The sequence below is a fragment of the Erinaceus europaeus genome, chromosome 17, assembly GCF_950295315.1.
Source record: "Erinaceus europaeus chromosome 17, mEriEur2.1, whole genome shotgun sequence".
NCBI classification, from domain to species: Eukaryota; Metazoa; Chordata; class Mammalia; order Eulipotyphla; family Erinaceidae; genus Erinaceus; species Erinaceus europaeus.
Window position 1 is genome coordinate 42,705,588 of NC_080178.1, and position 72,089 is coordinate 42,777,676.

The 72,089-nt window shown below is 42.2% G+C and overlaps 1 long non-coding RNA gene and 1 pseudogene across 1 annotated transcript; both read right to left on the bottom strand.

Moving 5' to 3' along the window:
• Positions 1–8,179: 8,179 nt before the first annotated feature.
• LOC132534015 (uncharacterized) lies at positions 8,180–8,617 on the bottom strand. Its single transcript, XR_009545734.1, has 2 exons — positions 8,444–8,617; positions 8,180–8,332 (listed from the first exon to the last, which is right to left on the bottom strand). It is a non-coding gene; the product is annotated as an uncharacterized LOC132534015 (long non-coding RNA).
• A 7,644-nt stretch (positions 8,618–16,261) lies between these two features.
• Positions 16,262–43,430, bottom strand: LOC132533708 (polycomb protein EED-like; annotated as a pseudogene).
• Positions 43,431–72,089: the final 28,659 nt, after the last annotated feature.

A 72,089-nucleotide genomic window follows, 5' to 3' on the forward strand; every position in this document is an offset into this window, starting at 1 on the left:
AGGCTCAGGGAAAAACAAAAACTAGTATACCTGCAGACCCTTTGGAGCATAAGTAAAATATGGCCATTAGTTATGCACAGAATGGAGACCACCCCCAACTCTTCATCTGCACCACTGTATTCTTTAAGTTCATGATTAGCCAACAACATGTTTGGCTTTATATGTTAACTCTCTTTTCATCCACCAGGAGCCAGATGCTAGCATGATGCCAACCAGACTTCCCTGGACAGACCAATGTGTCCTGGAGCTAAATTCCTCAGAACCCCATCCCACAAGAGAAAGTTAGAGGCAGGCTAGGAGTATGTCTGTCAACACCCATGTCCTATAGGGAAGCAATTACAGAAGCCAGACCTTCCACCTTCTGCACCCCACAATGACCTTTGGTCCATACACCCAGAGGGTTAAAGAATAGGAAAGCTAACAAGGGAGGGGATGGGATACAGAGTTCTTGTGGTGGGAATTGTGTGGAGTTGTATCCCACTTATCCTATGATTTTGTCAATGCTTCCTTTCTATAAATCAAAATAAAAAAAGAATACAAATGTTAGGGTCCATGCAGTGGTGCACCGAGGTAAGCACACACATTATAGAATATAAGTACCCAGGTTGAAGTCCCTAGTCCCCACCTGCAAGGGTAAAGATTCACAAGATGTGAATGAGGGCTGCAAGCATCTCTGTCTCTTTCACTCTCTCTCTCCCCTCTCAATTTATCTCTGTCTCTATGCAATAATAAAAAAATGAAAATGTTAAAAAAGAATAGGGAAGATACCAAGGGAGAGTAGTGAATACAGAATTCTGGGGGTGGGAATTATGTGGAATTGTACCCCTCTTAGTATGTGGAATTGTACCCCTATAGTCTTTACAATATTTCTATTTCATAAATAAAAACTAAAAAAAGGAAACAAAAAGAATGATCTCCCTTAAGCTCTATGCCCAACCTCACACAAGTGTCCCCATCAGCTATATGATAGTAGCTAGGATGGGGCTAGGGATGAAGTTGCTTTCACAACATGGGAACTTAAAAGGTGAAGGTACATTTCCTGGACTTAAATTAGAATTGGTTGGTGACTTTCACTTTAGATAATCAGCAATGAAAAAATACTTTGGAAACCTGTTATAGTCCTAGCAGCATCCTGACTAGAGGCTTCCCACATTACCTTCTAAGCCCTTCCTTGTCTCTCATTCATAACATTTCAATGGCAACTATACTGGTTTTATGAAGTTTTGAGATTTACATGAAATTATGTGTGTGAGACTTCTGGAGGTGGGGCTATGGAGCAGCAGCAGCTATGTTTGTCTCTCAGTTCCTGTTCCGGATTAACTAGGAATACCAAAGGAAATCACCTAGAACCACAATAAGGCAGGACTAGAACGACTTCAGGAACCCACCAAATCACCAGTGAGTGCAAACATGTGTGGCTTGTGGAAAGAGAGGAGCCTAAGGAGACATTGAGCAGCTGATAATAGTCCAGCAGTTCACCAGTTGAGGCAACACCTCCAGTCTGTTTTACCAACAAAAAGACTGCTGAAGGGAGGAGAGGACTTCCCTAAGACTCACCAAATGCAACTTTAAGTCTCCATTGCTACTGCTCTCAGAGGTTGGAGCAGCAGGGGGGAGGCCCTGAGTTGACATCTTAGAATAGAGAACTGACCAGAAAACTCAGGGGAAGAGCTACATTTCGGAGGCCTTGTAGTGGGGTTGTATAATGGGAGCCTTTCCATATTGTTCTCCTGATGAGAAAATGGTGAATAATTGCCTCAGAACCTACATAATATAAATGGGACTTGTTTAGAAACTCACAGGGGCCATCAGTGTTGCCTGGCTTGGCAGAGAGGCTGAATTGCGCTTGGAGCTTTGGATTTTTGGAGTGTGAGTCTCTTTCTGCAACCACTGTGCTATCTCTCCCCAACCCTGCTTTACCTCTTGGTCAGCAGTGAGTGATTAAGCTAAGAAGCCTTATAGTTTAATAGCTCTCAGGCTCCTACAACCTAGAGGGAAGAAAAAGAACAAACAAAGTTTTAACAGCTACTGGGCTCCAACTCAGGGATTGCAATAATATTGAAACAAGTGTTAAGTTCCACAACTGTGAACTCTTTTTTTAATTTTAATATTTATTTATTCCATTGTGCTTCCCTTGTTGTTTGTACAATTGTTGTAGTTATTATTGTTGTTGTTATTGATGTCATCATTGTTGAATAGGACAGAGGGAAATAGAGAGAGGAGGGGAAGACAGATAAGGGGAGAGAAAGAGAGACACTTGCAGAGCTGCTTCACTGCCTGTGAAGTGACTCCCCTGCAGGTGGGAAGCCATGGGCTCAAACTGGGGTCCTTAAGCAGGTCCTTGTACTTTGCTCCATCTGTGCTTAACCTGCTGCACTACCGCCGGACTCCCTTGTGAACTCTTTAAGTACCTTACTTAAACAAAAGTCAATCCAGGCAAGTGTGACCTGTAATATGAAAAGTACTGAGAGAGGGACCTCATAACATACTATATAGAATGGTTAAACCAACAAGAAGAAATATTGGAGAAAAGAACCAGGATAAGAGTCCACCTAGAAGCCACCCCCCAAAAAGGTTGAAGCATAAAATAATGAGGTCAACATCCAAATACTAGTTAAGGAAGTAATCACAGAAGTGATTAAAGAGTTTGAAAGAATTGTCATTGGAAATGCAGAAACAACAAATGAGACTTTGGAAGAAAACACTACTTAATTCAAGGTTATTAGAGAGCCGAAAGCTGACATAGATGAGCTAAAAACACAACTAGCTGAACAAGCTAAAACCATATCAGAACAGGGTAACAAAATAGATGAAATCCAGAAAACAGTAGAGGGCAGAGAGAATAGAATAAATGAGTCTGAAGACACAATTAACAAGATTGAGGATTAATTAGAGACAACAAAGAAAGGAGTAAGAAATCTCAAAAAAGAGATTAAGAGATACTGAAAACAACAACAGAGACTTATGGGATGAATTCAGAATAAATAACATACACATCACTGGCTTACCAGAGGAAGAAAGAGAGGGAGGGGAAGAAAGCATTCTTCAGAACATAATAGCTGATAACTTCTCTTGTCTAGACAACATCAAAGATATAAAAGGTTCAAAAAGACAAGAGGGTCCCAAAAAGAATTAATCCAGTCATAAAGACACCAAGACACATCTTATTTAGAATGGAAAGAAATAAGGATAAAGAAAGAATCCTAAAGGCTGCAAGAGAAAAACAAAGAGTCACCACAGAGGAAATCCCATAATATTAGCAGCAGACTTCTCCACACAAGCACTAAAAGCCAGAAAAGAATGGCAAGATATCTTTTGAGTGCTCAAGGAGAAAGACTTTCAACCAAGACTACTGTGTGCTGTTAGACTGTAATTCAGACAAGATGGAGGCATAAAAACCTTCTCATACAAGCAACAGTTGAAACTCTCACCAAGTCTGTCCTGAAAGAAGTTCTAAAAGGTCTCCTATAAACACTCAAGACCACCATAAATATGCTATATATAAGAATACTCTAAAAACTACAATAGTGATATTGATATATCTTCAATCAATGATATCAATAAATGACAATGGCTTGAATTCACGTATTAAAAGGCACAGAGTAAGAAGACTGATCAGAAAACACAACCCAACAATATCTTGTCTACAGGATACCCACCTAACTCAACAAGACAAACACAGAGTGAAAGAATGGAAAACTATCATACAAGCCAATGGCCCACTGAAAAGTGAAGGAAAAGCTATTCTCATACCTGACATAATAGACTTTAAAATAAATAAAATTTAAAAGACATGGATGAACATTACTTAATACTCGGAGGATCAGTCAACCAAGAGAACTGATCAATTATTACCATATATTCATCCAATGGGAAGCAATCTAAATATATCCAACATCTACTGAAAGAGCTACAGAAATATATTAACAGCAACACAGTCATAGTAGGGAACATTAATACCACACTCACTCTATTTGACAGATCACCCAGGCAGAAAATCAACAAAGACGTGAGGGAGCTAAATGATATAGATAAACTAGACCTATTGGACATTTTCAGTGCCATTCACACAAAGAAACTGGAATATACATTCTACTCAAGTCCACATGGGTCATTCTCAAGGATAAACCATTAAGTTAGGCTGAAAAGACAGCATCAGCAAATTCAAGAGCATTGAATTCATCACAAGCATCTTCACAGATCACGGTGGAATTAAACTAACACTTAACAATCAAGAAAAGATTAGTAAGAGTCCCAAAATGTGGAAGTTCAACAGTACACTACTTAACTACTGGGACACAGAGCAAATCAAGGAAGAAATCAAAATATTTTGAGAGTTCAATGAAAATAAACACAGAAGCTATCTAATCATTTGTGGCATAGCTAAGGCAGTACTGAGAGGGAAGTTCATAGCCATACAAACACACATTGGGAAACAAGAAAACACACAAATAACCTGATTGCACACATTAAGGCCTTAAAATAAGAAGAAGATGATGATGAAGAAGAAGAAGGAGAAGTAGAAAGAGGAGAAAAAGAAGGAGGAGGAGGAGAAGAAGGAGGAGAAGGAGGAGGAGAAGGAGCAAAAGGAGGAGTAGGAGGAGCAGGAGGAGGAGGAGGAGCAGGAGGAGAAGGAGGAGGAGAAGGAGCAAAAGGAGGAGTAGGAGGAGCAGGAGGAGGAGGAGGAGCAGGAGGAGGAGAAGAAAGAGAAGGAGAAGAAGGAGGAGGAGAAGGAGGAAGAGGAGGAGGAGGAGGGAAAAGGAGGAGAAGGAGAAGGAGAATGAGGAGGAGGAGGAGGAGGAGGAGAAGGAGAAGAAGAACAGAACCATGGTCCATGAGATAGAGCAGTGGAGAAACTTCTAGCCAAACTCACAAAAAAAAATGGAGAAGACCCAAAAAATCAGACTGTAAATGGAAATCAGAGATCACAGCAGACTTTGAAGAAATTCAATGTATCATGCAAGGATTCTATAAACAACTATATGCCACCAAGCTCGAGAACCTGGAAGAAATGGAAGATTTCCAAGATAACTACAAACTTCCAAAATTAAATAAAGGGCACTAGATAATATGAACAGGCCCATCACAGCCAATGAAATAGAAACAGTTATTAAAAACCTTCTCAAGAATAAAAGTCCTGGACCCGATGGTTTTAAAAATGAATGATACAAAATCTTCACAGGAAGAGTTCATGCCTCTACTTTTAAAAGTCTTCCAGAAGATTGAAGACACAGGAATACTACCTTCCAGCTTCTATGAAGCCAACATCAATCTCTTTCCAAAAGCAGACAGGGACACAACCAAAAAAGAAAACTACAGACCATTGTCTCTGCTGAACAAAGATGCTAAAATATTGAACACAATTCTAGCCAACTTGATACAGTAGTATATTAAAAAGACTGTTCATCATGACCAAGTGGAGTTAACCCCAGGGATGCAAGGTTAGTTTAATATATGTAAATCAGTCAACGTGATCCACCACATCTACAAAAACAAGACCAAAAGCCACATGCAATAGATGCAGAGAAAGACTTTGACAAAATCCAACATCCCTTTATGATCAAAACAATACAAAATGGGAATAGATGAAAAATTCCTCAAGATAGTAGAGTCTATATACAGAAAACCTACAGCCAAAATCATACTCAATTGTGAAAAACTGAAAACATTTCCACGCATATCATGTACTAGACAGGGCTGCCTACTGTAATCATTATTATTCAACATAGTGTTGGAGGTTCTTGTCATAGCATTCACACAGGAGCAAGGAATTAAAGGCATACAGATTGGAAGAGAAGTCAAAATCTCCCTATTTGCAGATGACATAATAGTATACATAGAAAAAACCTAAGGAATCCAGCAAGAAGCTTTAGGAAATCATCAAGCAATACAGCAAGGTGTCAGGCTACAAAATTAGCATTCACAAGTCGGTGGCATTCCTCTATTCAAACACTATGTTAGAAGAAGAAAAAGTGAGAAATGAATTCCTTTTACTACAGCAAGAACAACAACAAACGAAACAATAAAATATCTAGGAATGAACCTAACCAAAGAAGTGAAATACTTGTATACTAAAAAGTATAAGTCAATACTCAAGGAAACTGAAAAAGACACAAAAAAGTGGAAAGATAATTCCATGTACATGGGTTGGAAGAATTATCATCATTAAAATGAATATACTACCCAGGGCCATATACAAATTTAATGCTATCACCATCAAGAATCCAAGCACATTTTGTAGGAGAATAGAAAAAATTCTACAAATGTTTAACTGGAACTAGACTAAGACCTAGAATTGTTAAGACAATCTTGAGAAGAAAGAATAGAACTGGAGTCATCACACTCCCTGATCTCAAATTGTATTATGGGGCCATTGTAATCAAAACTACTTGGTAATAAAACATGACTAGACACACTGCCCTGTGGAATAGAACTGAGAATCCAGAAGAAAGCCCACATACCACAGACATCTAATCTTTGATAAAGGTGCCAAGACTATTAAAAGGGGGAAAGCAGGCTCTTTAACAATTGGTGTTGGAAAAAATGGGTAGAAACATGTAGAGGAATGAAAGTGAACCACCAATCACAAAAGTAAATTCTAAATGGATCAGGGACTTGGATGTTAGACCAGAAGAAACTATCAGATACTTAGAGGAAAATATTGGAAGAACTCTTTACCACATACATTTTAAAGACATCTTCAATGAAATGAATCCAGTTACAAAGTCGACCAAGGCAAGTATACACTTATCGGACTTCATCAAATTCACAACGTTCTGCACAACAAAAGAAAGCAATACCCAAACCAAGAGACCCCTCACAGAATGGGAGAAGATCCTCACATGCCCTGCATCAAACAGAAGGCTAGTAAACAAAATATATAAAGAGCTTACCAGTCTCAATCACAAGAAAACAAATGATGCCATCCAAAAATGGAGAGAGGACATGGACAGAATATTCACCACAGAAGAGTTCCAAAGGGACATGAAACACATGAAAAAATGTTCCAAGTCTTTGATTGTCAGAGAAATGCAAATAAAGACAACCATTAGATACCACTTCACTCCTATGACTATGTCATACATCAGAAAAGGTAGCAGTAAAAATGCTACAGAGGTTGTGGGGACAAAGGAACCCTCCTGCACAGCTGATGGGAATTTAAATTGGTCCAACCTCTGTGGAGAACACTCTGGAGAACTTTCAGAAGGCTAGCAATGGACCTACCCTATGATCCTGTAATTCCTCTCCTGGAGATATATCCTAAGGAACCCAACATGCACATCCAAAAACATGTGTGTATACCTATGTTCAGGCAGAAGCTGAAAAAAAGTTCAGAAAACACAAGTAGAACCTGAACTGGAATTGGTGTATTTCACCAAAATAAAAGACTCTGTGGTACAGTGGTGGTTGAGTACAGGTCCAAAAGGGATGACAGAGAACCTAGTGGGTATTGTACTGTTATGTGGAAAACTGAGACATGTTATGCATGTACAAACTATTGTATTTGCTGTTGAATGTAAAACATTAATCCTCCAATAAAGAAATAAAAAAACAAATTATGTGGGTGAGATACTTTTATCTATTTATATATTTATTCCCATTTCATTGCACTTATTGTTTTATTGTTGCAGTTATTATTGTCATTATTGATGTCTTTGTTGTTGAGTAGGACAGAGAGAAATGGAAAGAGGAGGGGAAGACAGGGAGGGGGAGAGAATGATAGACACCGGGTATCCTGCTTCACCGCTTGTGAATTGACTCCCCTGCAGGTGGGGAGGCTGCGGCTCGAACCCGGATCCTTATGCCAGTCTTTTCACTTTAGGCCAACTGTGCTCAACCTGCTGCACTACTTCCCAACTCCCAGTAAGATACTTTTAAACCATATTTTTCTCCTGACCTTGGCTCAGACCTTCAGGTATCCTTCTGACCATTTTGTCTGAATAACTCACTTAGAATCAAGCATTTCTTTGCCCATGGGTACTTGCCACTTAAGACAAGCCAACAACTGAAGGATGATACCTCTATAGCCAATTCAGAACTGTAAGAAAGAGAAACAATTAGAAGGTCAATATTACCTTTGCAATAACTTTCTCCAGATTACCACTTGTATCCACTGCAGACAAGAAGTCCTGAAAAAAAATCATTTTTACTTTGCCAATTTCAATTGTAAGGATACCGATTCCTTGGAAAGTAAATTCAGCTTTCTTTCATGTGCAGATTGATCGTGACAAGAGCTGCAGAGTTTCTTTAATGCATCCTTTGACTATATCCCTCCTATAATGCTCCACTATGGCAACCATGAAAAAATTCAGTGGCACAATGGGGATATCCCCTGGAAGAGAAAAGGACAGTTGTGTGGGGGAAAGACAGTGAGCAGATATAAATACTCAGAAGTAACTGTCACTCTTTTAATGGGAAAGGTTTAGCCAGTAGAGCTGCTTACCAGGTGTGTGGATCTTAGTTTGTCATAGTCCATGTAGCTGCAATAGCTTCTCTGACATTATAAAGATCAGTATCTGGATAAAGCTAAACCTGTTCCCAGCATCTAGTTTTTGTCTCATAAAAGTAAATGTTCCAAAAGCAGGTATGTAGACCCCCTAGAAATGAAGCAAAAAGAAGGTGGGAAGAAAAGAACCACTTTGACTTCTCTGGAGGGATGACAAAGAAGAATCCTGAGAGAATTTTAGACTCAAAGTTTTCAAATTATTTTTGCATAAAATATAACCAATTTGAAGGCTATGATATCTTTTGCCTTTTTTAATTTATTGGGTTATTACTGTTTTAAATTCAATAGTTTGTACATGCATAACATTTCCCAGTTTTCCATGTAACAATACAGCCACCACTAAGTCCTTTGTCATCTTTCTTGGATCTGTATTCCTCCTCCCACCCACCCTAGAGTCTTTTACATTGGTGCAATATCGGGTTCTACTTGTGTTTTCCTTTCTAATCTTGATTTTCACATCTACCTGACAGTTATATCATCCCGTATTTATCCTTCTGTTTTTGACTTATTTCACTTAACATGAATTTTTCAAGGTCCATCCAAGATCAGGTGATAACTGTAAAGTCACCATTTTTATAGCTCTGTAGTATTCCAACATATATATACCACAGCTTCCTCATTCACTCATCTGCTGTTGGACGCCTGGGTTGCTTCCAGGTTTTGGATATTACAAATTGTGCTGCCAAGAACATATTTATACACAGATATTTTTGCATGAGTGTGTTGTGTTCCTTAGGACATATCCCAAGGAGGAATTGCAGGATCATAGAGTAGGTCCATTTCTAACTCAGGGTAAAATATTAAGACAAACTATAGGGATGCCATAGTTGCATGTGTATATATATATATATATATATATATATATATATATATATATATAGAGAGAGAGAGAGAGAGAGAGAGAGAGAGGCAGAGAGAGAGAGGCAGAGACAGAGACATAGACAGAGACAGAGACAGACAGAGAGAGGTGAAAGAGCATGATAGCAGAGCACCACTCCAGCACAGTCAGTGCCAGGCTTCACACTTAAGACCTCAGGCACGTGTGCAGGGTAGGTGCTCTACTGCCAAGTCACCTTCCTAAGTCCTACCTTTTGTAGCCTCAGCTGTCGTAGAAAAAAGTCAGAAACATGGCTTCATATCATAGAGACTTCTGAAATTCGAAGAAAACAAAAACACAATTTGATTTATGTAAGTACCCCTGTCACTATCCAAATGCAAGTGCAAAAGACTGTCAAATAGCAAGTCATTCTCATCTAGGAACAAACTGAAATAAGGTCCTTTCTGAAAATCAGTTTTCCTGATTGTTTAACTTCACCCCGCTAAGCTCTGTAAATATGTAAGAAATAGTACATCATGATGTGTGCTTGAAGAATATCTTTCTGGAATAAAGCAAACTGCTCAATTAATTGTAAAAATCCCCCCACCCCCAAACCACTACCTGAGACAGAGATACCAGAGTCTTTCACTACCAGTATGTGGAGGTTATACACAGTTTTTTTTCTGATGTCCTAGAAAGGAAGCACAGGTTGTTGAAGGAGAACTAGTAATTGCTCTTATGGACATTGGAGACAAACTGGGTGGTGGAAACCTACCCCAAAACATGTGCTATGGTAAGCCAAGTACTAAAGGTAAGTCAAAGACTAAGACTTTGCCCTATCCTCTCAACCATGGTCTAAATCATGGCTAATCAATGTACTAAAACTGATCAGGGGATGCGAGGGCTATCTGGCTGTGACATCTGTCACCCCATTGAATGCCAGGTTGATTTGGCTGATCTGCCTGGCTAAGTGGGTGTCCCCTTCCTCCCTCACCGCTCCATGTGTGATCCTCCAGAAGACTTGCATTTGCTTGAAGAGGACGGCCTACCCCGAGTAGAGGTGGACTGTCTTTGGTTGAGGGTGTATGAATAGCTGTGCTCCCCTGCTAGAACCTGATCAGGTATTTCCTCTATCCTGTCATATCTTCATAACCAAAAAATTCTCTGCCTGGAAGCTATGCACAAAGAAGATCCTCCAACCTAGTCCAACTTGTACCCTCCAAGTTAAAATTTTATCATGATCAAATACACACAGGAATAAAAAAGAATCTCACTATCTGTATATAGCGGAGCCCTTTCCAAGTTAGTGCATCAAAACTATTGTCTTTCACGTAGATTTGTGACAGGAAGCTCAGATTTCAGGAAACACATCTATTCAAAAAGGAAATGACCTAGTTGGGACTCAGAGAACAATATTCCTTGCAACCAAATGCAAGTAGAAAGGCTTGTGAGAGCTAAATTGGAAATGTAAGAGTCATGTTTCTTCATCCGCTTACTATACAAATCCACTGTGTGGTTTTGATTTTAAGACTGTAATAGATGTTTTAATAAGAGCAGCATTAACATCAAATTCATTTGACCTGATATTTCCTACTTCTCATTGAAGACAGAGAACACATGCATAGTATTCAAAGAAGTTTTTTTTTTTTTTTCCTCCAAGGCTATTGGAGCTTGGTGCCTGCACTATGAATCCATTACCCCTGGACACCTTTTCTTTTCTTTTCTTTTCTTTTTTGTATAGGACAGACAGAAATTGAGTGGAGGAGAAAACAGTGCAGGGAATAGAAATATAGGCATCTGCAGATCTGCTTCACCACTTGTGAAATGAATCCCCTGGTCATGGGGAACCAGGTGATTGAAATAGGATCATTGTGCATCTCCTTGCAGTTTGCACTATGTGCACATAAGCCGGTGGGCTACCACCTGGCCCCCTCTAGAAAAGTTTCAGGCCTCTGCAATTCAGTTGGACTAGACTTGGAAACCTTAACAGACTCTTGATTTTGAACTACTTTTCCAGATGCACCAATATGTCAGTGTGTCAGAGAATTGGAATATATTTTACATGTGTTTAAAAATATGACTTTTATATTTAAAAATGCTCCTTAAACCAATGAGGCATTTGCAGGATTCACTGACACTGTTACCTTGCCAACAAGCTCACTGCACATGTACACAATGTGCCCTGGCAATGAGGGCTTGTGGCATCAAAGGCTGGCTTTGTGGCACCATTCTCTCTTGGGATTCCCTGTGTCTCTCTGCCATTTCTTCTCAGTTCCCTTAGCAGGTTCACTTGCTCATTTTGACAGCAGTGTTGGAGCTTGTAGAGGTCTAGCTGCACATTCTCTTTTTTCCCTCCATGCCCTCTGCTTACATCATGCCCAGGGCCTTGCTAACCATCACTATGCAGATCACTGCCAAAGGCAAATTCAGAAGCCTAGGTTCCTTCCCCCTAACCCCCTACCACCAACTCACACACAATCACCTTTTTGATCCTGTGCATGCGACTTCCTACCTGAATATCCCACAACTGATATGCTTGGACTGGAGAAATAAATAGCACAATGGTTATACAAAAAGACTCAAGCCTGAAGCTCTGAGGTCCCAGGTTCAAACCTCAGTGCAACCATAAGCCTGCAAAGATGAGTGCTCTGGGAAAAACCACACACAACTCACTCAAAGCCAGAATTGGGCTTCCTTTAAATCTTGTCTTTGAGTCAGGCTTTTGTTCTCGAAAAATAGCATCATCACTTGATTCACTTGCATAGACCTGAACTCAAAAGCTGCTTGGGAAGTTCCTTTCTGCTATATCCTGTCATTTACTCCATCACTGCAACCAATAGATTTTCATTTCCCACTGGCCACTCTCTACATGTCATTCTACCAATTCAGGCCAAGTCACCATCCTTTCTGTCTTAGATAACTCTGAAAGGAAACAGTTGTTCCACGTTAGGTCATCCATTGTTGCCTGAGTGGCCACATGCTTCTCTAGTGCGTGGCCTTTTCATTTTCCTGATTAAAGTTTAAAACATGGGGGGGGGCTAGGGAGCGGGGAACCCTATGAGGAAAATAATTAGTAGAGAGAAAGAGACAGAACCAGAGAACCGTTATGGCACATAAGATGCCATGAAATTATTCTCAAGACCTCAAGCTTGAAAATCCAACAGCCTGGGCCAGCAAAATGCTTCCTTGGACACTGAAGTACTTTGCCATGTGTGCTATCTAGGTTCAACCCCAGCCTCCAACTCCTTAAATGAAATTTTGTTCTTGTGGGCTTTTGCACTTTCTATGCAAACAAATAACAAATACATGAAACAGAGTCCAACATCTTATCCACTGTGCCACCACCTGAGCTGTCACTTAGATCACTCATAAAGGCACTCCTGACCTCCATTTAATTCTCCACACTGCCACCTGAGCCAGTGTTTCCCAGCACAGAGCTTGGGGGTTCACTTCTCTTCTACCCCCTCATTGGGAGTATCCTCAATGCCAACCTATGTGATGTGACTGACAGTGCCCCTAATAACCTGACTTTTTCCTCTCATTAAGCAGACACTTTGGCTGGGTGTTATGCACCCAGTTAAGTGCACATAGTTTTTTGTGCAAGGACCTATGCAAGGACCTGAGTTTGAGTCCAGGTTCCCCACCTGCAGTGGGGATGTTTCACAAGCACTGTAGCAGTCCTGCACGTATCTACCTTTCTCTCTCCCTACTCTAAATTCTGCTGTCCTATTAAAAAAGAAAAGGAAAATATGGCTGCCAGGAGTGCTGACTTTGTATTGCCAGCACAACACTCCAAAAATAACTTTGGTGGAAAAAAAATCACATACTTCCATGTCCAGTCAGACAGCAGCCATAGTGTTGTCTTTCACCTCCTTCCACACACTGTCCACCCACCCTCAGTCAAGTGTGTTTGTTCTCCTTGTTCTCCCTACCAAAGAAAATCCTCCCCTCCTGCTCCACTAATCCCGATTCTCACTTCACATCTCCCGCTTCTTTAGTCAGCCTTGAAACATACCCCACCCTCGCCCTCTGTATAAGTCTTCCTTGTAGTACAGGTCCTGCAACATGATGGCAGAGGCCCTAGTGGGGGTTGTATTCTTATGTGGAATACTTGAGAAATGTTATTCATCTACAAACTATTGTATTTACTGTTAACTGGAAAAAAATAATCCCCCAATAAGGAAATTTTTAAAAAAGCATTCCTTGTAACCATACAAATTATGACTCACACTCATTGTACATTTGTGTTTACATCAGTGTTTACTGTTTTTGTGTATCTCCCCCACTAGGTTATAAATTCAAAAATTGTTTGACTTTGATCAGTTCCCCAGTACCCAGCACATAGCCATACACTTGGTGGTGCTGGGCAATGTACCCCTTTATGACCTGGGACCTGGCATCCAGGCTGACCTTTGTCACATACTGGTCTCCCCAGAAATGTCCACCTTCATGACCTGGGGCCTGGCTGTCAGGGTGGCCTTTGTGACATACTCATCTCCTAGGCAACTTGACCTCTAGCCACACCAAGCCACAGTGTGGGCACTCCAAATGGCTTAATGAAAGGAATACTACCAAAAATTAGAAAGAAATCAAGAAAAAAACTGAGAAATTTGCCCATGCATAGATTTCTTAAGATGCCTAACATCTGGAGTCGGGTGGTAGCGCAGTGGGTTGAAGGGGTGAAGCAGGCTTGCTGCAGGTGTTAACTTTCTCCTCTCTTCATTTTGCTCTGTCCTATCCAACAACTACGACAATAATAGTAACAACAATAATAACAATAAAACAACAAGGGCAACAAAAGGAAATAAATAAATAAATACTTTAAAAATATATATTTTTAAAAAGACCCATAAAATTATTACCTGTGATATTTCATTTCAGAATTTCATTGGGAAAAAAATCAACCTGTGTTTAGTAAGAAATGTTTTAACTATAATCTAAAGGAAATGTGAATACTGGGAAAGTAATTAAATGTCCCACAGAGGAAGACTACTGACAGTGAACCAAAACACCATAGCTCTCCTGTTCCTGACAGCAGAATAAAGTTCTTATAAAAATATGGAAGACGAATAGATGCCAAGGAAGAGAAAGAAGAGATGCCTCTTCCTGGCTTATCTCAAATCATTTAGTGAGAGTCTGGGCAAGAGCCCAGAGACTTAATGGTAATGGTGGTGCCATTCATGAGGCACCTGTTTTGCCAAAAGCTCAGCGCCCCCTTGGGGTTCACTTTCAAACAAGCCTAGAAAGTCTTCTAGGAGATGCTGCTCTGGTCATCTCCCAAACATTAAGCCACTGTTTTTATGTTCACCCCCGCCTTACTTTCCAACAGAGGGGCAGAGAGAAAGTGCAAGAGAAACTGAAGAGATACCTGCAGCACTGCTCCAATGCTCCTAAAGATCTCCACCCTCTGAAGGTAGGAATTAGGGCTTTGAACCTGGGCCTTCCTCACCCCAGTTTCTTAACACAACCCTAGGAATCAGGGATGCCACCAGCTGTGTAGTCCTGGCCAGGAAGCCTGGAGGTGGCTGTGTTGAGTGGCATTGATTGGGCACAGATTTGGTGCCAGTATACAGATCATATCAGAGTTTGGGGCACCCCAGGCTGTCAGAGTGTGGGTTCCCCCTACCCACCCCCAGCCCCCCCAGCCTGCCCAGGGGGAGGGGCACAGAGGGTTGGGTGGCATCCTTCATCTCTCTCCTCCTTTCTTAATAATCCTTCATTTTTCATATTTCCTCCTCCTCTTTTCCCTTTTCCTTTCCTCCCTCCCCCACTCCTTTCCTTAGTTTGTGTTTCAACACTCTATATTCCTCACATGAGCAAAATCAAATGGGAGCTACCTTTCACTCCGTTATTTCAATTAGCATCATCACCTCCAATGTTTTTTTTTAATTACAAAACAGTATTTGTCTCATCACATTTGCAACTTCTTTATCCAGTTGCCCCTGGATTCCCTTACTAGCCCCACCAACCTGCACTGTTGTTTTTCACACTCTTCACTGCTAGCTGTGAATTCTCACACATTAAACACAGTCATGTAAACCTTGCCCAAGGCAATAATTAGAACGTCATCAGTGATAGAAACAGCTGCTCCAGGGAGCTGGGCGGTAGAGCAGCAGTTTAAGCACACATGGCGCAAAACTCAAGGGCCAGAGTAAGGATTCCGGTTCAAGTCCTGGCTCCCCACCTGTGGGAGGTCACTTCACAAGTGGTGAAGCAGGTCTCCAGGTGTCTATATTTCTCTCCCACTCTCTGTATTCCCCTCCTCCCTCCATTTCTCTCTGTCCTAGCCAACAACAACAGCTATGACAACAAAAACAACTACAATAAGCACAACAACAAGGGCAACAAAATGTGAAATATACCCTCCAGGAACAGAGGTTTCGTATTGCAGGCACTGAGCCCTGGCAAAAACCTTGGAGAAAATAAAAAGAAAGAAAAGCAACAACTGCTCCATCCTGCTCCCCAGCCTGTCCAAACAGAGACTAGCGACTAGCTGGACTTACTCAGAGTGTAGACCACAAAGTCTTCAGTCCACAGCAAAGCTAGGGCATCCTGGCTATTCCCCTGCCAACAGTCCGCTCTGCAGGAGAAAGGAGAACAGTTCAGTGGGTACAGGGCCAAACTTATATGCCAGGTGGTAGAAAGATAACTGCTAGGTTCAGTCCCTGGCATAAGTATACTTTCCAAACTTGTATCAGTCTTTGAGGACAGTGTTGGCTGCGGTTGTTTGGGGACCATGTGACATTTTATGTGAAGGGGGAGGAAGAGTTCAGGTAACTATTTTGCTCATTTTTCTCTCTTATTTACTGATCACCAAGAGTATGGGTTACTTTTCAAGTAGTCCAAGAGTTGACCAAGGTAAGAAACACACAGAGTGAAGTGCAGGGAGAGTATAGGGATTTAAGCAAACAGACAGAAATGAACTGGGTCAGAATTTTCTAAGCTGCCTCAATGCACATACGCTTTTCTGCAAGCTCGGACTTGCATTGCAAAACCCACATGAGAGTCACTTTTTCATTCACATCCCTCAGCAGCCACAGAACCCAAAGACTCACACTCTGAATAAGGACAGTATGGGAATGTATCTGAAAGAGAAGACATTTAAATTGCACTCACTTTTGTATTATTCAAAACCTGCCAGAAAGTTAACCCATGTCTACTGAGTATATATTAGCTTTTACCAGGCACTTGGCTGGTTGCTAAGAGACAAGAGGCGAGATGGTGAGGCAGAGAGAGAACCCTCCATGCAAGAGGTAGACAATTCATTGATTCCCTATTTAACACATAGTTATTGAAGAAAAAAATAATATAATGAAGGAAAAAATGGGAGCACTTAACATCTCAAGGAGTGGTGGGTAAAGCAGGGGAGCATAGGGCCTGCAAACACGAGGTCCTGAAGTCAATTACCCAGAACAGTGATCTTTCTCTCCCATTAATAAATAAATCTTTAAAAATAAAAGGTGGGGGATGTGGGAGAAAGGCATTGGCATATACAGTAGAATGCACACATTAATATGCACAAGAACCCAAGTTCAAGCCCCCAATCCTTACCTGCAGGAGAATGTAAAGCTTTTTTTTAAAAAAAACTCTTGGGTGGGGTAAATGACATAATGGTTATGCAAACAGACTCTCAAGCCTGAGCCTCCAAAGTCCCAGGTTCATTCTCCACACCACCATAAGCCAGAGTTGAGCAGTACTCTGGTGAAAAATAAATAAATAAAAGTGCTCTTCAATATTACCTATTTTAACTTAAATTTGTCATCATTCTTTCATCTTAAAATATTTCCAGGATCAATAAATATATTTTCTGTAGCAAGTATTTATTAATGAACATCAAAATATAGCTTTATGAACTTCTGCATTATATTAATCCTTGCATATTAAATTAGTGTATATAGTACACAGAAATACATTTAATTAAACTATTTCATATATGGGGTAATACTTGCTTTCAAACCACCTATCAGGAAGTAACTCTTATAACTTCCCTTTAGTTTGGTTTCCTTCATGGTCTGGTCTTCTAGTAAGGATCTATTCTAAGCATAATGGTTATGAAAAGAGACTCTCATGCCTGAGGCATTAAAGTTCCAAGGTTATATAAAAATTGTATACAGGAAAAAGAATACAGAATTTGGAAAAGATCATCCATGGTAGACAGGTCTCAGGAAAATAATAAGGAAGAAAACAGAAAAAAAATATCACAGTGCCTTAATAGGAGGTTGCAGATATCCAAATGGTGTATACTTATCTAGGATGTCTTCTTGTAAATCTGCTGCCTATGTGTCCCTGCTCCAGGCGCCAAATGCTGGGATGGTCTGCGGGTGCTTCTTCCCAGGCAAGTGCTCTCTGGGTTAGAGAGAACTCAACTGGAGCCGATCTAGGCAGCTGCATGGGAGAGGGATCAGGAACTCATGCTGCACTAACTTTGCAGGAGATACACTCTGAAACTCTCAGAGCTGGAAAGCAATTCCAAGTGTTTTTTGCTCAGAAAAGCAGCTTCTATATATACTAGCCAAGTAGGGTGGAAACAGGGTGTGACGTAGAGAGGGTGTAGCAAAAAGAGATTGGTGAAAATCAGGGTGTGACAAGGAGAGGGGGCAGAGCAAAGAGACCATGAACCAGCAGGATTAAACCAATGCCCTGGAGACAGGGTGGTGCTTAGTTAACAGTGGTTTATGTAAATAGACCTCAGCTTTAAGTGGCATCAAAACCAATGCCCTGTAGGCATGCCGGTACTTAGTTAAGTAGGATTAGAGACACAAGCTTTAAGCTGGGGGAGCTGGCATACTACCCAACATAAATCAATGGTGGTATATTTGTAGGACTTCAAAATGAGACATATCTTACAAAACCCAGAAACCACTTGCTTTGTTTTACATAGTAAATAAAGTACAACATTGTCAATAAAACCAGTATGTTCTGAATCACTTTGTAAAACAATAACAATAAGAACTAAAACACTACCACCAACAATAGCTAAGCAATGAATTTAACCAACCTATGTTTTGAGTTACCAAAATATGTTATCACTTTGTATATTAAAATAGACTGATAAATGTTCTTTATTCTAAATTACTAACTCTATTAGGGATGGAATCTCTTTTGTCCTCATTAAGAGTAAATGCAAATTATAAGAACATGACTTATATTTGATGACAGCAGATATTGAGAGGGGAGATAGGGATAGAAAGGAGAGACAGAGAGAAAACAGCTGCCCTCGTGAAGCATTCCCCCTTCAGGGGAACCAGGGGATTGAACCCAGGTCTTGTGTACTGTACTGTGTGCTCGTAGCCAGGTGCACCACCTGCCCCTAAGATTCACACTTGTTGCTTAATTGGTAGGACACTAGTCACCAATCAAGAGAAGATGACTGGCTATGTGTACGAGCACAAATAAAATCCTCTGTGTGTGTGTGTGTTTGTGTGTGTGTGTGTAAAGACTGGTGTGGGGTGGTAAAATCATTGCAAGAGAGCTAGTTGTTTTTTCTTAAACAGAGGCAGAGGGAGAAAGAGAGAGAGAGAGAGAGAAAGAGAGAGAGAAACAGACAGACACACAACAGCACCAAATCTTCCTTTAAATCAGTGGGGGCCAGGCTTGAACATGGGTGCACACATGGCAAAGCAGCAGACTACCCATGAGCTATTTTTGAAAAAAATATAAAAATCTTGTTTTATTGGATAGAGATAGAGAAGAATAGAGACAAAGACACCTGCAGCCCTGCATCGCCACCCATGGAAGTTTTCCTCCTGCAGGTGGGAACTGGGGTGCTTGAATTCTTGTACATTGTAATGTGTGTACTTGGCCAGGTGCACCACCAATTGCCCCCCCAATTGAGAGCTATTTCACCACCCACCTTCCTACTTTTTAAAAAACAATTACAGAGCAACCGACAGCACAGCTGTATACAAGATGCTGGGTACTATACTCCAAACCCTATCAAAGGGACTTTCCCTATCACCAAATAATGTGATGATAACAATAACTATCCATTGTCTTCTTGAACCCTAAGACAACAGGAACCTCACATTTCCACTATAGAGCATATATTTCCCCAGTCCTGGAACCTTAGGGTGGGGCCCACTTTTCTGCATGCTGCTCTCAATTCAAATCAAATAATATTGCATCCGTGGATCACAACCTAATCAACACAACGAGTGCCACCCCAGCATGCTTCACTTCAGACTGTGACCAGAGACTTCAGGTGTGGAATGACAACCCTTCAGCTTCATCACTCAGGTGAGACCTTTCCTTTCATAGTATTCTCTAATTCCACTCCAGGTATTCCACTCCCCAATAAAGTCCCCAAACCTAGATATAGTCCAGGTCCCCTGAGATAGAGCATAGGTTCACCCATGCCCATAAACTAAGGAAAAAATATATAAGTGAAAGCAGAAGTACTCAAGAGCATACAGGGAATACCCCCAACACTTCATATGCACTAGTACAGTCTTTAGGTCCATGATTGTTCAGCAATTTGTTTGGCTTTGTATGTTAACTCTCTTTTCAACCACCAGGTCCCGGAAGCTGACCAGACTTCCCTGGACAGACGACCCCATCAATGTGTGTTGGAGCGCTACTTCCTCAGAGCCCCACCCTACTAGAGAAAGAGAGACAGACTGGGAGCATGGATCAACCAGTCAACGTCCATGTTCAGTGGGGAAGCAATTACAGAAGCCAGACCTTCCACCCTCTGCAACCCACAACGACCCTGGATCCATACTCCCAGAGAGATAGAGAATGGGAAGGCTATCAGGGGAGGGGTGGGATTTGGAGATCAGGTTATGGGAATTGTGCAGAATTGTACCCCTCTTATTCAATAGTTTTGTTAATGTCTCCTTTCTTAAATAAAATAGAAATTACGGGAGTGCTGGGTGGTAGCGCAGGGGGGTTAGGCACACATAGTGTGAAGCACAAGGACCAGCATTAAGGATTCCAGTTTAAGTCCCTGGCTTCCCACCTGAAGGAGGGAGTTACACATGTGGTGAAGCAGGTCTGCAGATCTCTCTCCTTCTCTCTCTCTCTGTCTCTCTCTATCTCTCCCTCTCTCCGTGTCTTCCCCTCCTCTCTTGATTTCTCTCTCTGTCATATCCAACAACAACAACAATAACAAGGGAAACAAAATGGGAAAAGGGGCCCCCAGGAGCAGTGAATTCATAGTGCAGGCACTGAGCCCCAGTAATAACCCTAGAGGCAAAGAAGAAAAAAAACTTACTTATTAACATCAGAGAGAAGGGAAAATAATCAGAGCATCACTCTGGCACAAGTGATGTTGGACACTGAACTCAGAGTATCATGCTTTGGAGTCCAATGTTCTAACCATTGCCCACCTTCAGGGCCATACAAATTTATTTTCAGAAAAGGAAGACAGAGACAGAACCAGAGTTCGGGCACTTTAAAGTCAGGATTCAAACTTCTTTATTTTTAATTTTATATTTTATTTGTTATGATTGGATAAAGACAGAATATAGAGAGGGAGGGAAGGAGGGAGAGAGAGAGAAGAGAGACCTGATATACTCCTTTACTACTCCTCAAGCTTCCCTGCTGCATGTGAGGACTGAGAGCTTGAACTGGAGTCCTAGCACATGGTAAGATGCATGCTGAACCAGGTGCTCCACAGCCCAGCCCCCCAGGAATCAAACTTCTTAAGTCCAGAGTGAGAGCACAGTGCCACCTTGTGGGCTGTGAAGCTCCTTTGAATCATTCTTGTTTGGCTCCCTGAGACTTGAATTGATACACAGACTCAGCTTATCAGCAGCAAGCTAAGTGAAGATGCTTCTGAAAGGTGGGAAGATGGTGTGCTAGGAAGATGTGTCTTTCATCTCTTTACATATTGCTGAGTCATCAGGTAATGGAATCTCAGTGGTAAGGTAAGTGGAATCTCAGTGTAGTTTCAATTTGCAATTCTCTAATATTAAGTATTTCTTCAGGTGTCTGTGGGCCATGTGAACCTCTTCTTTCAACAACTGTTCAGTTATTTGGCCACATTTTTGTTTGTTTTTTTCCTCTAGAGTTATTGCTGTGGCTCAGTGCCTGCACCATGAATCCACTGCTCCTATAGGTTATTTTTTTTCCCCATGTGTTGCCCTTGTTGTATTATCGTTGTTGGGGTTATTGCTGTTGTTATTGATGTAGTTGTTGATGGATAGAACAAGGAAAAATGGATAATAGAGGGGAAGACAGAGAAGGGTAGGGAAAGATAGACACCTGCAGACATACTTCACCTCCTGTGAAGCAACTCCTCTGTAGGTGGGGAGCCAGGGGCTGGAACTGGGATCCCTGAGCTGGTCCTTGTGTTTCCTGTCATGTGCACTTAACCCACTGTGCCATCGCCCAGACCCCTTGGCCACATTTTTTAAAAAAAATTTTGTTAGTGATTTAGGATAATAGGGGGGGCAGCTATTTATTTGCCACCCCCAGAGTTCCACATCCCATTCCCTCTGTTGGAAGATTCCCTATTCTTTATCCCTCCTGGAGTATGGACCAAAATTCTTTACAGGCTACACAAGGGAGGTCTAGCTTCTGTAAATGCTTCTCCTCTGAACATGGTCCTAGGCAGGTCGATCTATAACCCCAGGCTATTCCTATCTTTACCTAATGGGGTAAAGCTCTGGGGAGGTGAGGGTCCAGGACACATTAGTGATTCTGTCTGCCTATGGAAATCAGGATGGCATCATAGTAGTATCTGCAACTTGGTGGGTAAAAGGCAGAAACATATCATGCAGGACAAATTTTCAAATAAAAAGGAATGTAAAAGTAATAATAGAACAAATAGTAGTCCTGGAGGTGAGGTAGAGATAAAGGTTTGCACTTTCAAGCATGGGGTCCTGAGTTTGATCCCTGGCAGCACATGTGCCAGAGTGATGTCTGGTTCTTTCTCTCTCCTCCTATCTCATAATTAAATAAAATCCTTTAAAAAAAACAAGAAAACAGATAAAACCAGGGGTCCTTATATGGAAAAAAACTAGGAAAGACTATTTTAGGTATATTCCAAGGGTTGGGCCATATTTTTATTGTTTTCCCTCCCCCCGTGTAATTTGTACCAGTTCCCTATAGATATTTAGTATCAGTCACTTCTACAAGTAGGAAGTGCAAATATCTTCTCCCTGTTACTGTGTCACCTGGTTATCCCTGGATAGCTTTTTCAATGTGTAGAAGCCTTTAAGCTTGATGCAGTACAGTTTATTTACTCGTTTTCTTTCACATCCATAGAGATGAGTCTCCAAATACATCTTGATGTGAAAATACTACAAAATGTTACCAATGAAGCTGACTGTGACAGAGCCCACAGCTCACAACCCTGGATACTTGCCTTTGTTTATAGAACACATTCTTGACATAAAAGAAAAATTATTGAGTCATGGCAGAAAGAACTTGAGAGAAAAGATAGAGATGCAGAGAGAAAGAGACATGTGCAGCACTTCTTCACCTTTTGTGATGTTTTCCCCCCTGCAAGTGGGGGCAGAAGGCAAGGACCTAGGGCTTGAACTGAGTCTTTATGTATTGTCATTTCTGCCCCACCAACTTCACCACTGCCTGGTCCCCATTCTTGACATCTGTACATCAACACATCTCCCTTTTCTTTTCCTTTTTCTGATTTCTTCTTTTTAATAATGGCATATGGCCTACTGTGAACAATAATGACCATTAAAAAGACGAAAAAGCTTGAAAATTCTGCTGCCAGTATAGGAGTCTTGCAGGGGATTTGTTTAAAAGATACACTATATGTTTCTGATTTTCATTTAAAATTTATATTGGGGTTGATTGGTCATGAAGTCAGTTGAGCATACATATTTCTAGGAACTTCTTACTTATCATTTAATTTTTATTAATAGATATAGACACCTTCATTCCTGCTTCACTACTCGTGAAGCTTTCCCCCTGCAGGTGGAGACCCAGGGCTAGAACCTGGGTCCTTGTACACAGTAATGTGTGTGTTTCACCAGGTGCACCACTCCCTGGCCCATTGGACTTGTTTTTTTTTTTATTGCCACCAGGTTTATTGCTGGATCTCAGTGCTGGCACTATGAATCCACTGTGCTCGGTGGCTATTTTTTCTTTTCTTCTTTTCTTTCTACTTTTGTTTTATTTGATATGACAGAAAGAAAAAATTAAGAGAGAGTGGGGTGATACAGAGGGAGAGAGAAAGAGGCACAGGGACCTGGTTCAAGCCCCTGGTACTCACCTGAAGAGGGAACTTCACAAGCAGTGGCACAGTGCTGCAGGTATCTCTCTTCCTCTCTCCTTCTCTATCTCTCCCTCTCATCTCATATTTCTCCGTCCATTTTTCAGGGATGCCTTATCAAGACTTAGAATGAGCATCTACTGGGCAGTTGTCCTTTGTTTTTCCAGTAGAGGATGTGCACTAGGTAGAAACCACAGGCTTGCATTAACTGGAGCGGAGGAGCATCAGTCTAAAGACAGTCTGCACTAGACACACCAGTGAAAGATTTTCAAATCTGGGCTCTGGGTTCCAGTCTAGGGGTCTGGCACTTGGCAGCTCTGTTAGCATGGGGATACTTACATTTTATTATTTTCAAGACTAGTGCATGCTAACTATGCAGTGAACAAGGGTGTACAAAGACCTCTTCAAGGGCCTAGACATGAGTCTATTTGGAAGTAGTTCTATTTTTCATTTTGTGAGCAACATTTAGTCTGTTTTCCACAGGGACTTGAGGCATGAGAGTTTCTTTGCATAATCATTATGCTATTTACCCCTACCCTATAGCTCATATTGTAAAATACTTTATTTTTTTAATTAACTTTTTATTTAAGATAGGATTAATTAACAAAACCATAGGGTAGGAGGGGTACAACTCCACACAATTCCCACCACCCAATCTCCATATGCCACCCCCTCCCCTGATAGCTTTCTTATTCTCTATCCCTCTGGGAGCATGAACCCAGGGTCATTGCGGGTTGCAGAAGGTAGTGAGTGAGGGGTAGACATGCAGCTTCCTGGGCCAGCGGGGGGTGGGAGTGGGTGGTAGGGATGGGTCACAGTCTTTTGGTGTTTATGTACACTCCTAGCAAAATATAGACATATAAATCACTAATTAATATGAGAAGGGGAAAATCCATTGTATGTCTCAAGGTTTTTCAAAACACAAACTGAATCTTTTAAATATATAGGCTGTGTATTTGATATGTGGACTCTCTCAAAAGCCTAGACCAAGTAGATCAGAAGCATCCAATAGTACAGCTATATACAAGATACTGGGTACTGTACTTTATTTTTCATTATTGAATAGAGACTAAGAGAAGTGGAGAGCGGAGAGGGTGAGAAGAGGACACACCTGCAGAACAGCTTCACCAATTGTGAACTTTCCCCCTGCAGGTGGGGAGCAGGGGCTTGAATATGGGTCCTTGCACATGTGCATTCAACCAGGTGCACCACAGCCAAGCTCCTGTAATTATAATTCTAACTAATTATTTATCTTGTGAGTAGTTATAACTTGTTATTTGTCAGACAATTAACTTATTAATTGTCTGTGTAACAGTTCTGGGATATGGCACAACGAATAAACTGTTAGACTCTCAAGCATTAGGCCGTGAGTTTGTCCTGGTAGCACATGTATCAGAGCAATAGCTGGTTCTCTCTCTCTCCTGGCTATCCTTCTCACACACACACACAAAAGTTCTCTACCATATACTTAAATTGCCGATATATTGCATACCACAGTCACAGTCTAACTTGCATGGCTGAGTTTAGCATTCTCCTGAACTAAGATAATGGAGAAAAGTTTTTGTAATGTTAGGTAATGGGGAATGTTCATAATATCACTTCAATTTTAAAATATTTTATTTTAATGAGAGAAAAATACAGGGAGTTGGGCAGTAGCACAGTTGGTTAAGCACACGTTGTGCAAAGCGCAATGACCAGCATAAGAATCCTGGTTTGAGCCCCTGGCTCTCCACCTGCATGGGAGATACTTCACAGGCACTGAAGCAGGTCTGCAGGTGGCTCTTTCTCTCCCCCACTCTGTCTTCCCCTCCTCTCTCCATTTCTCTCTGTCCTATCCAATATGGACGAGAAGAAGAATAACTACAACAATAAAAACAACAAAAAGGGCAACAAAAGGGAAAAATATGCCCACTAAAAGTCCTATGGCAATATTTTACATATTGAAAAACAGTTTCTTAATTATTCTGTATCCAACTGTAGTCAGGAGATAGCTCATGAAATAGATGAGCTTATTGGGTGTGAGTTCCTGGGTTCAAACCAGGTATGAAACAGGACTACCAGAGAGCACATGGAGAGTGGGAGGAGTGGGGGGAGAGCTCCATGAATGGTGGCATGGTGCTAGGTGTCTCTCTAGACAAACGGAAAGAAAAAATAGGCTTGGGAGTTTGCTCAGTACTCTCACAGCCCAGAGTTTGTTCCTCAGGGAACACTAATAAAGAATATGTATATATATGTATATACATGAATATACATATACAAATATATACATACATATACATGTTTGTATATATGTATGCACACACATATATATGCACATATATTTTAAATTTTGAAATATATATATGTATATATATATATATATATATATATGAAAACAAAATAGAATTTGCAGGCCATTAAAATATCTCACTTTAATAGTGTGATGTGGGTGGGGTGAGATAGCATAATAGTTATGCAAAGATCATAATGGTCATACCTCAGGCTCCAAAGTCCCAGGTTCAATCTCCCACACTACCAAAAGCCAGAGCTGATCAGTTCTCTGATTAAAATAAATAAATAAATGAATAAATAAACAAACAAATAAAAATAGATCATTACTGGGATGCTCTGATATGCCTGGAACCTAGTTTCAAGACCAGCTCCCCCTGCATTGGAGGAAGCTTTGGTGATGAGTCTATTTGAAAATCAGGTCAGAGTAGTACAGCCCTGCTGACAGAATTTTAAAACTATTTTTTTCAATAAACTTAAAATATGTATTTACGGTTTAGTGTAGGCTGTGTTCCAATTACTTTACATGTGTTAGCTGACTGGATTGGTATAATAACCCTATGAAGCTGATTATACCTGTTTTATACATAAGGAAACTGGAACAAATTCTAAGGTAATTATCCAAGGTCAGCACATAGCAGCAGCAAAATCTCATTTGTCTTTTGTTTTGATTTTTAGAAGTAAATGATTAACCCTTTATTTGGACTGGCAGAACCCAAATTTACGTCCCACTCTGGAGCTTATATTTACTACATTGCATTTCTTTTTCCAGGAAAAAGGACTACAAAAATAAAAATCATTACAAAAAGGTAAGGCATATTTTATTACTTTAAACAAGTTCTTTTTATCTCAATGAAAATAAGCTAGAGTAACACAATTTTACAAAAATAAATTTTTATTAAAAGCAGTAGTGTCTGAGCAGGAGACAGTACAAATTTGTGAATAGTGTAAACATCACCACATTCAGCTCACCCTGACTGAATGCTGATAGACAACTTTAATGGCTCTAAGAACCTTACTAGAAAGATACATTAGTTCTACTGTACACAGAAAACACACCTTAATTCTGATTAGGAAAAGGTACTTTATCGAAGTCAGTCCCATCGCCAAATACCGGCATCATCACAAACAGCTATGAGAATGCTGCTGTCTCTGCTAAAGCTGGTTTGACGAATAGCATCACCACATTTATGATGACTCAATGTTGTACATCTAGGGAGAAAACATGACAACAGGTTAAATACTATCCATGCAGAATGCTGTCATGTCTCATTCATTTACGTCTAACTCACTTAAAACAGTGAATGAGACAGTGAACAATGTTCCACCTCATGTAGAAGGCATTCAAACAAAACAGACTTCACACAAATACTTCTGTGCAAAATGAGCAATTTTAAATTTAAGATGTACTGTGTAACTTACATAGAGAACTAAGTTGCCTTCACTATACTCCTGAAAAACAATAAACAAACAAAAAAGTAGGGCTGGGGAGACAGCATAGTGGTTATATGAAAGATTTTCATGCCTGAGGCTCCAAGACCCCAGGGTTCAAACCCCAGCACCACCATAAGCCAGAGCTGAGCAGTGTTTTGGAAAAAAATAAATAGGTACATCAAAATAACTCTGGAATGATGTAAGAGTCTCTAAAGTGATAAAACCATTTTAGAGAAAAGGGCAGAAATTATAAACAGGAATTTCTAAATACTTACTTAGCTTTGTGAGGATCTTCAACTTCTAAATCCCAAACATAGAGTTTGCCAACCCAACTGCCCAATGCAAGCATCTGTATAAATCTATTTTTTTAAAAAAACAAATTATCAAAATAAGGCCACTGAGTAGCCAAGTTGTCCTAAGACACCTTTCTACTTTTAGAAAAGACATCTCTTAAAATGACTATATTTTCATTCTATTGCATTATTTACTTCTGATTTGTAAATGGGAGCAAGAACCACTATAAATGAACTATAAAATCTCATTTGAAATTTTGCTTTCCAGTAATCTGCTACCCCATGGCCAACTGTGATAAGTAATTACATGGTATCTGGTGGCAGAGAAACACAGCTTTTATTACAGTAATGTTGCTACTGTCCCTTTTTATTGCTATTAATTAATGTGCTAAGTGCATGGACCATGTTAGGTTCCTGATTGAAGCCCTGGGCTCCCCACTTGTAGTGAAGTCGCTACATAGGCCTTGAAGCAGGTCTGCAGGTGTCTGTCTTTCTCTTTTCCTCCTTTCTCCATTTTTCTCTGTCCTATGTAACAATGACAACATTAATAACAACAACAACGACAACGATTAAAAAGTTGCTTTTCCCATTGTCATTTTATACAACAGTAAAAAGTTGCTTTTCTCATCGTCATTTTAGAACTGACAATTCATGTAACACGGTAACACACCTACCAAGTGACAGTGACATATATTCATTTATGCTGATTCAGTATCCACACTTGAGGATAAGAGGTCTGATTAGCAAAAGAATTTGAATTAACTCAAAAGCATTACATTGTATGGGATAATTATTTTGGAAATCACAATTGTGTCTCTGCCAGACAAAAATCACCTTCAGTTCTAGGCTCTTTGGTGTCCATACACTTCCAGTGTTTTATAGGAAAAAGAAAATCATAAATTCTGTCTTAGAATGCATGGTTCTTCAATATGGGCCCTGCTACTTCACTACTTTCATCTTTTCCCACCCAAAAGCTCACTGCATTTGTAACTCCAGGAAATTCACTTTATCTGGGCAACTGGTTAGTCATCTTAAGATTATTATGAATACTTAAATTTATTTAAAGTCTCAGCAAAGAAAAAAGATGAAGAGACTTGTAGTCATTTCTGAAAGCATTGACCGTCTCACTGCCAAAATCAGGAAGAACGCAAGCAGACTGTGAAGTGACTGCCAGTACCATGCCCAAGAATAAAAGCAAAGAGGCAAAAACAGAGAGAGAGAGAGAGAGAGAGAGCACTAATGTTTGCAGAGGACAGTCAGGAGTGTACGAGGGAAATTAATTGTTAAGAAGTGTATGATTAGAAGCAATGTGTTTTGATGGTATAAAGAGATGTCACATCAGAGGACCTGGAGAAACACCTCACATGTTACACAGGTTGGTGTTCCAGACCACTGGGGTAACAAAGCTGATGCCATAAGCACAATGGAGATGAAGCTGCAAGCCTAAGAGTATATGGTGAAATTCCAGAACAGGGTAAAGTCAGTGAAAGCTCTTGGTCATGGTGACAATGTAGTAGCTAAACTGAACTCAAGAGTTTGTGAAGACAGCTCTACTATTTGTATTCTGACCATAATCTGCTGAGACACTGAAACATCACTCAGAAACAATAGGATGCCCTGGATCTCCCCACCCCACCATTACCTTGTATTAAGAAATCAAATAATTTTATAAATACTTTTCAAACTTTTATTTATTTATTATTGAATACAGACAGAGAAACTGAAAGGGGAGGTGGGGATAAAGAAGGAAAGAGGGGGTGGGGCAGTAGCACATGGTGCAAAGCACATAAAGATCCTGGTTCGAAGACCCCAACCCCCACCTGCAGGGGAATTGCTTCACAAGAGGTGAAGCAGGTCTGCAAGTGTCTATATTTTTCTCCTTTTCTGTCTCCCCCTCCTTTCTTGATTTCTCTTTGTCCAATCCAACAACAATGACAGCAACAACAATAATAAAAATGACAACGATAAACAACAAGGGCAACAAACGGGGAAAAATAGCCTCCAGGACTAGTGGATTTATAGTGTGGGCACTGAGCCCCAACAATAAACCTGGAGGCAAAAAAAAAAAGAGGGAAGGAAACAGAGAGACACCTGCAGCCTGTGTCACTACTTGTGAAGCTTTCCTCCTGCAGGTGGGGACCAGGAACCCTGACCCTGGCACCTTTAGGAATATAATGTGAGCACATAACACAGTTGTGCCACCGCATGGCCCCCAAATCAAATATTTTTCCAAGTGTAGGTTGTTGTAACCTGGGAAGTGGTACAGTAGATAAAAAACTGGGCTCACAAGCACAATGTCCCCAAGTTTGACCTCCAGCAACAGCGTGTGCCACAGTGACCAAACTCTGATGCTCTCTTCTCTCTACAGTAAATATTTTTTTTTAAATAGCACACTAGTTTACTTTCATTATTACATTTTTTTTTCTAAAATTCACACTAAATTATCTAATATACTGTTCTTTAGATGTATTAGATTTAAAAGCAAAAGAATTCCCTCTGTGACTGCTTTACATGCACAGTTAATGTATGCTTTGGATAAACTGCCTTGCCACCATGGAATATGATAGACCCTAGTTTCAATTAATCTGTTTATTTTACAGAGTTCATCTGTATGCTCCAGTTATGTAGTTATGTCCTGGAGTGTTTTGATAAAAGTTAAGGGAGGCAGAAATCTGCACTTGTTATTTTATGTTTATTGCCACCAGGGTTATCACTGGGGCTAGGTGTCTACATGACAAAGCCAGCACTCCTGGAGGCTATTTTTCATATTCCTTCCTTCTTCATTCCCTTTTTTTCTTTTCTTTCCTTTTAACTTATTTGACATGGCAGATAGAAATTGAGGGGAGGAAGAGATAGAGAGGGAGAAAGACAGACATTGGTACACCCTGTTAAGCATACTAGTAAAATGTACAAGGACTCCCTCCTAAGGTCTGAGTGCCCACCCCAACCCCCACAAGTGGTGAAGTAGGCCTGTAGGTGTCTATCTCTCATTTTTTAATTAAATATTATTATTTATTATTATTGGAAAGACAGAGAGACATTGAGAGGGGAGGAGGAAATAGAGAGGGAGAGAGACAGAGATACCTGCAGCACTTTTACATTACCTGTGAAGATTTTCCCTTGCAGGTGGGGACCAAGGGCTTGAACCCATGTCCTTGTACACTGTAATGTGTGTGCTTAATTAACCAGATGTGTCACTGCCTGGCCCTGGTGTCTTCTTTCTCTGTCTCCGTTCCTTTCTCAATTTCTCTCTGTCCTATTCAATAAAATGAAAAAATAATGGCCGCCACAAGCAGTGGATTTGTATTGCCAGCTACCCAACACCAGTGATAACCCTGGAGAAAGAGACAGAGAGAGACATATGCAGACCTGCTTCACCACTAGTGAACCATGGAAACATGCGTGGTAATGTATGCACTTAACTAGGTGTGCCACTGCCCAGCACCCTGAAATCAAAATAGAGAGGCTATGTTCACATTTACAAAGTTGTATATAGTTTTATGCTATTGGGTTTGGGAAATGTCATGACATATTTTTTCCTATGTAAAAATGCATCATGTTTCTGACAACCCAATGTTGACAAGATGACACATATTCTTATCATCTTTTCACATTGTTCACATCATTAAAAAAAAACTGGTTTCCAAAATGCTGTTTAGTTCATACAGCATTTCTGATTAGTAGCTGAAAAAATATGTTAAATAATATCTCAACACTAGAGGGGTAGACTTAAAATTTAGCAGGAGGCCCCAAGTTTTACTCCTAACATCACATGTCAGAGTGGTGCCCTGAATCTCTCTCATGTTAGTATTTGAAAAGCAAAATAAAGAAAATCATAAAATATATTCTGACCACAATGGAATCAAACTAGAAATCAATAAGACAAATATAACAAGAGGCTAAAGGTAAGTTCATAACACCAAATGCTTATCTTAGTATAAAGTTTCAACTAAGCAATAAATTCTGTCTGAAGAAACTCATAGGCATCCAGGAACAAGCCCTGCTGCTGTATCTATCTTCTGTTCTCTGGAACCTGATTTCCACTACAAAGTTCATGCCATGGCAGTTGCCTGAAGTGAGGGAAACAAACTGAGATTCTTCTTTTAATATTTATTTATTTATTCATTCCATTTTGTTGCCATTCTTTTATTGTTGTAGTTATTATTGTTGTTGTTGTTGATATCATTGTTGTTGGATAGGACAGAGAGAAATGGAGAGGAGAGGGGAAGAGAAAGATAAGACACCTGCAGACCCAATTCATCACTTGTGAAGCACACCCTCCCCCCCCCCCCCGCAGATGGGAAGACGGGGACTCAAACCGGTATCTTTACACTGTCCTTGTGCTTTGCACCACGTGTGCTTAACCCATTGCGTTACCACCTGACTAATGAACTGAGATTCAATTGAGATGAGCACTCATGAACTTTAGAAGAATAGAATAGTGGGCTGACCTCAGGTATAGTGTAAGCATCCAATTCACACCTTTACCTAGTCACCCATGACTCATCTATTAATAAGAGCTTTTTTCTAAGTATGGAAAAGCTGTAGAGGTTATTATAGTAAAAGACAAAGGTATTAGGTTGGGGAGATGGCATAATACTTATGCAAAAAGATTTTCTGGTCTGAGGCACCAAAGGTCCCAGGTTCAACCCTCAGCATCACCATAAGCCAGAGCTGAGCAGTGCTCTGGTCCCATGAGATAGGGCCTATATTTATGTGTATCCATAAATTAGGGCAGACTATATACCTGAAAGCAAAAGGGCACAATAGTCTGTAGTGAGTCAGTATATGCAGCAAGCAAGTAGAAAGACCTAAGGAGACACCATAAAGTTCCTTTAATGAAATAGTGTCTACTTAAGAGTTAGATACCCTCCTCACCTACTTCCTATTATACTTCCCTCAGTCACTCCAAAGCTAACCTTATCAAAGTAAGGACTACAAAAGATGGATAAAAGCAAGACACAGTGCAAGGACTGCCATAAGGATGCTGGTTAGAGGCCCCATCTCCTCACCTGCAGGGGAGTCACTTCACAGGCGGTGAAGCAGGTCTTTCTCTCCCCCCTCTCTGTTTTCCCCTCCTCTCTCCATTTATCTCTGTTCTATCCAGCCACGATGACAACAATAATAACTACAAGAACAACGAAAAAACAAGGGCAACAATAGGGAAAATAAATAAACAAATATAAAAAAATTAAAAAGGTAAGAGACTGGCATACTTTGATGTTTACTCTTTAGTCACTATCAGGCCACCCCATCAGCTGGGGCCCTAGTCAGGGAGTCCAGAGTATACCAAACATACATGATGGGCTTAGGTCTCGAACAGATCCCTTTAGCCATTGCTACTAGTCATCTCTATGAGGAACAACACAATAGACCCCTCTGTGGGTCCCCATAGGAACTTGCCCTCAATGTGGATCAAAAGCAGTAGAAAATGTTCCATCCTCTGAATGGAGGATGGACAAAATACTCTATGCTGCACCTGAGGAAGATGGGTCCTGAAATTGGGGCAGCTTGAAACATTCCTACTCATGACCATAGAATGTAAACTCAGATCCAAAGGGATGCAGAGATCACATAGGCTCCTAAGCTGAATATAGGCCCAGGATCAGATCAAATTGATGAGGTTTACAGTCAACAATATTTATATACTTTTCCCATATTTGGGAACTACTCTCTTCCCTGATACAGCTTTCTGGTCCTTCCAGCTGTGACATCATCTCTCCAGACAGTAACTTAGATCCACTTTCATATCAGATGTCAGGCTCAGAAAAAACTAGTATAGTCATGGGCCCTTTGGAATATAACTAAAATAGGCCTACTAACTATCTACAAAACAGAGACCACCCCCCCCAACCCTTCATCAGCACTATTACAGCCTTTATGTTCATGATTAGTCAACAATTTGTTTGGCTTTATATATTAACTCATTTTTCAGCCACCAGGTTCTAGATGTTAACATGATGTCAACCAGACTTCCCTGGACAGATGACCCCATCAATGTGTCCTGGAGCCCCACTTCCCCAGAACACCACCCCACTAGCGAAAGAGAGAGATAGCCTGGGAGTATGGATCGACCTGCCAATGCCCATGTTCAGCAGGGAAGCAATTATAGAAGCCAGACCTTCCACCTTCTGGACCCCATGACCCTGAGTAGATATTCCCAGAAAGATAAAGAATAAGAATCTATCAAGGGAGTGGATGGGACACAGAGTTCTGGTGGTGAAAAGTTTGTGGAGTTATACCCTTCTTAACCTGTGGTTTTGGTCAGTGTTTCCTTTTTATAAATAAAAATTAAAAAATAAAACAAAATACAGAAGAATGAAATAGCCATATTCATTTGTTCACTTACATAAGGAATTCACAAACCACCAGAGGCTATAAACAACAATTATATGGTAGTGATAAAAGCAAGAGCTCACTTCACTGTGGGGTGAAACTACCTGGATAAATCTAAGCATTGTAAATGTGGAGTGGGTACATTACACCCATCTCGGAATTTTGCTTGGACCACATGAAGCTCCAAGGAGGGAAGAGAGAGAGAAAAACCCCATACCAGGAGAAATGGCAGAAAAATTTTAAGTTGAAGGGAGGAATTCATCTCATTACTAGCTCTGTCATTTCACTTTCAAACAAACCTGAAGCCACCCAGTCAGGGAGGTACTGTGATAACAAATGAGTCAGAACACCCAAGTAGGAAAAATTGTACATATTTCAGTGAAGAGGAATTAACTCAGAGGAAGGGGAGACTGCACAACAATTTCATGCCTGAATCTCCAAGGCCTCAGGCTCAATCGCCAGCACTACCATAAGCCATAATTGAGCAGTGCTCTGGTAGGTAGGTAGGACACACTCATTATTTACAATTATATTATGAGGGAACAAGAGAGAGTTCATCACATAGCGCAATGCCCCGATCTGAATCCCAGCACTATATGGTGGGTACTATGGAAAAAGTAGCTCTGGTGCTGTGGTGTCTCTCCTTCTATCAGAATGAAAAAGCATCCCACTCAAGCGCTAATTAGAAGGGGCATATGCACCTCTATGTTCACAGCTGCGTTATTCACAATAGCCAGAGTGGAAGCAGTCTGGATGACCATCATCAGATGATTGACCAAAGAAGTTATGGCATATATATTCTTTTTTTTCCCCTCCAGGGTTATTGCTGGCTCTGTGCCTGCACCATGAATCCACTGCTCCTGGAGGCCATTTTTTCCCCCTTTTGTTGCCCTTCTTGTTATAGCCTCGTTGTGGTTATTACTATTGCCATTGTTGACCCTATTCGTTGTTGGATAGGACAGAGAGAAATGGAGAGAGGAGGGGAAGACAGAGAGGGGGAGAGAAAGATAGACACCTGCAGACCTGCTTCACCGCCTGTGAAGTGACTTCCCTGCAGGTGGGGAGCCGGGGGCTCGAACTGGGATCCTTACGCTGGTCCTTGCACTTTGCACCACGTGCGCTTAACCCACTGCGCCACCGACCCCCATAACATATATATTCTATGGAATACTACTGTGCAGTTAAAAAGATGACATTGTGTCCTTTGGGACAAATGGATGGAACTGAAGGTGATGATACTTAGTGAAATAGGTAAACAGATGAAAGAAAACTACCAGATAGTGTCACTCATATGTGGAATTTAGAGAACTGATTTACATGAACTTGGCAAAGGGGGGGAATCCAAACAAAACATAAGCAAGAAAACTGTTAAGAATTATGAAAACTACAGTGGTTATTTTTGGGAGGTGGAAGGGTGGAGATGATATGGAACTATAAAGTGTATATCTTATAAACTTGTAACCAACTACTAATAATAAATAACTTAAGCCCCGTTCCTTAACACACAAACCTGTATTATGTCTTGGGTTGCAGGAAAAGTAATGGAGTATTTTTCTATGTAAAATGTGTCATGACTTTTCTGATAACCCAATAAATATCATTAAAAAAGACTATCAAGGAAGAATTAACATCATTAATGTGAATATAATACCCAGAGCCATCTACAAATTTAATGATATCCCCATCAAGATCCCAAAAACATTTTTAGGAGAACAAATGTTACAAATATTTATCTGGAACCAGAAAAGACCTAGAGTTGCCAAAAGAATCTTGAGTAGAAAAAACAGAATTGGAGACATCACACTTTTTCAGATCTCAAAATTGTATAATGGGGTCATTGCTATCAAAACTGCTTGTTAATGGAACATGAATAGACACAATGCCCAGTGGGATAGAAGTGAGAACGGAGAAGAAAGCCCCCACATCATGGACATCTAATCTTTGACAAAGGTGCCTAGACTATTAAATGGAGCAAGCAGAGTCTCTTCAACAAATGGTGTTGGAAAAAATGGGTTGAAACATGCAGAAGAATGAAACTGAATCACTATAACAATAGTTTAATAATCAAAATATATAAAGAGCTTGCCAAAGTCAACAACAAGAAAACAAATGACAACATCCAAAAGTGGGGAGAAGCCATGGACATAATATTCACAACAGAAGAGACCCAAAAAGCCAAGAAACACATAAGAAAATGCTCCAAGTCTTTGAATTTTAGAGAAATGCAAATAAAGACAACCATCAGATACCACTTCACTCCTGTAAGTATGTCTTACATCAGAAAAGGTAGCAGCAACAAATGCCGCAGAGATTGTGGGGTCAATGGAACCTTCTTGCACTGCTGGTGGGAATGTAAATTGGTCCAGCCTTTGGGGAGAGCATTCTGGAGAACTCTCAGAAGGCTAGAAATGGGCCTGCCCTATGATCCTGCAATTCCTATCCTGGGGATATATCCTAAGGAACCCAACACACCCTTACAAAAAGATTTGTGTACACATATGTTCACAGTAGCACAATTTATAATAGCCAAAATCTGGAAGCAAACCAAGTGTCCAACAAGAGATGAGTGGCTGAGCAAGTTGTGGTCTATGTACACAATAGAATACAACTCAGCTATTAAAAACAGTGATTTCACCATTTTCAGCCCATCTTGGATGGAGCTTGAAGAAATCATGTTAAGTGAAATAAGTCAGAAACATAAGGATGAATATGGGATGATCTCACTGTCAGACAGAAGCTGAAAAACAAGATCAGAAGAGAAAACACAAATAGAACCCGAACTGGAGTTGGTGTATTACCCAAAATTAAAAGACTCTGGGTTGTGGGTGGGGGGAGAGTGTAGGTCCTGGAAAAGGATGACAGAAGACCTAGTGAGGATTGTATTGTTATGTGGAAAACTGAGAAATGTTATTCATGTACAAACTATTGTATTTACTGTGGTATGTGAAACTTTAATCTCCCAACAAAGAATTTTTTAAAAAAGAATATGGATAAGGGTAGGGGCTAGACAGCAAATGGTTATGCAAAGTTACTCTCATGTCTGAGGCTCTAAAGACCCAAGTTCAATCCCTTGTACCACCATAAGCCAGAGCTGAGCAGGTCTCTTGTAAAAAAAAAAATATGGATCAAACCCCAAGAAACTTCCTTCAGGTCCTCACCTGTAAGATGATAACCTCTATGTCATAAGTCAGTGAAGCTGGCAGATTCCATGAGACAAATCATATTCTTCCTTCTAAGGGAAGAGGCCCACAAGGGTCATGCCCAGCTACATACACCTGAAGGTTACTGCTCTGCAGCTCTCAACTTACAGCATTCAGAACTTCATCTCTGTGCCCTTCCACACCACCAAATATTGCCACCAGAGTGTCTGTCTAGCACAGACAAAAAAAAAAAGGTCAAAATCACTTACATTTAGATACTGACTTTTATATAGTAACTTGAAAAGTTTGGACTTTGGGAGTCGGATGGTAGCGCAGTGTGTTAAGTGCAGGTCTAGCAGAGTGCAAGGACCTGCATAAGGATCCCAGTTCTAGCCCATGGCACCGCACCTGCAGGGGAATTGCTTCACAAGTGGTGAAGCAGGTCTGTAGGTGTTTATCTTTCTCTCCACCTTTCTGTCTTCCCCTCTTCTCTTGATTTATCTCTGTCCTATGCGACAATTACAATAGCAATAATAACAATGATATGCAATAAGGGAAACAACCGGGGAAAATAGATAAATATTTGTTTAAAAAAACTTGGACATCAGCTGTATAAAGTACAAAAATGGGATTATACTGTAACTTTAAATAATTGTATCTCATGGGAATTTACAGGTATAAGCTCAAACTTTCAAGAGCAGAAAAAATATACCTGTAGGTCTTAAAATATTTTAGGACAGGCAAACATAACTTACTTTTATAGTATGCTTACTTGGTCATGCACTTGACCCCAGTTTGAGCCTGGCCCCCATAGTACTGAAGGAAGCTTCCGTGCTATGATAGCTTTCCTGAATGAGGAGAAATACTTCTGAGGTAGTACTCAGGGGTGCACTGAGAGGGGTGAGGGGGAGAATTGGGGAGATGAGAGTGAGGGAGTTCAATTGCACTACAACTGAACCAGAAACCTACCTTTATGCACTACATTGTTATGGGATTAATAATACTAATTATGTCTCTAGATCCAGCCACAGCCAGCAGAAGATGGCTGGTATTGCAATCATATGTCCACCCACAAGTGTAAACATTTTCATCAGCCTAAGATATGTCAGTTAAGAAGTAACTGTTTTCGAAAAGTAAAAGGGTTATAATTCAACACGTGGAGGTTCTCAAGAACTGATAAAAGTTTCTGACATATAAGTTCTCATTTCTCTTTACACCATTAGATTTAAACAAGTCTTTTCATCAAAAAGCTACATGGGGGTGGGGGGTGGCACACAGGTTTAAGCACACAGAGTGCAAAGTGCGAAGACTGACTTAAGAATCCCGGTTCACTCCTCTCTCCATTTCTCTCTGTCCTGTCCAACAACAACAACAATAATAACTACAACAATAAAACAACAAGGGAAACAAAAGGGAATAAATAAATAAAATAAATATTTAAAAAAATTTTAAAAAGAATCCAGGTTCAAGCCCCAGGCTCTCACCTGCAGGGAGGGTTGCTTCAAAGCAGGTCTGCAAGTGTCTTTCTCTCCCCCTCTCAATTTCTCTGTACTATCCAAAGCAACAACAATAACAATGGCAAAAACAATGGAACAAAGATGGCCACCAGGAGCAATGGATTTGGATCTGTAATCCAGGAACTAAGTCCCAGCGATGACCCCAGAGGCAAAAAGAAAAAATCTACAGCATGTGATAAACAAAAGCAATGCCTTCCACTCAATATTTTTTACTGTTTGGCTTCTTGCTTCACTACTCAACTCTGCAGTGACAGCGAGACACTGCCTGTGTACCTATGAAATTTATTTACCCAAACAGTGGCCAGGGCCAGGGAGGCAGCCCTGCAAGCAGCACAACAAGCTTGTATGACTGAAACCCCTGAGGTTCAGCTTCACTCCAAGACACCACCATATGCCAGAATCAGGCAGTGCTCTGATCTCTTCCCAACTTTCACAAAGATCAATAACTATTGAACAAATCAAGTGGCCATCACCCAAGGCTACAGCATACTGGCCCTTGCTGTATTCTCAATACTTTCCAACTAGAGCCAATTCAGAAACAACTGAATGACAAGTCACTGTTCTTCCTTTCTCTTTTAATATTTTATTTATTGTAATAAGAGAGATACAGAGAGAAAGACCAGAGCACTGCTCAGCTCTGGTTTATGATGGTTTTGGAGACTGTACTGGGGACCTGGGAACTTTGGAGTTCTCAGGTCAAAAATAAGCAAATAAAAAACAATTATATATAAATATATATATATATATATATATATATATATATTAAAAAACAGAACACTCATTAGTTCTGGCTTATAGTAGTGCAGGGGACTGAACCTCGGACTTCAGAGCCTCAGTCATGAGAGTCTCTATGCATAAACATTATGCTATCTACTCCCCACCGAAATAATAAAATATAAAAATGTGTCTCATGACAGGTTGGGAGTATGAATCTCTGCCCTTGTGAAGCAATTACAGAAGCCAAACTTTCCACGTTCTACACCTCATAATGATCCTGGATCCATATTACCAGAGAGATAAACAATAGGGAAGTCTTCAAGGGAGGGAATGGGATACATAGTTCTGGGGGTGGGAACTGTGTGGAATTGTACCCCTGCAGGTGGGGAATGTGGGCTCAGACCTGGGTCCTCGCACTTGCACTTGGAGATAATGGGCACTAAATCAGGTGTGCCACCACCAGTCTCCCCTGTGGGTGTAATTGCTTATGTAATCAAGTCTGTCTTCCACAAATACTCAACAATCAAAAATGTATTACATTTATACCCTCTCCTTACACACACACTCTCACCCCCCCCACACACTTGTTTTTACTTCTGCTCAGCTCTGGCTTATAGTGGTGCTGGAGAGTGAACGTGAGATCTTTGGAGCCTCAGACATGACAGCCTCTTTTGCATAACTATTACGCTATCTCCCCAGCCCACATTTATACCCTTTTCTTTGAAAGTAATCACAAGCAATGAACAAAACATATATGTATGAACTGCACAGAAATATCATTCTATTCATACAGACTTAAGGTTAACTGGTCAACTTTTAGAAACAAGTGCTACTTATATTGTTTAAGATTTTATCAAAAGAGTAACATTTCCCATAATAGTTAATTTGAATAAAAACATAGACAAAATAGTCTGCTGTGCCAAGTATTACCCATTTAAAACAAAGCAAAGCAAAAAGTTAAGCAATACAAAATGACTATGCATCTCAACTACAAAACGAAAAATTGAGAGTAATGTAGATTGGAATTACTCTAAACTGGACAGTTTTTTAAAGATGCTTTGCACTGCAAAGTAACTGTAATGCTGAGTGTTCAGCACGTACCTTGAGACTATTCACACAGTTGAAGGAGCATTTATACTTCTTTGACTTCCATTTCCCTTCCCCCAGCTTTTCCTTCCAGGTGTATTCAGGGTATTTGTAGGTGTATTGAAGCTTTCTGTATTTGTACCATTTTCTACACTGACAGCATCATCCTGCAAGGAATAAGTTTAGGGAAAAAATCCACCAAGTGTTAACACTCTTTTTTAGTAGCAAATTACTTTTACTGGATAGCCCGACTGATCTAAAAAGAAAAAGCATTTTCTAAGAAACAGACTTTTTTGTTTCCAAATAAAGATTAAAAAGTATACCAGCTGGTGTCAGCAGGTGGCTCACCTGTGGAGTGTACAGGATACCATGTCTAAGACCCTGGGTCTGAGTCCCAGGCCACCATAGAAGACAGCTTGTGGGGTGGGGGTGGGGATTCAGGAGTATTGGAGATGTGCTGTGGGGTCTCTCCTGCCTCTCTATCTCTTATCTCTCACCTATCATCTAGAGAAAAGAAAAAAGGGGCAAGATGGGGACAGCAAGTGGCTTACCAGGGTGCCAGCACAAGTCGCTACATGGGGACATCTTAGGTGGATGGGGGGGAGTTTGCCAAGTGGTAGAGTGGTGTCACAGTCTATCTCATTCTATGTCACTTACCCTTTATCACAAGAAGAAAAAAAAGAAGAAACTGGACACTACAAACAGTAAAGTTCTCTAAGCATTAAAGTTCCAAATGCATTCTAGAATTGGTGACTTGACATATCAGCAAAAAATACAAAGAAAGCACCCCCAATGAGAATGGTGGGAATGATACTACCTCTATGTGGCCTCATGTGTGCCAGTCTCTTTAATATTCTGGCTTATTTCACATAACTGATCTTTTGCTGGGCAGGGCTGCAGTTTTCAAACTCACTTGCACTTAACCTGCTGCTAACCTGCTTCGATACCCCCGACTCCCTATCTGTGGGAATTCTAACCTAATAACTTTATCCAGTCCCAGCTTCTATTCACTGAGAAAAACCTGCCTAAAAAAATTTAAGAGAATAAAACATTTTAGCGAGTAAAAACCAGACCACCATCCGCTGCAGGGAAGCAAAGATGTTTATTACAGATTCGAATCTGGGCCGAGCGGGGGACTGCCAGCAGTCCACCAAGGCTCGACCCCAAACAGAACTCAAGCCACACAATTTATAGGATTCTATAGTACATTCTGGGTAGAGAAATATGCAAAATGAGGATTCTACAACACACTCAATAACAATTTACTGGAAATGGGGGATCCAATCATTTCAGACATTGCAACACACTAAGCAGCCTATAGAATTTTTAAAATTTCAAGCCTTTATGCAAAATAGGGTTGCCACACTTTCCCGTTATCAGCTAAGACCGCCTGTCTATCAGCTCCCTCGACCTTGAGCAAGCGGTTGGGTTTCAAGGACTTGGGTTTGCAGTTAAGTTAGCTATTTCTTTTAAGACAAACAAGTGGCTTATATCTTAGTGAGGTTTCTTGTCCATCCCCGTTTTCATAAACGGGAGGTACAGGAATTTTCCACTTCACAACTTGCACTTAACATGCTGCTAACCTGCTTCAATACCCCCGAGTCCCTATCTGTGGGAATTCTAACCTAATAACTGTATCCAGTCCCAGCTTCTATTCACTGAGAAAAACCTGCCTAAAAAATTTAAGAGAATAAAACATTTTCCAAGGACAGGAATAAAGGAGGTCAAAAATGTCAACTCCTGGTGGTGCAAAACACAAGGACTGCTGTAAGGATCCCAGTTCAAGCCCCTGCTTCCCCTCCCAAAGGGGAGTCGCTTCACAAGCAGTGAAGCAGGTCTGCAGGTTTCTTTCTCTCCCCCCTCTGTCTTCCCCTCCTCTCTCCATTTCTCTCTCTGTCCTATCCAACAACAACGATATCAATAATAACTACAACAATAAAACAAGGGCAACAGAAGGGAAAAATAAATATTTTACAAAGTGTAAACTCCCAATATAGAGTAATATTGGGAACACAAGCAGGAAAGGAAAAATGATGTAAAATGCAGTCTCCAGAAATTTCAAGTACAAATCCCACAAACAAGCCCCCAGTATCTTGTATACTTTGAAAGTCAAGGCCTAACTTGCAAAGGCTGTGCCTGTGCCGGTGTATTTCAGTGATGGAGACTCTAGGGACTAGATGTGTAAGATGCAACCTTACTCCTAGCATGGGTCCAACACAAACAATTTCCACACACCTTGAGAAACTTACACCAGCCTCCTGTGACAAACCAGTTTAAGCTATGATCTTGCGATCTATCAGAAGAGGCTTCATATTTTAGAAGAGCAACTTTGAACATATCATCACTGAGACAGTTTGAGGACCTCACTGGATAGAAACTTCACCATGAAACTGGGTTTAGTGGTAATATATTTTTTTTCTTTTCCTTTTTATCAGAGTATGGCTCAGCACAGGCTGATGGCAGTGCTGGGGGCTGAATTTGGAACTCTGGAGCCTCAGGCAGAAAAGTGATTGTGCAGAACCATTATGCAGGTCTCTCTTGCCCTAATAATGCCAACCTGTTATTATTATTCTATGTCTCGTGACTGCCTCAACACAGTCAGTCAATACAGGCCTAGATGATTCACCAAGGTTGATGGCAGAGCTTTAAATTTTTAGTAATAATCACCATAATCATAACAGTAATAGATTCGAATTTGGAGATTGAGGAGGAGGCACAGCAGGCAGGGCGCGGGCTTTGAAAACGCAAGGTCACAGGTTTGATCCCCCAGTCCGCACAAGCCAGGTTCCTGCTCCAGTCTCATTAATGGAACTTTTGACGTTTTAGAAAATTATCAATGTTATTTTTTAACGTGGCCACGGGTGGTGAAAGAAGGGGAAGGGAAGACAGGGAAAGGGAGATAAGTCTATAAAAACTCAGAATCTCTAGAAGCCATGAGTCCTTGCTCAGACTCCCTGCTGCCAGCGGGATGGGAGTAGAGGGCACCCAGAGCCCCACGCTCCCAGCCCCTGCGCCACACTCACAATCTCATCCCCAGACAGGTCCTGGTTGTTGTTCTCCTCTCTGCTCAGATTCTGCTTCTTGGAGGCAGGTATGTAGCTTCCTGCCTTCTCAGCCGCCTCCCTCTCAGACATGTTCCCCTGCGCCACCACTGTGGCAAAGGGCTCCCAGCCTCCGTGGGTGGGCGGCCGCCACACTGCTGACAAAGGGGCGCAGGGCGCCTACCTGTATGTGTCCCGTCCACAACTGAGAGTGATTGCGGGGCTCTGAAGGCAGCGCCTTGCCTTGCAAGACCCTGCCTACCGGTGCTTGGACAGCAGAGGAGGCTCCGAGGGTCTCCCCTCAACCCCAGCTCCTGCGCAAACGCTGCAGAACACTGCCCACACCTCCACAGTCGAAGACTCTGGAGTCTGGGCCGTGGACCAGCCCACTCGGCCTTGGCAGCAGACTATGACCACGTCGCTCCATAATCTTGAAGCTGGAGTTAAAGCCCTCACGTTATGCACAGGGACATTCACAGACCAACTTTTTAAAACTGAGACCGGCATTGAAAAGCTAGAGGAAGCCGGACTGGCCTCGCCCATCCTGTTAGTGGAAGAGTCTCTGGCAGATGCACAGGCACCAGTTGAGTTCTCATGTGGGCGCTGATCCAGGCCACGCCCCGTCGGGCCACGCCCCCTCTGGGTTGCACTCTCCGACCAGGGGGACGTGGCCTGGGATGGGTTTCTAGGCACCGCCCCTTGTTCTGCTCAGGGCCGCCCTATTCAGCCCTGATGGATATTTATGAGACTGAGTGATGGGTGTCCTCCAGGTGGTGCTCCTGCTGGGTCAAGTGAAGAAGTCAATCTCTGTTTTGGAAAAAGCAGGTAGGTCTATTTTATTTACTAGTTTTTGCCTGAGCCTGACATCTGATATGCAGGTGGACCCAAATTATTGTCTGGGGAGATGGTATCATAGTTGCAAAAAAGACTGGAAAGCTGGATCAGGGAAGAGAGTAGCTCCCAAATATGGGAAAATTATATAAATATTGTTAACTGTAAACCCCACCAGTTTGATCTGGGGCCCATATTCATCACAAGAACCTATGTAACCTCTGCATCCCTGTAGGTCTGAGCTCAGATTCTGTGGTCACTACTAGAAACACTCTAGGCTGCACTAATTTCAGGACCTATCTTCCTCGCTGGTAGGTAGGGTAAGTTACCCAACCTCCCTTTGGATAATTGAACAGTCCTACCATTGTTGATTCACCTTAATGGCAAGGTCCTCAACATAAGAGGCCCACAAAGGGGTCCATTATGTTGGTCCTGATGAATAAATATTTAAAAAATGAATGCAGCCTATTAGCTCAGCATTGCAGAAGCTACGAGAACACACAAGAACCAGAATGGCACCTTTATGTAAGAGTTGTTTCTGCCTCTCCATTGAATATAATCCTGTCTTGGAATGTTTGAGCCTACTCTCTGGAGGGCACGTTGAACAGATACCAGTGGCCTTTCAAGAGTGACACTTCCTCTCTGGGTTGGAGCTTATTCCATAGAATCTTGGGCCCCTCCCCATACCCCCAGAATTGAGGTCTCCACATGAGGAAGAACCTCAGGTGGACTGTAGGTGCAGAAGGTTCAAGAAGCCTCATTTCAGATGGTAGTGAACATGCTTGACCACCATTTCTATGTTTTTAGTCACTATTCCTTCTTTTTGTATCTGCCTAAATAGTCCTCTTTTCAAACCATTATCTAGTTAACCTGACAACTCTCTGGACATGATAGATAGTCCACTGTATTGCCTTTGTTCACCATGCAGGGCTTTTGGCCAAGGGGAGAGCTTTGTAGTGAAAGACTGTGTGATTGCACACCTGTTGCCCTGGGGTTTGATTGCTCACACATACACACACACCCCATAGGAAAGAAAAAAAAGAAAGACAAATTCTGTCTGTCACTGTAGCCCAAAGCTGCAGCCTTCACAATGACACTCTGTTCCAGCTGAAACACAGGACTTAAAGTCTGCCCATCAATAAGCCCTTGGACACCTACACCATCGCTGGGAAGAAAGAGAAAGCAGCAGTGAAGCATAAACTGTATGAAAGAACAGGTAGAAGCCACTGTAGGAGACAAAAGAAAAAATTATCCCGAGCCACATTGAAAGTCAGCAACAAGACAAACACATGCTACAGAAAAACCAAGAACAGTAAGGGGTGTGGGCCTTCCTTCCCCACCATAACCCTTTCCTCCTTCATCTCCCTCTCCCCCCCTCCCCCTTGACACTGTAGTAGAAACATGGGTGGACACATGGAGAGTTCATGACTGGCCCTAGCTCACCCCACCCTGGTTCTCATCTGACTCTCCCCAGTCACCCTCTGATGCTGTCGCTTGTCACATGTCACCCTATGAGATGAGATTTTAAATCAGTTAAAGGAAATAAACAGTTTTGAGTGGTAATTGATTGACCAGAAGAGGGATTTGGCTGAAAGCAAGCAGACCTGGACCACTCAGTTATGAGAGAGCTAGAGTTCACTGTTTCTGCTGATGTCATTGACACTTTTTCTTTTTTTCCTTTTTTTGTTGAAAAAATTATTTGTCTTGTATAGAGATAGGGTGAGAGGCAGAGAGAAACCTGCTGCACTTCCTTCTTGAAGATGGGGACATGAGGTTTGAACCTGGGTCCTTGCACACTGTAATGTGTGCCTTTAACTAGGTGTACCATCACCTGGCCTTTGTCTTTACCTCTTATTTCAAAGAGTGAGGGCAAAACCAGATTTCCCACTGAATCCAAAGGAGAGAGGACTTGGGGGGCGGTGGTGGCAGTGGATGGAGTCAGACTCTTGCCTTCCCTCCAGGCATTTAGCAGAAAGATGTGCAGAACAGGATAGAAGGAATAAAATCAATTTCATCCTACAGAAAGAATGGGATAAAGACGTTGTGCTGAAGCAGCAGTGGGATGAAGATGCCCAAGCTTTTGACAAGTAATTGCCCTCTGGAGTTGCAAGTTGCCTCCTCTCCTCATTTCTTCCACTCTCATCTTGGGGTTTACAGGGATTCATGAGGATAATTTCTGGAACCATCCATTCCACCCCGGTTCCATGGCTGCCAGTTCTTAGCAACATCGCCCCGCCAGATATTCGTTGGGATGCGGCATCATCTAAGTTCATTTCCAGTGTCTACGCTCGACTGGACCTGCCAATATACGCTGATATCTTTGCCCACCCTGTCCAACGCTTGACATCTCGTCATCCAATCTGGTCTCCTACACCTACACTGAACTTCTCTGTTCCAGTCTCTTGGAAACAGAGTTGGCAGTCAGCTGAGGTAAAGAACAAACACCTCATCACAAACCCCTGCAAGCGTCAACCCGGCTTTGACCTAGCACGTTGTGATTGGGCCCTCCTCAATCGCGATCGAACAGGCCATGGCCAGTGTGCCACTATGTTCCACCGCTGGGGAGCCAGAGACAACCCGAACTTTCTCTGCGGCTACAGACAGACTATGACCCACATAGTCAACGACTGCCACCTCTCCAGATTCAAAGGAGGTCTCGAAACTTTACATCAGGCTCAACCTGACGCTGTTAATTGGCTACGGAAGAAGGGCAAACACTAGAAGAAGAAGGGATTCATGCAGGATGACATAATGGCACCCAACGTGGGTTCTGACCTATCCATCACCCAGATAAGTGAAGATTTCACTACCTACCCACTATGGGCTGCTTTTCTGCTGTGAAGAGGTCTCCAAAGGCCTCTGCCCTTTGTTCATGAGAGTGTTTCTCTGTTTCTGGAACATTTCTCTCTGGGAAACACGGGCTTCCGCCTGCCGCCTTCCTGCTGGAGCCAGCTCTCTGTCACATGGTGCGGGGCATTGGGCGCGGGCTCCCTCCACACTGCTCAGCTGCTGGGAGCAGGGCAGCAGACATGGCAGGCAGGGCTGCACCTTCTGCACAGCTGGCCTTCCCACTCTCATTTCACCCCACACTCCTGCTCTTCTACTCTTCTTCTTCTCTCTAATCCTCCTTCACTCTGGCTGATGATGATACAGATTATTGAACCTGGGACCTCAGAGTCTCAGACATGCAAGTCTTTAGCAGAGCCACCATACTATCTTTTCCACTGGGATATAATCTATTTTAAAGGAGATGTTCTGATTTTGTTGGAATGCATTTCCTCCCCCTCTCCCAAGGAGGGACCATCATTTGCGGCAGTGAGTGAGAGGAGAAGGGCAGGCTAGGAGAAGCAGGTACTGTGGGGGCGTCACTGTCTTTGTCTCCTTTTCAGTGTTTTGAGGAAGGTCTCTCACTAACGCCTCCTCTCCAGTTGCCCTGGTAGCAGGTGCTGGAGGGTTGATTGAGGGTGGACTGGGTGCTTGAGGGAGGAGGCACCCAACCAAAGAGGAGGAACCCCACTAAACAATCCCAAATACCACCCCTGCCCAAAGTTCACCTGTCTCTACCCCTTTCAGCACCCCAAACCACTCTATCCCATTCAACATCCCCCACCCCAACCACCATCCTTGCACCCTCCCCATCCACCCTCAGGGCAGCTGGGGACAAGGCACCCAACCTAAGACTGGATGTGGTGTGTTTGCCTAAATCCCTACATCCACCAGTCCACTCCACACCATCTGTCAAACACCCTCCAGTTAGTCCACCCTCTCTCTGCCTAGTCCCCACTCCCAGTACACCCTCAACCTCACAGCCCTAGCTGGGAAATTATGCAGATGCAGTCCCATCTGCCAAGCTGGCAGTGCCAGTTCCCGCAAGAGTTGGGACATTCTCGGAGTGCCTCTTTCAACCAATCCTGTCCTGACACCTCACTCCTGGTTGTTGCCCTATAAAGCCCTTCTCCTTCTGCCCCTCGCCACTTTTGCCCATTTTTTCACTTAGGTGATTAGATGCAAGGGAGGGTGGTCTGGGAGGCGGCTATTTTTGCTAACTCCCCATGGCCCGAACCACAGCACTCTCACCCAACTTTGAGGTGCCCATGGGAATAAAGATTTGTGTTCCCTCTTCGCTCTGGATTTCCTCTCTTTCTTCTCCGAGGCACAACCTGACACCTGGCACCCAACGTGGGGCTTGACCCGCCCAGACGCAGGTAAGTACACAGCTGCTTGACTCTCTGCAGCCCCATGTTCCTCTCTGCCATGAGATTCACTTCATTTTAGGAAGAAGCTTCCCAAACCCTCTACTCTTTTCTCATGGGATAGGCTTTCTATATTGGAGATGTATTACTTGGGGCTGCACTGTGGATACTACTCTTGGCTATGTTTGCAGCTTTTGGGGTATATATACATACATATATATCGCCCTGCTTAAGCCCTCGGCATTTTGCCCCAAGTGTTCCATTTTGGCAGACACGTGTTCGGTTTCTCTGGCTGCCACTATCATTGCCTCTCCTCCAGCGGCTTACACGTCCATGACTCCACCCCCCGCTGCTACCTCGTTATCAAAAAAAGTCCACACCTTCCCGGTAAATGTGGTCCCCAATAGACAAAACCCAAAGGTATGGCATCCATACTCCTCCAAAGAACTTAGGGAGCTCAGACAGGCACTTAAGGATGAAGGCATCCATGGTCCATGGACCAACTCCATTTTATGAGGCTTTCTCCAGCACCTTAATAACCCCTAAGATTGGAGGGACGTAGCTCATGCTGCACTCCCTGACCCCTCTACCTGCAATGGGAGGCATGTTTTCATGGTGAATGCTAAAAGCAATCCCAGAGAAATAGTCAGAAGCAGCTGGAGTGGAATTTTGATGCACTATTTGGAGAAGGAGAGTTTGAAACCAGAATTCAGCAGGCAGAAGCCAAGTTTCCAGCCCGTTATTTTGAATAGGTATGCATCTGCACATCACAAGCATGGGAGATGTTAACCCAACCCAAAGGAGTAGACTCAGTCCACATTTTCTCCCTTCGCTAAGAAACCCATGAATCCTTAGCTAATTTCATTGCCAGAGTGTGGTCAAGCTTAGAGAGAAAGATTTATAATCATGAAGCCCATTTTATCCTCCTGTGTTCTATTGTCTGGGATGGAGTGATACCTGAATTCCATCAGGCATGCCTCAGTCTTAAACACCAAAAGACAGATAATTGGATTTTAGCAACACAGGAACATAGACCAGGCTCTTATGGGGCACCCATTATGACACAGGATTATGCAGCTACCCCACATAAGCAAAATGGGGCCTGCTTTCAGTGAGGTTACCAAGGGCATTGGCATAACCAATGTCCAGATAAGCCGTGACCCCGCCTCCAGTCAGGACAACCACGCCTCCAGTCAGAGAGCCAGAGGCCACAAACACCTTGTCCTAGATGACAGAAAGGTTTTCATTGGAGGAGAGATTGTTGGTCCAAGTTTCATAAAAATGGCATGCCCCTGAATGGTTCAAATTCAGACCCTGAAATTTTGTAGACCACTTCTGTTTTAGAATGAGGTCACCCTACTATGACAGTAAGGATTGGCAATATTCCTTTTAAATGTTTGATTGACACAGGGGCAGAAAAGATGATTTTAATGCAAGGAGAGATTCCCCAGAATTTGGAACTCCTCCCAGGGCCCCATTTACACGGAGTTGGAGGGTTGACCCAAGCCTTTCTCACACGATATTCCCTTATGTGGGAAGACCCAGAAGGGACTACTGGACACTTCCACCCTTTGGTAGCTGATATTAGCACCAACCTACTGGGCAGAGGTCCTCTGGAATCTTTTGATGTTATAATATCCACAGATGCCTCTTCAGAGTGCAACACCCCTTCCTGTGAGACTTCTAGATCTAACCAGCACCCCCAATACTAACTGCCACTGTTCGTAACCAAACTTCCTGCTTAGACTGGCTTTCTAATGAGCCTGTCTGAGTTGAACAGTGGCCTTTGCCTAGGGATAACTAGAAATTTTAAAAGAGCTTGTCTGAGAGTAGTTTTCCTTGTTACACATTTGTCATTCCTGAAGCCCATTGGATATTCCTGTCTTTGTGATTAAAAAACACTCTTGAAAATGGCACCTCCCCCAAGATCTCTGTGTGGTAAATAAAACCATGCAAATCTGGGGATCCCTCCAAACGGTTTGCCTTTTGCTTCTGCAATTACCATGGGAATTCCAATCATGGATATTGATATACAAGATTGTTTTTTCTCTATTCCCTTGCACCCACAAGATTGTAAGTGTTTTGCCTTCTGTGTTTTTTCTATTAATATTGGCAGCCCTGCTGATAGATTTGAATGGGTGGTACTGCCAATAGTCCTACAATTTGTCAAGAGGCTGTTGAATCTGCCCTTTTTCCATATATTCATAAGGGTCTTAAGGTTTTTCACTACATGGATGGCATCTTAATATGGGGAGAATTAGATAACAGATCTCTGTGCCCTACGTGATTTTCTTATTCCTGACTTAAAGATAAGTGGCCTTAATGTAGCTCCTGAGAAGGAATAGCTAATTCCTCCAATATCTTTCTTAGTTTCAGAAATTTCTCTAATGCAAATTCATCCTTTAAAAGCTTGTGTTACCTTTGCTTCTAATCTCAATCTTGCTGCTTTACAAAGTTTTCTTGGAAATTTAAATTGGCTTATGCAGTATCTTTATCTGCCTAGTAGCTGCCTCCAACCACTGTTTGACCTGTTAAAAGGAAACAAACAGCCATCCTCAAAATGTATGTTAACTCCCAAAGGCTCCTTGGCACTGGAAAGGGTTAACCAGGCCCTCCAAGACATGAACCTTGTTCAATTCTCCCCCTCATCTCTGGTAAACCTTCTAATCTTTAAATACACACCCACAGTAGTGGGGGAACTGTGGCAGAACCATGGGGTTCTCCAGTGACTTCATATGCCAGTAGACAGAGCTCCAAGACTTCTTACCGAGATATATGCATTAGCATTCATGGTTCACCAAGGAAGAAACAGATCGGTTCAAGTCGTAGGAAGGGAGCCGGATTTAATTATTCTTCACTTTTCTCTCACAGATACAGAGTGGCTCATACACCACCATTCTCATTTTGCTGTAAGTTTAGTGGGGTTTCCAGGACAAACAGATAACAATTTAACTTCTAATAAATTAATAGCTTCTTTACATCTTTTGCCTCTACTAGTACCTAAACTTTTCTCTCTAGATCCCATCCCCTCTGCTCCTACAGTCTTCACTGATGGTGGATAAAAGGTAGCTGCTTCCCTTACATATTACCCAGACAAGGAATCCCCTAAACCTCTCTTTACTGAGCTTCCTAATAATTCCCCTCTGTACAGAGAACTTTATGCTGTTTTCCTTGCATTAAAAGCTGTACCAGAATCCTTAAAACTTTTTTCTGACTGTGTATACTGTTAACTTACTTCCATGGCTTGCTCATTCTTATGTGAAAATTGATGACAACCCACTTTCCTCTCTCTTGGTTCAAATTCTCTATGCTCTGTTCTTGAACCCAACCAATGTATGTTCAACACCTTCGTTCCCACAGCTTTCTTCCTGATTCCCTGTCTGAAAGGAATGTTGCAGCTGACTGCCTCACCTCCACAGGAATTCTCCTAGCCTCTGTCTCTAATCTTGCTGACTTTCATTCCCTAACCCATGTTAATCTTAGCTTCCGAGATCAGATGAGATTGGGCATGTTCAGGGTGGTATAGCCATAGACCATGTTAATCTTAAAGAGATTTGAGCTCAATTTCCTGATGTTCCTTTAACACAGTTGAAACATATTCTTGCTACATGTTCTTCCTGTGCAGGTCTCATAAAAACACCTGCTATTCAAACTCTTGGGGTTAAATCTGGCAAATGTATGTCACCCACATACCCAACTTTGGCAAACAAAAATATGTGTTTTTCTCAATTAATACCTTTTCTAAATTTATGTGAATGACAGATCAGATGGGAGAAAGCTCAAAAAAGCTTATAATCCATATGCTCTCCTGTTATGCGGTAATGGGCTTATCTCTTCAACTGAAAACTGACAATGGGTATGCGTTTACCAGCAAACAATTTAAAGATTTTGTTCCCAATGGAACATTACTCATACCACAGACATTCTCTATAATCCAAAGGGACAAGACGTTGTTGAGAGGGACCATCAAACCGTTAAGGCTCTATTAAATAAAGATAAAGGATGAAAGTACCCCCCAATATCCAGCTAGCAAAAGCCTTAACTACATTAAATCTCTTTAATATTTACAAAAACTCAGACCTACCTCCTACTATGCTTCATTGGCAAACACCATCCACCCTCCCAGCTATTAAGGTCAAATGGAAAGACCCACTCGATAAAATGTGGATAGGGCCTGACCCCCTATTGACCACCGGGGTTTTTATATGCGCTTTTCCACAGAATTACTCCAAACCTATCTGGGTCCCTGCCCACCATGTCCAATAATACCCGCATGATAACACTGCTATCCCCGAGGAACAAGAAATACTGAAAGAGAACTAGATGCAGGATGCACCCCAGGACCCATAATACGACATGGTGAAATCTGGAAAATCTGGCTCACAGAGGCCTCTCTCCTAGCCCTTCTCTGAATATCTTATGCTATGACTGGCCAGTTGTGTTTTGTGACTAAGTGTCTTGAATGACCAAAAATTTTTGTATGACCCATTTGCTCAGAGTACTCTAAAAAACTTAATTGACTTTATAGAAAAATGCTGGATACAGCCAAAGTTTCTGGAGAAATCCAGAAACATCCCAATTTTTTCTCTCTTTTGATTTTTTATGTAAAAGTCTTGGTGTCTATATAAAATGGTTATTCTTAAACTGTGTGAGTAAAGATAGTTCTAAATTTGTTTTTAAAATGATATGTTTTCATAATAAAGTTTTTCTCATCTTGTGTGTTATAACTAAATGTTTATGGGTATGCTTCAAGTTTGGTAAACACTAATTTAATGGTTAAAAGTGTAACCTTAAAGCTACATTATTACAAGGCAAGGCAAAATTAATTTGATAAAAGTAACTGACTATTTAAGGTAAAAGTTTAAATGTTTAACGTGACAATATATTCCCAAAACTAAAATACAAATTCTTTATACAGGACGCTATAGGAGTTCCCCCCAAAGTGCCTGTAAGCTATCATGTGGAAATTAATGCACAACAGATCTGGCATCAATCTGATACTGAAGATATTAAAACCATTGTCACTAACATGTGTTAACTCTCTAAGTAACCTGAGTCTGTTTATAGTCCAAAGTAAAAATGGTTAAAAAAGCAATATATATTTTAACAAAAATTGTTCTAAAGATCCTGATGTAGAGACTGCTACATGAGGTCACATTAGATGACCTTTAAACAAAATTATATAGTTAAACCAATTATAATCATTGAATCATCAATTATAGTAAACTTCTAACTTGTTAATTTTTTTCACAAGTAATTGACTACAACTATGTCAAAGCCTTCACATGAAGAAGCTTCTTCTCATATGGTAAGGTATTAAACTATAAGAAGTTCCTCCATACACAACCTATGTGAATTAAAAACATTCACATATTCTTCTACACTTAACTGGTGTATCTCGTCTTGCCACTATAGGCCTGCCTTTGTCAGCCAACAATTTAAACATTTTTCCCTTTATAACATCACCCATGCCACAGACATCCCTTACTACCCCCAAAGACAAATGGTTGTTGAGAAGGCCCTCCAAACACCTAGGCCCAATTAACCAAACAAAGAAATAAATAAAGATACATACCCCAATATTCAGTTGTCTAAGCCACCTAGCCTCTTTTTCTGTAAAAAATTCAAATCAGGTGCCCTGATAACCACGGGAAGCAGATTTTTAAAAAATTTTTTACTTAAGAAAGGATTAATGAACAAAACAATAAGGTAGGAGGGGTACAACTCCACACTATTCCCACCACCCAATCTCCATAACCCACCCCCTCCCATGATAGCTCTCCCATTTTCTAGCCCTCTGGGAGCATGGACCCAGGGTCATTGAGGGTTGCAGAAGGTAGAAGGTCTGGCTTCTGTAATTGCTTCCCTGCTGAACATGGGCGTTGACTGGTCGGTTCATACTCCCAGTCTGCCTCTCTCTTTCCCTAGTAAGGTGTGTCTCTGGGGAAGCTGAGCTCCAGGAAACATTGGTGGTGTCTTCAATCCAGGGAAGCCTGGCCAGCATCCTGGTGGCATCTGGAACCTGGTGATTGAAAAGAGAGTTAACATATGAAGTCAAACAAATTGTTGAGCAATCATGGACCCAAAGCTTGGAATAGTGGAGAGGAAGTGTTAGGGAGGTACTCACTGCAAACTCTAGTGTATTTCTGCTTTCAGGTATATATTTTGCAGTAGTTTATGGATACGTGTGAACATAATCTTTCTCTCTCACAGAAACTGGTGTATATCTAGGTTATGGGTCTTTGTTAGAAAGTGAACCACCTGAGATGAAATTAGAGTGTACTATAAAAGGAAAGGTCTCACCTGAGTAATGAAGCTGAAGTGTTGTCATTCCACACATGAAGTCTCTGGACACAGTCTGAGGTGAAGCATGTTGAGGTGGCAATCGTTGTGTTGGTTAGGTTGTATTCGGTGGATGCAATATTATTTGGTATGTATTGGGAGATGCATACGGGAAAGTGGGCCCTATCCAAGGGGCTCTATAGTGGAGATGTGAGGTTCCTGCTGTCTTAGGGTTCAAAAAGACAATCGATAGTTAATGTTATCATCACATCATTTGGTAATTGGGTTAACTTTGAAAAGTCCTTTTCTTAGGGTTTGCTGTACAGTACCCAGTATCTCGTATATAGCTGTGCTATTGGATGCTTCTAATCTACTTGGTCTAGGCTTTTGAGAGAGTCCGCATATCAAATACACAGCCTATATATTAAAAAGATTCAGTTTGTCTTTTGAAAAACTTTGAGACATACAATTGATTTTCCCCCTCTCATATTAATTAACACCATTCCCACCACCAAAAGACTGTGACCCATCCCTCCCACCAACTCCCACCCCCCCACTGTCCCAGGAAGCTGCATGTCTACCCCTCACCACAGGGTTTTTACTTTGGTGTCCTAATTACAATTTGATCAGGTCCTGCTTTTAGTTTCCCTTTCAGCTCTTCTTACTCAACTTTTGTTGATGAGTGGGATCATCCCATACTCGTCTTTATCTTTCTGACTTAGTTCACTTAACATAATTCCTTCTACCTCTGTCCAAGATGGGTCAGAGAAGGTGGGTTCATTGTTCTTGATAGCTGCATAGTATTCCATTGTGTATATATACCACAGCTTTCTCAGCCACTCATCTGTTGTTGGGCACCTGAGTTGCTTCCAGGTTTTAGCTATTATGAATTGTGCTGCTATGAACATAGGAGTACTGTAGCCCCAAATAACTTTATTGGGGGGTAATGGTTTACAGGGTAGTTGCTGACACATGGGTGCAAGTCTTACCTCCATGAGGTGAGCGTCTGCAGAACACTGTCAGCCCCAGCTTAGGTCCTTTCAGGATCATAGCCCAGGGCCCCCAAAGTCCCTTCCTCTCCTTCTCTTCTCCTCCTTTGTTTAGGTGCAAACACCCAGTGCACGTCACACTTTGTGTTTTCTCTTTCTATCCTTGTTTCTTAATTTCCCCCAGGAGTAAGATCATTCAGTATTCATTCTCCTCTTTGTTAGTGATCTCACTTAACATGATTCTTTTAAAATCCATTCAACAGGAAGCAAAACATATGACATCATCATTTTTAACAGCTGAGTAGTATCCCACTGTGCATATAGACCACAATTTCCCAGCCTCTCATCTTTTGTTAGACACCTGGGTTGCTTCCATATTTGGGCTCTTAGAAACTATGCTGCTGAACAATCATGGACCCAAAGTTTGGAATGGTGGAGATGAAGTGTTGTGGGGCACTCACTGTAGACTCTAGTTTACTTCTGCTTTCAGGTATATATTTTGCCCTAGTTTATGGATACATGTGAACATATGCTCTATCTCAGGGAACCTGTTTCATACTCCCAGAGGGATAGAGAATGGGAAAGCTATTGGGGAGGGGATGGGATATGGAGATCGGGTGGTGGGAATTGTGTGGAGTTGTAACCCTCCTATCCTATGTTTTTGTTGATGTCTCCTTTCTTAAATAAATGAAAAAGAAAGAAACTATGCTGCTGTGAAGTTAGGGGTGCAGAGATCTTTTTAAATAGTATTCCTCCCAACCCTCTTTCAGCTGAATCTCATGGAGTCTACAGATGTGCTTCTGCCAACCCTGATGATTTTTGGGTCCCTGCAAATCTTTCCTAGAAGACTTCCAGAGTTTCCTCAGCCCAGGCATCTATTTCAGCACAGCCTTCTACCTCCTGGAGGAGGAATTGTGCTCTAACCACCAGATGGCACCAAAGACCGTCAGCAGAACAGTCTCCAAGGTTGGGCCTTGTTCCTGGGAGTGGAATGTTCTCTCAGGTGGCTGGAATCAAATTAATCCTGTGATGGGCAGAATCTAATCTCCCTGTGATGGGAATAACCCTGATTGTATCCACTGCTACCTTGCACTTTGCTCTACTGACACCCAACTTGCTCCCTCAGGTTACTAAGTAAACTTTTTCTAGACCTCAGCAGCTACTAAACCTTTGATCTTTGGTACTCTGCCCCAGCATTGTGTGTGGCTTCCAGAGCCCCCGCCCCAGCCTTTTGTCTACCTTGTTGGTCCAGTGTTCTCCCTGGGGTGACATCTGAGACTCCCTTGGAGGGAAAAGTTACCCCCCCCCCCCACTACAGCCCAAAACCTCAAAGACTGATTAGCATTTGTTTAACCCTACAACAGAAGGTTTGGGCTTTTCTTCAACATTGACTTTCATTGAGGTGGGGAGCTCTTGGGTGAAGTGTTAGGACTTAGAAACAGAAAAGGGGACCAGCAGTTGGGTCACATGGTAGAGTGAACACATAACCATGTCTAAAGACCTGGGTTCAAGCCCCTCTCTGGACCCTCCTAGGGGCTTCCACCGCAGGACGTCCTTGTAGATTTTGACAGTGATTGCTATGTCCCCCACAAACAGGTCTTCAAGGTCAAAGGCGACCCACTGCTTACACTTCATAATTCCCTGTAAGTGTATCCAGTGCTTTGAGACAGAGAGAAGGAGAGGCATCTGTCATAATGCTTCACTGCTCATGAAGCTTCCTGCTTCCTGCTGCAGGTAAGGACTGGGGGATTGAACTTGGATCAGGTCCTTGAGCATGATAACCTGTATGATCTGCTGGCCATGCCACCATATGACCCCCATATATTAGTGCTTTGAACATTCACTATATCTGCCCCAGGTCTTTGTTAGCTTCTTCTGTGGAGAGAGGCTGAAACTGTGGCTCACAAAGGTGCTCTGTCCTAGTCCAGCTTGCACTTGCTGGTTAAATTATTTAGAATGCCCCTTACATGTTTCATTCAATTTTTTTTTTTTGCCACCAGTGTTCTTGCTGGGACTCAATGCCTACATGATATATGTGTGTGGGTGTATGTATATGTATATATATATATATATATATATATATGTATGTATATATATGATAGAAGTCAAGAGACAGAGAGATTAAAAGTGAGAGAGATAGAAAGAGGAGAGACAACATAACACCGCTCCATTGCTCATGAAGCTTCCCCCTTGTAGGTGCTCCCATGTGGTGTCCAGAGGCTCGAACCTGCATCCTTGTACACAGTCACAGATATATGCAGTCATGTAATATTCATCTCCCTGGATGCGGTCATGGTCTCCAAGGTCTAGACCAGGGAGCAGTGGTTTAGCAAAGCCCCAGCACTCTCTTCCAGGTCACAGCGAAGCCTGAGTCACCAGACAGTGGAGCCCCAGTGGTACTCTGGCAGCAGGTGGTCCTGTGTGAGGGAGCCAGTCCCAGCCACTCATTCTCAGGGCAGAACCTACCTCGGATGTCATCACTGAACATGCAGTACTTGTCTTGGTACTTGTTTAGCAGACAGAAGGCATTGATATTGGTGAAGTCCTCAAACTGGATGAGGCAGTGCATTCTGTATCTGAGTTAGATGTCAGTGAGAATATAGGCTATTATGCAAGAGGTCCTAGGTTTGAACCCCAGCCACTACATGGGTACCTGTCAATGGGGGTTAGGGGGCTTCACAAGTAGTGGACCAGTGCTGTGGTTTCTCACCTCCTCTATGTGTCTTTCCTCTCTATCTCTCTGTCAGTCACCCTTTGTCTAGAGGAAAGAAAATAAATGGCATCTGGGAGCAGTGGAGCAGTGCAGGCACTGTGCCCCAGCAATGAGTTGAAAGGGTGAAATACCGAAAGGAATAGAGAGCTAGAGGTGGGGAGACACCTCCACAGTACTGCTCCTCTGCACATGAAGTGTCCCCTCTGCAGGTGCTCACACAAAGTGGGCTGCAGTTCAAACCACGGTCCTCTGGCCTCGTAACATATGTCACTGTCTATTTTTGTTGGGGGTGGGGGCATGAAACAGAAAGAAACAGCACCAGGCATAAAGTGCCCCTGGTGTTGTGATGCTCCCACGTGGTGCTGGGGCTTGAACCCAGCACTTGCAGCTACTCCCAGCTCCTTGAAGAGTCCCTGAAGAGCCACTGAGACATTTCATTCAGTTCCTCGTCCTGTGTCAGGGGGCTCTGCCCCAAGAGAAGCCAGAGCACTGTGGGCAGTGCTGGCTTATTTAGGCCAGAAGACAACCTCTCTGGGCATTCCTGGATGACAATCTTCTGGCTTTTCTCCACACATCCACCACACTCCTGCCCCTTTGAGCTTCAGCCTCATGTGTGCTCCTCAGCATATTCATCCCTTCAGGGACATTTTCAGCTCCTTTTTCAGGATCTATCTTTTTGGCACCAGATGTGTGTGTGTGTGTGTGTGTGTGTGTGTGTGTGTGTCTGGCTGTTGGGGGAAGACAGAGTGAGGAACTCACTGGCCTTAGCTGGGCTCCCCCGGGGCAGGTCTCCCACTGAGTGAGGATACCCTCATTTCAGGGCAGAGATGTCCCCTCATCAATCTCACAGCCAGTATCCACAGGACCTGCTTACTCACTCAGCCTGGCCCTCAGGTAGGGGTGAGGCATCCTGAATTCTAGAACCTTTTGTGTCGGAAGGACACATTTCACCTCCACTCAAAACATCCTGAAGCCTGCCTCCAGTCAGAACAGCTCAGGCCTGTAGGTTTTCCTCTTTGGACTTCAGATGCTGGGTTCCCTCCCCCATGGGCCTCAATAACCACACACCCCCACACCCCACTCACACTCACCACTGATGGCCCTGATTGTCTCTGAGTTTAGAGGTGAGGCAGAGTCTTCTTCCCTTGCCTCCCATGCACCCTTCTCCCTACCCCAGTTTGTCCTCGGAGCCACTTCCTGCCCCACCCCATCCTAGTGGCTTGTGTTGCTCACTTGTGGGTAACTGCATGCATGAACTCCTCCAGCAGCTGGTCATAATCCTCCCCATGCACGCTCTCCTGCTGCAGGCTGATGTACAGGGGGTCCCCCAGCAGCTCCTGGGGCAGCCAGACAGACTGACAGACTAATCAGGAGCCCAGCATAGTGGGAAGGATGGATGTGGGATTGGGAGGTGATTGTCTGTGCTGAAGGGCTCTGGGGGCTAAGCTTCTAGCCTAGGGGGCTCCTCTACACCTCCAGGCCAGCTCAGTTATTTGTTTCTTTGTTTAAATTTTGACACAGGGTTGGTCCTGGAGCTCGGTGCCTGCACACCAAAATTGCTGGTTCAAGCAGCCAAATGTTTTACTTCCTTTTTATAATTTATAACTTTATTTTATTTATTTATTATTGGATAGAGACAGACAGAAATTGAGAGGGGAGAGGGAGCTAGAGAAGGGAAGATACAGAGAGACACATGCAGCTTTCCTTCACTACTTGTGACATTTTGCCCCTGTAGGTGGGGACCAGGGGCTTGAAGCCACATCCTTGCACACTGCAGTGTGTACATAACCAGGTACACCATTGCATGGCCCCACACACTCTCAATTATTTCTCTTTAGATACAGGTTGAAAGGCATAGAGGGAGACAGAGAGGAGAGACAGACAGAAGAGAGACACTGAGGCACTGCTCCTAGTTTCCTTCCCTCCAAGCCAGAAGACCACCATGAGCATTTGAAACTGGGTCGTTACTTACACATGATAACATGTGTGCCATACTGGGTGAACTATCTTCTGGTCCCTACTTCTTTTTTTTCTTTCTTTCTTCTTAAGTCTCTTTACTTCTTCCCTTCCCTTCCCTTCCCTTCCCTTCCCTTCCCTTCCCTTCCCTTCCCTTCCCTTCCCTTCCTTCCTTCCTTCCTTCCTTCCTTCCATCCTTTCTTCCATCTTTCCTTTCTTTCTTTCTTTCTTTCTCTCTCCCCTTCAACATTGCTTAGCTCTGGTTTATGATGGGATTGGGGGTTGAAACTTTGACCTCAGAGCCTCAGGTATGAAAGTGTTTCTGTTGACCTATGCTATCTCCCCAGTCTGATATTTCTAAATTTATCCTAAGAAGATAATCGAGATGGAAAATAAACACAAATCTGTAGATGCTGAGTGCTGGAACCAGGTTTCTATTTGCCAGGAGATGAGAAATTTCCTGAGTCCAGTTGTGGGAGGGCAGTTCCTTATGGAACTGTGGATACACTCAGCAGCCAATCAAATGACACCCTTGGAGCAGAGAGGCAAGGGAGACAACTTGATAGTAATAAAAAAAAAAAAGTCCCATGCCTATGGCTCCAAGGTCTCAGGTTCAATCCTCAGCATCACCAATAAGCCATAGCTGATTGGTGCCCTGGTAAAGTAGTCAGAAAGACAGACAAACAAACAAACAAAGCAATGACACAGTAGGACAAAAGCTAACTTGGGAAAGAACTCATAATACACATGAACTTGAGAACAGCTGGATTCCAGTGGCTTTGCTGGGAAAAGGCAGCTTTGGTCTTAGGATGTAGGATGGCTTTGGTGGAAAAATACTGAAGAAAAGAGCCTAGAATGAAAACCACTATTCTACTTTCACCACTTCTGTTCATGTTCTCCATGACTAGCTTTCTGGAGCCAGGACTCAGGCATGCACAATTTCATTGCCCCAATAACTTTGTCAGGTAGAGAAAGAGTGAGAGACAGAGAGAGAGGAAAGAGGAGGAGGAGGAGGAGGAGGAGGAGGAGGAGGAAGAGGAGGAGGAGGAGGAGGAGAAGGAGGAGGAGAGACTCCAAAGCACCTGAATTTCCCCTGAAGCCAAGCACCCCTGTGTGGTGTGGGGACTCACATCTAGGCCAGGCCCTTGTCCTACTTGGCCTGGCTTTTTCTCCTGCTTCTTTTTAATTTTATGTTTTATTAGTGACTTAATAGTGTGCTACAAAATTATAGGATAATAGGGGTCTAATTCTATACTATCCCTACACCAGAGTTCTGTGTTTCCGTCCCCCTCCAGCAGAAACCACCATAGTTCTGAGGTCATAGGTGTGGGTTGAATATATATTGGTGCCCCTCTCCCTCTCCCTCTCCCTCTCCCTCTCCCTCTCCCTCTCCCTCTCCCTCTCCCTCTCCCTCTCCCTCTCCCTCTCCCGCTTCCTCTCCCTCTCCCTCTCCCTCTCTCTCTCTCTCTCTCTCTCTCTCTCTCCCTCTCTCTCTCTCTCTCTCTCTCTCTCTCTCTCTCTCTCTGCCTGTGTGTGTGTGTGAATTTTTATCTCTTTTGCCAATTTTTATTCATTTCTATGACTCTGTCTTCACTTTCTTTCTACGTCATAGCTACACCTATCACTACTTCTGAATGTCCTTCCTTCTTTTCCCTCTTCTCTGTCAGATAAGCAAAACAGTACCTGACATCCTCTGATTTTCCTGATTCTCTTCCCTCTCAGTGATGGTTTAGAAACAAAGACTGTTGGTGAAAACATTTTAGATCCCAGGATAATAGGGGTTTAGTCTCCTCTGGTCATCTTCCTCTAACATTTCCCCCCTTTCGGAGTATGGGACAAAAATTCCTGGGTCCTCAAGTACTGTAACGTGTGCGCTCAACCAGGTGTACCACCACCCGGTCCCTGGACATAAATTCTTTTTAGGGTGCAGAACAAAGGAGTTCTGGTTTCTGTGATTGCCTAATGCAGGACGTGTATGTTGCCTGACCTGGTATATCTATCTCTATACTTCTCTCTCTCTCTCTCTCTCTCTCTCTCTCTCCTCCTGTGTTGTCCATGAAAAGGAGGTTCCCTGAGGCAGAAGCATCCCTGCTGTCCTCAGGGCCTTGTGCCGTGGGTTGGGGTCATTACCTGGTTGTTGGTGCCCACGTCCAGCATCACAGGCAGTCACTGGCATGAGTTGACTTTCCTGCACACTGTGTATAGCACCAGCTTGCCCACTTGGATGCCCATGACGTAGCAGCCCAGGTCCCCCAGGCCAAGGGTGTGTTCCCCATCTGTCACCACCACAGCCTGCAAGACACGGGGCATGCTCCTGCAGTGGTCCTCCTCTGGATGCCAGCCTACCTAAGTCAGCATGGGCCCCCTTCCCCTCGACTCCCCTTTACTGGGTGGTGGTAGCTGCAGGCTCAGTGGAGGAAACCCATCTGCCATCACCCTTCAGAGAAACCAAGGTTACCCTGCACCAGGATCTGGGTTCAAATCCTCACCCCCTGCTATACCTGGAGGCCTTGTTCTGACCCACTCTCCCTCTGTCAGGATTGCTGTGCAGAGCTATGACAGGTGTGGGAGCCAGGCCTTATACAAGTTTGTTGACTCTTCCTTTTGGTGATGCAATGGCTTCCTTTCTGGTACAGGCTGAGAGGACCCAGTCCAGCACAGAGCAACAGCACAGAAGAGAAGAACCCTACCTTAATGTCATCCTCAGGCCATGAGTTGAGCATGGTGGCAATGTGGCCCTTGTCATGATTGGTGATGAACATCCCACAGCCACAGTCACCAGAAGGCGCCAGAGCCCAGGCATGCACATCATCAGGCTCTGTCCTCAGGCCTGGCTAGAGGTTGTTATTTAGGAAGCCACATCTTGAGTGCAAACCTCCTCCCACTAGACTGTCTATTCTGTGGGGCCAGAAAATACCTGTCTTCTCACCGGTGCCATCCCCAGAGCCTACCCTACCATCATTCTCCACAGGGCACTTGTGAGCTTGTTGGATTCAGGACACTCACATACACACAAGTGTACAGGTCTGCATCTTATGTTTTTGTTTTCAGCTTTTTCAGTGAATAGAGCCCCTGGACATATGATCAGAGTCACCTCAAAATGAGGATGGCATAGGATAAAATGTGCCAGGGGAATGACCTAGCAGTCCATAAGTGAGGGTGGAAGAGAGTTACTTTTGCTAGAGAGTGATACCATAGCCAGATATTTTCTGCTAACTTCCTGAGGGACTGGATCCAGCTAACAGGCATGTGGAAACACTAATCCTAGTCATCTTACTTGGAAATTGGGGCTTTGCAAACACATTCAAGGTAAGAGGAGCTGTCATCTAGTCTGTTGTTTGTCTCCAGAGAAGAGGGAAAGAGAGGGTCACACAGGGAGAAATGGACATGTGGTTATGGTGGCAGACTGGGTGAATATAGCAGAATCCACAAACTAAGGAGGAACTAGGCTTGCTTGTGAAGTTCAGAAACTATAAAGGTAAGACAGGACTTACCCCCCACCCCCCCTGCTCCCTCCATAGTTTTTAGAAAGAGCATGGCCCTGTAACACCTTCATCCCAGGTACAAACATCCAGCAGTGGGATGAGACATTTCTCTGTTTGAAGGCAGAAGTTTCTGATGTGTTTTTTTAGAAACAATATGCTGAGGACTCAATCTCAGGGGCTCTTGCATGTGCTCTGCCTCTGAGACAGCTCTGCAGTCCATCCCCCACCACAAAAAATTTTCCTGGGAGAAATAATGTTTTACAGTATTGGCATATGAGGACAGTTTCTTATATTCTTGTAATAGGTGGAGATCTCGAGGGCCAATAGACATGTGAATAAACATTCAGTCACTGATTATGGGAGAAATGCAAGTAAGAACAACAAAGAGATGCCAGCTGTGAGGATGTCAGACATTAGAAAGGACAGAAACACCAAGTGCAGGCAAGGGGATGGGGAGAGGGAAAGTCTTCTATATAGCTGGGGGGGGGGGGGAATGGAAGTTGGTCCAACCCCTGGGAGAAGAAGTGTGGAGATTCTTTTTACTATTATTATCTTTTCCTTTTATTAATCATTCATATGCCCAATGCATCTTGATGCATCTACCAATGCATCTTGATGTGAAGATCCTACAAAATTTTACCAGTGAAGGTGACTGTGACAGAGCCCACAGCTTACAGCTCTGGCTATTTGGCTTCATTTATAGAACATGTTCTGGACAGCTTTTAAAAAATGTATTATTTGTTTATTGAGTGGGGGCAGAAAGAAATTGAGAGAGAAGACAGAGATCAAGAGAGAAAGAACCACCTGCAACACTGCTTCTCCTTTTCTGAGCTTTCCCCCTGCAGGTGGTGTGTGTGTGTGTGTGTGTGTGTGTGTGTGTGTGTGTACACACCAAGGGCTTGAAGTGGGTCCTTGTGTATTGTAACTATTCTTCTCTGTCAAATGCACCACAGCCTGGTGCCAATCCTTTACATTTATAGATCAACACATCTCTCTTTTCTTTTCCTTTTTGTAGTTTTCTTTATTCTTCTTCTTCTTCTTTTTCTTTTACTTTTTAAAATGTCTTTATTGGGGAATTAATGTTTTACATTCAACACTAAAAGCAATAGTTTTACATGCATAATATTCCCCATTTTCCCATATAACAATACAACCCCCACAAGGTGCTCTGTCATCCTTCTTGCACCTGTATTCTCTCCAACCATCCACTTCAGAGTCTTTTACTTTGGTGTGATATACCAATTCCATTTCAGCTTCTACTTGTTTTTTCTTTTCTGATCTTGTTTTTCAACTTCTTCCTGATATTGAGATCATCCCATATTCATCCTTCTGTTTCTGATTTATTTCACTTATCATGAATTTTTCAAGGTCCATCCACGATCAGTTGAAAATGGTTAAGTCACCATTTTTCACACCTGAGTAATATATACCACAACTTGCTCAGCCACTCATCTGTTGTTGGACACCTGGGTTGCTTCAGGTTTTGGCTATTACAAATTGTGCTGCTAAGAACATATGTGTACACAGATCTTTATGGAGGGGCATTTTGACTTCCTTAGGATATATTCCCAGGAGAGGAATTGCAGGTCCATTTCTAGCCTTCTGATAGTTCTCCAGACTGTTCTCCACAGAGCAGAGGCTGGACCAATTGACATTCCCGCCAGCAGTGTAGGATGGTTCCTTTGACCCCACATCCTCTCCAGCATTTGCTACTGTTACCTTTTCAGATCTATGACATTCTCACAGGAGTGAAGTGGTATCTTGTTGTTGTCTTTATTTGCCTTTCTATGACTATCAGATACTTGGAGCATTATTTCATGTGTTTCTTGGCCTTTTGGATCTCTTCTGTGGTGAATATTTTGTTTAACATCCAGATGGTCCTTGATCCACTTGGAAGATGTTTTTGTATTTGGTGACATATAGTGGTTCAGTTTCATTCTTCTGCATGTTTCAACCCTGTTTTCTAACACCATTTGTTTACTCTGTTTTCCCCAAATAATAGTCTGGGCCCCTTTGTCAAAGATTAGAAGTCCATAGGTGTGGGGGCTCACTTCTGGGCTCTCAGTTCTATTCCACTGGTCAGTGTGTCTATTCATGTTCCAGTACCAAGCAGTTTTGATGACAGTGGCTCTATAATACAATCTGAGATCTGGGATTCTAATGCCTCCGAATCTATTCTTTTTTCTCAAGACTTTTTGGCAATTCTAGGTCTTTCTGGGTTCCAGGTAAACATTTGTAGCATTTGTTGTATTCTCCTAAAAAGGTGCTTGGGATCTTCATGGGGCTAGCATTAAATTTCTAGATGGCTCTGGGTAGTATATTCATTTTGATGATGTGAATTCTTCCAACCCATGAACATAGCATATCCTTCCACTTCTTTGTGTCTTTTTCAATTTCCTTGAGTAGTGAGTCATAATTTTCAGTACACAAGTCTTTCACTTCTTTGGTTACGTTTACCCCTAGATATTTTATTGTTTTTGTTGCTATAGTAAAAGGAATTGATTTTTGGATTTCAATTTCTTCTATCTTAGTGTTTGCATAGAGAAATGCCACTGACTTTTGAATGTTAATTTTGTAGCCTGACACCTTACTGTGTCGCCTGATTATTTCCAAAAGCTTCTTGCTGAATTTCTTAGGTTTTTCTGTGTATACTATCATGGTATCTGCAAATAGGGAGAGTTTGACTTCTTCTCTTCCAATCTGTGTCCCTTTAATTCCTTGCTCCTGCCTGATTGCTATGGCAAGAACTTTCAACACTATGTTGAATAGTAATGGTGATAGTGGGCATCCCTGTCTAGTACCTGATCTGAGTGCAAATGCTTCCAGTTTTTCACCATTGAGTATAATACTGGCTGTAGTTTTGCTATATATAGACTCCACTATCTTCAGGAATTTTCCATCTATTCCCATTTTTTGTAGTGTTTTGACCATACAGGGCTGATGGATTTGTCAAAGTCTTTTTCTGCATCTATTGTTATGACCATGTGGTTTTTTGGTCTTGCTTTTGTTGATGTGGTGGATCACATTGATTGATTTACATATATTAAACAAACCTTGCATGCCTGGGATAAACCCCACTTGGTCATGATGAACAATCTTTTGATATACTGCTGAATCCAGTTCGCTAGAATGTTGTTCAATATTTTAGCATCTATGCTCATCAGAGATATTGGTCTGTAGTTTTCTTTTTTGGTTGTGTCCCTGTCTGATTTTGGTATCAGAGTGATGCTGGCTTCATAGAAGCTGGCAGGGAGTATTCCAGTTTCTTCAATCTTCTGGAATACTTTTAAAAGTAGAGGTGTTACTTCTCTTTGAAGGTTTCATAGAATTCATTTGTAAAACCACCTGGTCCAGGACTTTTATTTTTGGGTATGTTTTTGATAACTGTTTCAAATTCACTAGCTGTGACGGACCTGTTAGTGTTATCTACTTCCTCTTTACTTAGTTTTGGAAGTTGCTAGGTATGTAGGAAATCATTCATTTCTTCCAGGTTCTCTAGCTTGGTGGCATATAGTTGTTCATAGAAGCCTCGCGTGATATGTAGAATTTCTGCGGTGTCTGTTGTGATATCTCCTCTTTCATTTATGATCTGATTTATTTGGGTCTTCTCTCTTTTCTGTTTTGTGAGTCTGGCTAAAGGATTGTCGATTTTGTTCACTCTTTCAAAGAACCAACATTTACTTTTGTTGATCTTTTGTATGGTTTTCTTATTCTCAATGTTATTTATTTCTGCCCTAACTTTAATGATTTCTGTCCTTCTGGTTGCTTTAGGGTCCCTTTGTTGTTCTTCTTCTAGGTCTTTAAGATGTGCAATCAGGCTGTTTCTTTGTGCTTTGTCTTGTTTCCTAATGTGTGTTTGTATAGCTATGAACTTCCCTCTCAGTACTGCCTTAGCTGTGTCCCAAATATTTTCATAGCTTGTGTCTTCATTTTCATTGAAGTCTCAAAACATTTTGATTTCTTCCTTTATTTCCTCTTTGACCCAGAAGTTGTCAAGAAGTGTAATTTTGGGACTATTTCTAATTATTTTGTTGATTGTTAAGTGTTAGTTTAATTCCACTGTGGTCTGTGAAGATGCTTGGGATAGTTTCAAAGCTCTTGAATTTGCTAATGCTGTCTTTGTGGCCTAACATATGGTCTACCCTTGAGAATGACCCATGTGGATTTGAGTAAAATGTGTATTCCATTTTCTTGGATGAATGACTCTGACAATGTCCAATAGTTCTAGCTTATCTATCTCTTCATTTAGATCCCTTATGTCTTTATTGATTTTATGCCTGCATGATCTATCAAGTTGAGAGAGTGGGGTGTTGAAGTCTCCTACTATCATTGTATTGCTGTTAATATATTGCTGTGGCTCTTTCAGTAGACATTTGATGTATTTATATAACTTCTCATTGGGTGCATAAATGTTAATAATTATTAAGTCCTCTTGATTGACTGATCATCTGAACATTAAGTAGTCTCCATTCCTATCTTTTTTAATCGTATCTATTTTGAAGTCTTTCATGTCAGATATGAGAATAGCTGTTCCTGCCCTTTTTTCTGGGCCATTGGCTCGAATGATAGTTTTTTATCCTTTCACTTTAAGTCTGTGTTTGTCTTGTTGAGTTAGGTGGGTTTCCTGTAGACAGCATATTGTTGGGTTGTATTTTCTGATTCATCTTCCTACTCTGTGTCTTTCAATAGGTGAATTCAGGTTATTGGAATTTATTGATATCAAAGATTAAAGATATGGTAATGCCATTCTTGTAGAGTTTTAGAATGTTCTGATATATGTCCTATTTATGGTGATCTGATTGTTTATAGGAGACCTTTCAGAACTTCTTTCAGGGCAGGCTTGGTGATAGTTGATTCCTTCAACTGTTGCTTGTCCTAGAAGGTTTTGATGCCTCCATCTAGTCTGAATGACAGTCTAGCAGGATATAGTATTCTTGCTTGAAAGCCTTTCTCATTGAGCACTCGATAGATATCTTGCCATTCTCTTCTGGCCTGTAGTGTTTTTGTGGAGAAGTCTGCTGCTAATCTTATGGGTTTTCCTCTGTAGGTGAGTCTTTGTTTTTCTCTTGAAGCCTTCAGGATCTTTTCTTTATCCTTATTCCTTTCCATTCTAAGTATGATGTGTGTTGTTGTTTTTTAAGTCTGGGTTAATTCTGTTTGGGACCGTCTGGGCTTCTTGAATCTTTATGTCTTTGATATTGTCTAGACTAGAGAAGTTTTCAGCTACTATGGTCTGAAGAATTCTTTCTTCCTCTCCCTCTCTGTCTCCCTCTAGTAAGCCAATAATTCGTATATTCTTTTTTTGAAGTCATCCCATAGGTCTCTGTTGTTGTTTTCAGCATCTCTTAATCTCTTTTTGAGATGTTTTACTTCTTTTTTATTTGTCTCTATTTCATCCTCGATCATGCTGATTCTGTCTTCAGCCTCATTCATTCTACTCTCTGCCTTCTATGTTTTCTGGAGTTCATCTGTTTTGTTACCCCGTTCTTATATTGTTTTAGCTTGTTCAGCTACTTCAGTTCTTAGCTCAGTGATTTCAGCTCTCAGCTCTCTTATAACCTTGAGATAATTAGTGTTTTCACCCAGAGTCTCATTTTTTGTTCCTGTATTTCTGATCACTATTCTTTCAAAGTCTTTACTCACTCCTTTAGCTAGTGTTTGGATGTTGAACTCATTATTTTGTGCTTCACCCTTTGGGGGGCTTTTAGCTGGACTCTTGTCCTGGTTTGTTTCTCCAATATTTCTTCTTATTGGTTTAACCATTTTATATATTATGTTATGAGTTCCCTGTCTCAGTACTTTTCAAATTACTGTTCACTATTGCCTGGACTGACTTGTGTCTAAGTAAGTTAACTAAAGGGGTCACAGTAGTGGAAGTTAATAGTTGTTTCAGCAGTATTTTAATCCCTGAATTGGAGCTCAGTGGTTTAAAAGCCTCTTTTTTTTTCTTCCCTGTAGGCTATGTGAGCCTGAGAGCTTTTAAACTACAAGTAGGCTTCTTAGCTTAATCAGTGACTCCTGAACAAGAGATAAAGCATGGTGTGGCAGAGATAATCCAGAGGTTATGCAAAGAGACTTTCACAGAGTCACCTTTATACCACTGAGGTATAGGTCTTCTCCTGAGTTTTCTGGTTAGTCTCTGTCCTCCAGTGTCCTGCCCTGCCACTACTCCAGATTCTGAGGACAGTAGTAGCAATGGAGACTCAGAGTTGCATTTGGTGAGTCTCTGGGAAGTCCTCTCTTTTCTTCAGCTGTACCCTTGTTGGTGGAACAGACTGGAGGTGGTGTCTCAACTGATAAACTGCTGGACTGTTACCAGTCACTTAATCTCTCCCTAGGCTCCTCTCTGTCACCAGCCACACATGTTTGCACTAACTGGTGATTTGGTGGGTTCCTGTAGTCATTCTAGTCCTGTCTTGTTTCGGTCCCAGATGGTCTTCTTTGGTATTCCTAGATGATCTGGGAGAGGAGAGGAGAGGAGAGGAGAGGAGAGGAGAGGAGAGGAGAGAAAGAGATCTGCTACTGCTCAGAACCCCACCTCTGGAAGTCTCTATTCTCCTTATTCTTAATGGCATACTGTCTACAGTGAACAATAATGACCATTAAAAAAGAAAAGGCTTGAAAACCTTGGCACCTATATGTGAGTCTTGCAGGGTGTTTTGTTCAAAAGATGCCCCCTATGTTTGTGGTTTTGATTTTTTTAAATATTTATTTATTTATTCGTTTTGTTGCCTTTGTTTTGTAATTGTTGTTGTTATTATGGCATTGCTCTTGGAAAGGACAGAAAGAAATGGAGGAGGAGAAGACAGAGGGGGGAGAGATATATAGACACCCGAAGACCTGCTTTATTGGCTGTGAAGCAACTCCCCCACAGATGGGGGACAGGGGCTCTAACCATGATCCTTTTGCTGGTCCTTGAGCTTTTCACCATGTGCGCTTAACCCACTGCACTACTGACTGTCTCCTTCTGATTAAAAGTTTAAATTGTGGTTGACTGTTGGTGACTAATTGAGCAGACACATTTAAAGGATGCTTTTTTCTTTTCTTTTTATGTTGTTATTCATTTATTGTGTCATGTGCACTTAACCCACTTCACTAGCACCCGGCCACCTGTTATATATTCATTACTGGATAGAGACAGAGACATTGAGAGGGGAGGTAGAAAGAGACAGATACCTGCAGCCCGGCTTCACCAGTCATGAAGCTTCCCCCTACAGATAGGGACCAGGGGCTTGAACCTGGGTCCTTGCACACTGTAATGTGTGTGCTTAATGAAGTGTGCCACTGCTTGGTCCCTTGGACACTTTTTCTTTTATTGCCACCAGGGTTATCGCTGGAGCTCAGTGTTGGCTCTATGAATCTACCCCTCTCAGTGGCCATTTGGTCTTTTAACTTTTCCTGTTGTATTCAATATGACAGAGAGAAATTGAGATGGGGTAGAGAGGTACAGAGGGAGAGAGAAAGAGGCACAAGGACCTGGTTCAAGCCCATGGTACTCACTTGCAAGTGGAACTTCATAAGCCGTGGCACAGTGCTACAAATATCTCTCTTCCTCTCTCCTCTATATCTCCCTCTCCTCTCCTCTCAATTTCTCTCTGTCCATTTTTCAGGGAGGCCTTATCAAGACTGACTTAGAAAGAGCATCAAATAACCCACAATGGGACATAAGCCACAGATGAGCAGGTATCTTGCCTTTATCTAAGTGTCTTTCTCTCTATCTCCCAGTAAAATAAAATAAATGTAAAAAATAAAAGCTATTAGCGGCAGCTGCATTTCTCTCCTCTCCTTGTTCAACTAGTAACGTCAAATAAGACCAGCTGGGATGGCAACAAGACAGGACTAGAACTACTTTGGGAGCCCACCAAATCTCCAGAGCATCCAGAGACCACAACTCTGCCGAGACCTCCAGCTCTCCGAGTTGAGAAACTTCTCTAAATGACAAGGAATATCAAAGATCACCAGAGACTGCAACAAGATGAGACTGGGACTACTTTGGGAGCCCAGCAAGACACGGGTGAGTGAAAACACATATGGCTCGTGGACAGAGAGGACACTAGAGAGAAATTCCTGAGCTACTGGTAACAGTCTGACAGTTCTCCAGTTGAGGAGCCACCTCCAGTTTGTTTTACTGACAAAAGACTGATGAATGGAAGAGAGGATACCACTAGAATCACCAAATACAACTGTGAGTCTCCATTTGCTACTGCCCTTCAGAGGCTGTAGCAGCAGCCGGGGAGGGGGTTGCTGTGCTGACAACAAGGGGCACAGAAGTGACTAGGAAATACAGGAGGTCTACACCTCAG